The 72089-nt window shown below is 32.3% G+C and overlaps 2 protein-coding genes across 2 annotated transcripts; both read right to left on the bottom strand.

The window, feature by feature from the left end:
• Positions 1 to 36757: 36757 nt before the first annotated feature.
• Positions 36758 to 48929, bottom strand: LOC134689788 (fibrinogen-like protein A). Its single transcript, XM_063549758.1, has 5 exons — positions 48730 to 48929; positions 47798 to 47946; positions 40570 to 40666; positions 38186 to 38350; positions 36758 to 36975 (listed from the first exon to the last, which is right to left on the bottom strand). Exons 1-5 carry the CDS (start codon positions 48899 to 48901, stop codon positions 36758 to 36760), a joined length of 801 nt encoding a protein of 266 aa, XP_063405828.1. The 5' UTR covers positions 48902 to 48929.
• An 11313-nt stretch (positions 48930 to 60242) lies between these two features.
• Positions 60243 to 71281, bottom strand: LOC134690806 (uncharacterized). Its single transcript, XM_063550876.1, has 3 exons — positions 71157 to 71281; positions 65642 to 66002; positions 60243 to 62896 (listed from the first exon to the last, which is right to left on the bottom strand). The coding sequence occupies exons 2-3, from the start codon at positions 65970 to 65972 to the stop codon at positions 60906 to 60908; spliced, it is 2322 nt and encodes a 773-aa protein (XP_063406946.1). The 5' UTR covers positions 65973 to 66002; positions 71157 to 71281; the 3' UTR covers positions 60243 to 60905.
• Positions 71282 to 72089: the final 808 nt, after the last annotated feature.

The raw sequence follows: 72089 nt of genomic DNA, 5'->3' as shown, positions 1-72089 counted from the left end.
TATAAAATATCAAGCACAACGTGAATAATCCAAAATGCCGGGTGCTGGCTAAAACGACCGGCCGCCATCACCTTAAATCATACATATATCAACAACTCCGATGTGGGGTGCTACACTGTGTCCAAATATGATAAGATTATGTTTGCAGTAGACAATTAAAAAATTAACAAAAGATCGAGAATTACTAACACTGATGATTTTAGACAACCATTTTTTATAACATTGGTTGCAATGAATTACATTGATTTCCCAGTTAAATAAAAACCGATTATTTCACATGTGAAATAAATGCGGTCACTCGTTGAATATTTTTCTCTATTTGAATTATTCGATTAGATATTCTATCATCGATTACAGAAATCATTTTGATCATGAAAAATATTGAAATTGAAACTCGACAATTAAATATGACAATGTTATACTTATCATTTTCTTACCACTAGTATTATAATAATTGTAGTACTCCTAACATGTGTTTTGTTCTGTAATATATTCGTCTACCCTAAATGTAAACAATGGGAAGTGACCTAAATACATATAGGGCACGTGTTGGGATACACTATGTCAGGTCTACTCGACTGTCTCACTCGATCGATTTACATACCGTTATATTAGTTAATCTGTTTGCCCAAATTGGCACAAAGGCTCTCACAATATATTTATACTTCGAATTAAAAACAAATTTTTAAAATCAAAGTTGTTCTACCTGTTTGCTATCAAGTTTGAATTCGTATTTAAAAAGTACAAGATGGGTTTTAGACACCAGAAAAGCAACTCCTTTGATGGGTAGATATGAAAATACAAATGACATTTGTTTATCGATTTGTCAGTTATTTTTTTATGTTTTTCTTATTATTTATACGGCAGGTGATATCGAACTAAATCCGGGGCCAACGTCCGACTAACCGAATAACTACGTGCATAATCATAACGATAGTTCAACTGATATGTTAGATTTTTATCGTTATAAAGATCTTTTGACTTTTTCATGCCTAAATATACAAAGTCTGCTCCCTAACAAATCTATAGTCGAAGCTGAGCTGGGGGACAGGGACATAATCTTACTTACCGAAACATTGCTTAAGTCCGGTATAGCTGATAGCCAATTAAAATTAGATAATTTTGAAACTCCATATCGAAAGGATCGGGATGGAGACAGAATCGGTGGTGGGGTCTTAGTTTATGTAAAAGATAATATACCAAGTAAACGACGTCATGATCTTGAAATACAAAATCTTGAGTGTCTCTGGATAGAAATTAACACACAAAAATGTAAATGTCTATTTTGACCACGAGCATCACTGAAGAGACATGTATTGTCGAAATGCGCATCTGGTTCAAGAAAATTGGCATCGTTAATGTTATTACTACCACTGGGTCAATGCCTCTGCTGGTGGACTATTAGTCCCCGAGGGTATCACCAGCCCAGTAGCCAGTACTTCGGAACTGGCATGAAAATACGGGGTTTTTGTTCTTAAAATTTGCTGTTATAAAATATTAGAAATTATTATAAATTAAGGAATGTATCTCCCTCATGCAAAGCTCTCATTCCTTTCACGGATTTGGCTATACTTTTCGGACCTTTTGGATTATAGCTCTTCATCTTTTATTTAGCTTTGGATTTCAAATATTTTGACCACGTGCATCACTAAAGAGACATGTATTGTCGAAATGCGCATCTGGTGAAAGGAAATTGGTACCGTTAATGTTATTACTACCACTGGGTCGATGCCTCTGCTGGTGGACTATTAGTCCCCGAGGGTATCACCAGCCCAGTAGCCAGTACTTCGGAACTGGCATGAAAACACGGGTTTTTTGTTCTTAAAATTTGCTGTTATAAAATATTAGAAATTATTATAAATTAAGGAATGTATCTCCCTCATGCAAAGCTCTCATTCCTTTCACGGATCTGGCTATACTTTTTGGACCTTTTGGATTATAGCTCTTCATCTTTTATTTAGCTTTGGATTTCAAATATTTTGACCACGAGCATCACTAAAGAGACATGTATTGTCGAAATGCGCATCTGGTGAAAGGAAATTGGTACCGTTAATGTTATTACTACCACTGGATCGATGCATCTGCTGGTGGACTATTGGTCCCCGAGGGTATCACCAGCCCAGTAGCCAGTACTTCGGTACTGGCATGAAAATACGGATATTTTGTTATTAAAATTTGCTGTTATAAAATATTAGAAATTATTATAAATTAAGGAATGTATCTCCCTCATGCAAAGCTCTCATTCCTTTCACGGATTTGGCTATACTTTTTGGAGTATTTTACAGACCCCCTTATTATAATGCGCAATATTGGGATAATATGAATTTGTCCATAGAAAATGCTTTCAATTCGGGTATTAATGAAATAGTAGTAACGGGCGATTTCAACGAAAACTTGTTGAATTATCGAAACACAAAACATACAAATATTATTTTGCAAAACGGCCTGAACCAAGCAATTGATCAGCCGACATTCTTCTGCGAGACCAGCTCATCTTTACTGGATTTAATTTTAGTAAATAATCCTGACATACTTTTATAAACTGAAGTCGGTATTAATATGTTGGAAACTAATGTAAGATATCACTGTCCTGTGAGTGGCATAATTAACATTAAAAAAAAACCAAATAAAGTTTTTAATAGGAATATTTGGAACTATGACCATGCAGACCTAACTAAAACTAAATTTGATCTAAGTGAAGTTAATTGGGATAATACTATTAATAATAATGACGTAAATGTTGCCGCGACAAAAATTACAGAAACTATATTAAAAATAGCTGCAAAACATATACCTTGTAAATTTGTCAAGTTTAGATCTCAAGACCCGCCATGGCTAACTGGTCACATAAAAAAACTAATTCGGCGCCGAAAAAGACTTCATTAAATGGCAAAAAAGAAAAATACTGCTGATTCTTGGCGACAATTTCGGTATGTTAAGAATCAATGCATAAATCTCATAAAAACAGCTAAACTTGACTTTTTAACAAACAAATAAACATATTAGAGAATCCAGAAACCTATGTTAAGAATTGGTGGAATATTTTAAGAAATTTATCTGGACAGCCTTCGAAAGCGTCAAATTACTCCCCTTTGTTAGTAAATAATGAATATATAGAAGACGATAATGAAAAATCAAACGCATTTTATCTCTTTCGTTTGTAAGCAAGCTACCGTGGATGATTCTAAAGCGTTTTTTCCTAGTACCCCCATGTCCGATGATATACCAATTTTAAACAATATTATAATAACAGAAGAGGAAGTGTTTGATCACTTGTCTTTGTTAGATGTCACTAAAGCGACTAGCCCTGCTGAAATTAGCGGTAGGCTTCTGAAGTATGCTGCTCGAGAGTTAAGTAGGCCCCTGGCTTAGCTTTTCAATAAATCTATACGTGAAGCTGTGTATCCAGAAACCTGGAAATTAGCAAGCGTTATATCAGTTTTCAAAAGTGGTGATAGATAACTGGTGTCAAACTATAGACTGATATCACTTTTGTCGATCATTGGTAAGAGTATGGAACGTTTCGTTTTAAGCACTTCTTTAACTTTTTAACAAAACATAAAATAATTAAAAACCAATTGTTCAGAGAACAATTGAAGGTCTTTCCATCAAAACAATGTATTTTGATATGAAAAATTGTGAAACTAAGTTTAAAATGTCATTTCAATCGTCAAATGATAGCTCCTAGTAAGCTGATTCCAAAAATATATTGTTTCCATACATTTTTTTTTAAATAAGGGAGATAATTTGTTACTTCCGGTTTGAAAAATGTTACTTCCGATTATATTTGAATATTTACTTGACACTGATTCCAAAAATATCTGGTTCTATATACTTTTATATTAATAAAGTACAAAAAAATAGCTATTTCCGGTTTACAAAAGGTCACTTCCGGTTGTTTTTTACAAGGTTAAATGGTTTGATACCTTTTTCTAAAAGTTGTATATCTTTATCATGTATACATATAGAATAAAAGCAAAGGTCAAAATCTAGAACGTCAAATTAAGCTATGACCTTGAGATCAATTTCAAGGTCATAAACCAAGGACCTCAAATCAAAAGACCATAGGTCTTTATTATATTTAGTTAATGAGTTATATCACCAAACGCGTATTTTTAAATACAAGAGGGGAGAAAACTCCCTTTTACATTCAACGTACGCTTGCAATCAAAATTGACATCTTACGACATGTCGCAACTAACAATTTAGTAAAAATAATTTGTTGATATCTTATACAGTCTTTGGATATAAGTGAAAATAAGCCAAATTCAAATATTAGAATATGACCTTGACCTTTGACCTTGACCTACTTTTCATGTTTTGGGACCAAGGAGCTCAAATCAAAAGATCCTAGGTCTCTATCACTTATGATTTATAAGATAGAAATTCATATCACTTATATCAGATGCATAAAGGGAAATAACTCTCATATGGAGCGGTCATATCGCTTCGGTCAAAATAGGACAAATCATGCGAAGGATATAACGAGCAATTTTGTAAAATAAATTTGTCATAATCTTTTACGGTTGCGAAGGAGATGCGCTAACAAGGAAAACAGTGTTTGGGGAGATAACTCCTACAAAGAAAAGTATTCGTTTACGCAGGGTAAATTTCAAAAGCGCATAAACTGTTCGATATCATATACCAAATATCTAAGCGACATATTGTGAAACAAATGTTTATCGCAAGAACAAAATTAGGCGGAAAAAAAAAAAAAAAAAAATAATCAGAAGAAAAACAATAGGTCTTTCCACGAGAGCAGTAAGCATTTTCTCCTCGAGTGTAATAATAACTCCCTTGTCCGAAAACGTGCAATAGCAAAAATTCCCTTCCCATACAAAATAGAAACACTCCTTTTTGGCTGCAATAACCTCAAGCAAGAGAAAAATGTACTCGTGTTTAAACAAGTGCAACAATTTTTGGTAGATTCGAAGCGTTTTGGCTAATAGCGTCGTTCGTGCATGATAAAGATCGTAATTGGGTGAGACAGTCTTGACAAAGTCCTGAAAACACACTCCGCCGCCGGTACATATATATATATATAGGAAAGATTTGATGAAAAAAAAAATCTACTTTTTTATTTGCAGTTATTTCCATTGATCTTTTTTTCTACAGGGAGACGGATTAATATAAGGGAAACCGTGTTTCCGAATCCTTTTGTAATATGTTATACTGTATTTATATGTGTATGCCATGTACATGATTTTTTTAAATAGTTTAAGTAAATATGACAAACAATACGATTTAAAAAAATCACTTTTATAACATGTATACATTTTTACACGCTACATAAATCCTTAAAAATGTCTATACCTGATCACAATTGAGTTCATGCTGAATCCGTCAATTATTTTTTTAGAATAGCGAATTTGATGATAATGCCTTCCCTTTTAACTGCTAAAAGTACGAACAGCAGCTGTGTGTCTTTAGCATTTAGATTGTTTTGTAAATCAGCGACAACATTTTATAATCATTTGAATGCACAATCTTGTAAGGTAATTACCGAATATAAATAAATTAAGGCTACATTTGTAAATATTAATGCAACAGTGGTAACATGCTTAATCAAGTGGATTTTTTTCTACAACCTTAACGTGACTGCATGCTTGATATTTCGTGGAAAGATTTACATACATTTATTTACAAAAGTACGGATTTATACAAATTATTAGTTACATAGTGTGCTACTGACGTAATACGATATGCATGGGGCCAGTAAATTCCATATTGAGTAAGAGCAAAGTATTGTAATAGAAAAATGCACTTAATTTGATTTTATATAGTTCACTAATTAATACATATGGAATTTAGTGTGAAATATATTTTAAAATGCATTATTGTTAAACTGATATACTTCATCTTCGCTAGCCAAGGGTTACGATCCACTCCCGCTCTCTTCACCCTTGGCGGATTGAGATAAAATTTCGGAGACACAAGGTAAGGATTTTTATTGGTTGCAGTCAAAACTCGCTGCATCCAATCAAAATGCGCCTATAACATGATCACGTGTAAATGTAGAAAGTGTTTGTAAACAATTGCCACGTGTTTTTTTGTGCAACAAGTCTTAAAATCCCTAAACATACGACTATATTTAGTGAAAACTTGAATGTTTTTAATCAACAAATAGAAGTTCCTTTGTATGTTTCATGCACAAATGCATGAATGTCGACGTATGTTTTCATTTCCGGCTTACCAAGTGTGTAGAATCTAGACGTTACCGTGTTTTTCCCTCCAAATTGAAGAGTTCAAGTGCTACCATTGGTCAATTATAATGTATTCGGAATTGGCGTGATTTTTATCTTCCGATAGATGGCGCAGTAATGTTATCACAAATGTTGGCTCAATCCGCCAAGGGTGAAGAGAGCGGGAGTGGATCGTAACCCTTGGCTAGCGAAGATGGACATACTTTAAAGGACTAACTTTCATGTCCAGTTTTTAGTTCAAGTAAACTTTACGTTGGTTAAACCAACTTTCTGATAGGGCAAACACTATTTAAACCTTTGTTTGAAAGTAAAAGATTAACAAACAAGTCACAAATTTTGGACAATGGTTGACATGGTCAACTTACGTCAACACATGTAATAATTACTTTCTTTTTTTCTATGTATTGTTTTATGTTGGGATTTTTTTTAATTTGTAGCCTTTGATGTTAATTATCTCATATGCCTAACAAAATTGTCTGTATAGCTCAGATAAGTGTCCAGTGACATTATAAGTTTAGAAAATATGACATTTTGCAATAACATTTCTTAACTTTTACTTTTATTTATGTAACTACGTGACGTGACTTCGGAAAGGCACCTATAGAATGATGTTTGGGTAATACAACATAGGATAAACTGTAAAAGTCAACAGGAAAATAATTACCCACAAAATTTAATCAGCAAATAGTAAGACGCTCAGTTCCGTTTAAAGGACTTCAATTGGTGTTTTAAAGTTATCGAACCTAATGTGGCGTACATGGCTGATGTTGATATTTTTTTTCTTATACATATATATATACAACAGACCTTCACACCAAAAAAACTGATAAACACCAATTTCTCTCTCCGAAGAGTTGTCACCCGAAACACTGCTCCCGGAGCATTCCGTACAGCCAAGCCATCAGGTTAAAACGGATTTGTTCATCGGAATCAAAGTTAAACCATCGTTTAGGGCAACTCAGACAGCAACTCAAATCAAGAGGTTATAAGAACAAAAGTATTTCAGAAGCTTTCAGAAAAGCAAACGAAAAAGAACGAACAAACCTACTTGAATACAAAGAAAAGACGGCCCAGACAAATAAAATCCCGTTTGTTGTTAGCTTTCATCCTCATCTGACAAATATTTCATCAATTGTCCACAAACACTGGCGTCTTATTGAAAATGATCCTTCCTTAAGCGAGATTTGTCCATCACCTCCCGTTATGGCTTACCGCAGACCAAAAAACCTCAAAGATATTCTAGTATCATCCAAAGTATCTAAACGGGAGATATCAACAATCGGAGGTTATAAACAATGCGGAAGGGGCAATTGTAAGTGCTGCAAAGTCGCCAATATAGAAACCCAGTTCATCAGCACAGTCACAAAGAAAAATTACAACATATTTATAACATCAAATTGCAAAACGCAAAATTGCATTTATGTTCTAACGTGTGGAACTTGCAAATTACAATATGTTGGTGAAACAGAAACCCCATTTAACATCCGACTAAATAACCATCGGTCATTTTATACAAAAGAAAGGAACTGCCCAATTACAAGACACCTTTTAAGAGCAGGACATGATTTTGAAAACATCACATTTCAAATCATTGAGAAAAATCAAAATTGGGATACACAAGGAAGACAAAAAAGAGAGAGATTTTGGATGCACCAGTTACGAACTCTTGAACCTGATGGACTCAATGAGAGAGACGAAAAAAGATTTCAAAGCAAATCAAAACCATAGTTATCTTGAAATCATACAAATTAATTTATAAAAATTCATACAATTAATCGAACATCTATAAATGTGTTAAACTTTTATTCCAACTTCATGTAGTTGTAGCTACAAACATATTTTATGACCGAATTAATATGTTACACCCATCCCTCAAATCTTGTATAGATTAAGCTACAAAAATATTTTTCTGTCATGCATCCGATTTCACCTTGAGAGATGCACACGCCTGATGAAGCTAATTTGTTTAGCGAAATATTGCGTATTTCTATTTAACATCTAATAGAACTTTTTAATGTATCAATTAGTGTGTTTTAGTTATATTCTTAGACATTTATATAATTTTAATTCAGTAACTGTATCAGTTTATTTTCACAAACTGATCCACGCTTAATTAGATTGAATGTTGATTGTTGCTATTTTTAGACATTATATATATATATATATATATATATATTGAGTAACTTAGATTCATTTTTGTAAGAAATTTTTTTAATACCATATTTTTTAACTTAAAATAACAATCTTTGTAAGCTGATTATCCAATATATATATAAATATAGGATTCAATTATGAATATATGTTAAAATGCTTACCCTAATAACTCTCTCCATAACCTTTACGTCAACAGATGCATGATATATAAATGAAAGATTTACATACATTTATTTTTAAAAGTACAATTGTATAAATATAATGCAATATTTCATAATGCTAGTCTAATGTGCGTATTTTATTTGAAATGATTTTTTTTTAAATTTAAACATGTAAATAGTGACTCAACGCATGTAATTAATGCATGGTTTCACACTGAGTAAGTTATCGGGTCATTTATAGCTTGTTCGATGTGTGACTATGTTCCTTGTGGACGACCGTACATTGACATATAATGTGTGACTTAGATGGTAATTTGTTTCATTGGCACTCATATCACATCTTTTTAAATCTATTCATAGCTATCTACACGAAATATATTTTCTGTTGATGTTACAAGACAATATAGTTGTTACCCCTGAGCAATTTGGTTCTTGAACATGGCTACCCGTCTGTCAATCTTTTCTGCCAAGAGTAAACTTACTTACGAAAGTTAAACACCATAATTAATTTAAAATTTATATTCAAAGTGAATAAAAAGGTAACTTGATAGAAAAGTAATGTTTTCGTAGCAGTTCAGTGTATCTGTTTTTCTTTTGTTTTCTTCCTTAATATAGTTGACGTGTTTTTCTTGATTTTGGTTTGTGATATTGTACTGTTTCACAATGAACATTATTTCTCATTGAATCTAAAACAGACACAATATTATAAGCTAGTGAGTGTTTTTTTAGTGTTCAGTCGATTTGTCTCTGAAAAAAAGACGTTCTTCTAATAACTATTCAAGGTTTTGCTTGAAGACTCAAAAATCAATCCACCGGTGAAACATCATTTATACGTGCCTTGACTCTTGTAAAACAGTGTGTATTTTTAAAATACAAAGAGTTTACAACGCGAGTCAATTACAAGTAAGTTGACTTATAAACACGGTGAATCGCTCAGTGTCTGGCTTTTCCTGCGCACACCTTCATATTGATCGTAGTTGCATCAATAGTAAAGAACAGTTATTGTATATAATAAAGCCCATTAGTTTGCTTGTTTGCATTGTTTCACATCGTCACTTCGGGGCCTGTTATGGCTTTACTCATTGTTGAAGGCCGCACGGTGACCTAAAGTTGTTAATTTCTGAGTCATGTTGGTCTCTTGTGGAGAGTTGTCTCATTGGCAATCGTACAACATCTTTTTTTTTATTTATATATCCATTGATGTTTTTGAGCTTTTGATGTTGTCATTTGATTTATATGTACCTTCCGTTTTTAATTTTATTCGGTGCTTTACATGTTCTACTCTGGACTATTCTGATGAAGAAAGGTTACAATAGGTCACAAAAAGCTGAATCAGTTCAATGCAATCAAGTTGGCCTAGTGGTATTGACCGATAGAAACAGTACAGGTGGTTTTGTCTCAAAATCCAAATATTAACGAGAAAAAACCAAAATAGGCCTCATAATACTCAAAGATTCTATAAAGATAATTTAGTTAAAATCAAATTTCGTGATACAAGTACGTTATAAATGAGCAAATAAAGCTACAGTTAGTTTTATTTTCAGAATATGTTCCACTAGTGTTACTGTTACCATAATCCAGGATTACTTCAGTAAGGTACTGTTGACTTCTATGGAAAACAGGATTTTACCCAACTCTGCTTACACTCATCCCTTGGCTTGAGTTTGAAACCAGTCCACCCGAATGCCCTTACAGCTTTATAATACACTTTACGTGCAGCTGTTCTGCAAGCAAACCTCTTAAATCGTCTATATCGTTCTTTACATTTTTTCTTCATATCATGAAGGAAAAGTAGGTCACAGTAAAGTCTATTGCTAAGGAATTTTATTCCCTGAAAAAAATGTACAATTCATACCAAATTAACTGTTTAACATGTTTAAAGTCATACGAAACTTCAAATCAAAGATGAATGGTGCATGTGTATTTTAATCTCTTTAATTTTCCGAATTTCAAGGACATTTCATTTTCTTAATTGTTGGCCTCTCGACAATAATTTGACGTTTGTTTTTCCATATCTAGGTACCTCGGCGTGACATTTTTCGTTAAGATCCGTTAATGGCAATATCGCAAGTGCGAAGGAGAAAACCAAATTGTCAGTGAGAATCAACGAAATAAACTAAGTCTTCTTGTGAACGTAATTTTAGTGCTTCCATTTCTTGTTCCAAAATATGCATGTTTCTTTGTTGATTGTTTACATATACGAAAATGACGTTTAGAAAATTTCGTCTTCAAAACATGACCATTACGGTGGCTCGGACCTTTTTCAGAAGTGCTGTATTTTTAGTTATTTTATTCTTTAAAGAAATTGAATCAAATAAGTCGTAAAAAATAGGGGGTCACGGACCTTTCAAGCTCAAAATTTTACTTTAAACAGGTATCTAACAGGGACCATTTTTCAATGAAATGATAGGAAAATTAGAGGTGTTGACATATTTTTATCGGAATTACCAAAAATCGTTCTATGAAAATTGGTCCAAAACTGTAATATGAAAAGCTGGAATATAGCTGCAAAGGATGAGCCAAAAAACAACATAGGTCACCGATAAGGAAAAACAAATATTTTGCCTTAACACCCAAATTGTGGCGGGAAAATGGGGAAAATGGGTAAAATGTCATTTTAAACCTTTAACAAATACGGATAATAACGAAAATATTCTATTAGTCACATAACTATAATGATTTCACATTTCTAATCAATCAAAATATATTTTTAAAAAAATATATCGAATTTACGACAAATACTTTTGAAATTTATGCGTGAAATTATGCTCAGTCGAATAGTCCCGCGCCACCTTAATAAACAGACCGAGTGAAATATAATGTTGCAGATTATACGAAATTGATGCGTAAATGTAGTTATCAAAGGTACCGGGATTATAATTTTTAAGACGCGCGTTTCGTCTACATAAAACTCATCGGTGACTCTCAGATCAAAAAAGTTATAAAGCCAAACAATGACAAAGCGAAAGTGCATTGAGGACCCCTAATTAAAGAAAATATGCCATATATCCTGGGATAAGAAAATCCTTAGTTTTTCAAAAATTCAAAGTTTTTTGACAGAAAATTTATGAAAATTACCATAAGTTTGATTTTCATGTCAACACCGAAGTGCTGACTACTAAGCTTGTGAAAGGAAATCAAATTCTGCTCAGGTTATTATATATACTTGCATTTGTTTCAGAATTGGATTAATATTATCAATTACCAGTCATATGAAATAAATATGGGGTCACTTATTCACGGTTTTCACTTTTGTCCTTGACAGAACTATTTTCAATTCAACTGAAATTTGTCAAAAGTCAAAAGGAGCGACAAAAATCAGACGTTCTTATCCGAGTTTTTCCGGTTATCTCGTTCTGAATTTTATTCTTATCCGATTTGTATCTTTCGCATGTTACAAATTAAAACGACCTAATCTATTTCAACAGCCACCCGATTCTATCAATTGTAATCCGACAGAGATCAGACAGTGGACAGAGAGTGAACCGACGATGACGGAAGATATCCGTAAGAATACTGTCATCCTATTTTTGATAATCAGATACAGTATCCTATCACATTCTACATGTTCTAACCGCATTGTTCATGGATTTGTCTCGATTCAGTCGTATTGCGACTGTAAGTGTCTGAACTCTGACGGAGGTATCTTTGCCGAATTACGGGATTTTTCCTGAACGGTTTCGGTCGAACATGATCGCATTCGGCAAATCTTGTTGCAATCTGGACCCAATCTGCAAAATTGATAAATTTCTGGAGATCATGCACGTTCCAGAGGACAACGTCTATACTAAACAAAACTGAAAACTGATACGATTTAAATCCGATACAAAAGAATTTGTCAAGACATGCATGTAGTCACTACTGTAATCCAACTACACTAGACCGGCTGAGTTTCGCACCGAACACCTCTAACTGTCGAGGGCCTCACTGGAATATTTTCGATTCGTATGTATATGTTGCGAACGTATACAACTTCGTTAAAACAATGTTAGGAAATTGCAGATCGATGAGGATAGTAATTTGATTGTTTAACTGTTTGTGTCATGGTGCCTTCTGATCTCAAACGGGAGACATATTTGGAACTGTATGAATGCCGCGTTAAGGTTAAATACCAGCTATCAAAATGACATCAATTGCAAACTGTTCTTACTGTATTCGTTAATATAAATGATACAGTAAAGACGGACAATAAAATTAATTGAATCACCTTTCCTAATAATGTGATAAGAGCGTCTTTGATGTGTTTTATATATACAAAACGCATGTTTGATGTACTTTATTGTAAACTTTAATCGTTGAAGAGTTTGAAGTTATGAACTGTTGATTTTTTGGGTCCTCAATGCTCTCCAACTTTATACTTGTTTAACTTTTTCAATATTTTGATCTGAGCGTCACCGATGCGTCATATGTAGGCGAAACACGCGTCTTGCGTATCAAAGTATAAGCTTGAGAGCTTTGATAACTAATAAATTGTTTACTTACACATATGTAACAGATATCGTGACGGTTGCAAGCTGGCTCAAAAAGTTTGTTATATGGAAACTTTTAAAATATTGGTACGGAACAACCATCAGTGGACAATCGTTGATTACGCTTGAAGCATCGATCATTTTGAGCTGTTGACAGTTGAAGCCATAAAAGTATGGTAATTACTGCACAAGTGAGTCTCTGGATTTAAAACAATGACTTTTTAGTTTTGTTATTAATATGTGAATATATGTTCTGTTTTCCTTCCTTTTAGTAAGTTATAATGATTTCGACACCAACGCCTACCCGGTAGCCTGAGATCAGTAGCCTTTGTGATGGGCTAGTGGAAGTCTGTACGTGGTAACCCGAAGGTGCAGTAAATTTAATTGTCATTCAACATCAACACTGTTGTACAGTACTTAACCCAGTCAAAAATGACAATTTGATCGAATAGTGTCTATACTGGTAATATGACCAATTTTTTGGGCATTTGCGGGTGACAATTTTACCAAAAACAAGTTGCTATAAACAGTAAACTCGTCCTTAGATTATTCGGAACGTTATATACGATCACTCATTCCGTATTGTCATGAAATTAATTTTACTGCAAAAACAGCCATCTAATTTTGGTTAAATTTATTCTTAATCATATCATCATCTTTCACGACAGATATACACTGTTCTGAGTAACAAATACAGATTTCCGCGGGTCGACTTATCCTGCATTTCCGGTTATATAATTCGTTCCAAAATTTCAACCATCACACTAATTTTGTCTTATTAAAACAAGGACAATTAAACAAGTTTAAAACTGATAGGGCCTCAGATTGCAGGATTTTGCATTCAGATTTAAAATGTAAAAATGTCAGGATGTGCCTCTATACCCGCTATCAAATTTGCTGACCGTTGACCCAATCATCAAACCAGCTGAATCAGAACAGGACTAGTTGATTATTATAAACATTATTAGGATGGTAAACAACGTCAGCTGAAATTAGTTTTAAACATATATGACATGATATCACTGTTGCCAATGGTTACTGAAATGAAACGATTTGTGTATGAAAATTGAAGAAAATTCTTTTAAGGAAATGGAATAAAAAAGGAGGACATGCATAAGTTACAGCAAGACAAAATACCGGCGGTTTATCAGTCTGATTTGAAAGCGTTAAGGATAACCATGAAATTTCAGTTAAATGTATCAATCTTTGATTAGAAAATAATTCAAAGTGAAGCTGATGCAAGAACGCATGTAGAACGACACATGCAGGATATTTGCTGACAAGGCCCCGAAGCTATTACCCCTATAAATAAAAATTCTTTACCTGGTCAAATTTGATTGCATGCTGATTTTTGTAGTTACTTTTCAGATCTGCAAAAATTAAAGAACAAATTTTCCTATCAACTAAAAAAAGTGCACGAACTTTCTGCTATAAGCGTTAAAACCCAAATTATCCACAATTGTGTATAGTTTCCAAAATTTGTATACACCATCTTGTATGGTGATTAGGCAATATACATGTAGAAAAGGCTCGTAAAAAAAACTTACATAACAATGGAAAATTTGCAATCAAACGGCTTCCTGCACAGCCTTTACGTGAACAGATATTTGATATTCATATGAAAGATTTACATACATTTATATATAAGAGTACTAATTAACAAATATTAAGTAAATTAAATATCTCACCAACCAATTCAACTTCCGTGTTTTTATAATAATTGTGTCTTTCAATTGTTGAACAAAGGTTTATTTCGGTACAGAAATCGTTTTGCACATTATATCTCAATATCAAGTAACTTACCTTTGACATCACAAGAGCAAATATAGACACCGCTAAGCAAACTGGAATTTGCTTTGAACACAATTTTACTGTGATGAACGCTTTCTTGCTTGAATATATCTTTCATCCCATTTTGCCATGTATTTAAAGAACATACGTACAAAAATGTATTATGATAAACACTTTTGGTTCATTTATATTTGTGGATATCAATTTTTTTGTACTATTGTGGTAAATTCATATTTTCTTTTATATTTCATTTCTGGATTTGCCAAAGTCGGCACACAAGCTTATAGGACATTTGTTTTCGATGAACATTTGTGGTCAACCTATCCTCTTCCCAAGAAATACACGACAAATTAGTATACAGCGACATTAATTTGAAATACAAAGCTGTTAAATGCCACTAAAGACAGTTTGATCAGTGCCGTTGTATTTAAAATCTGAATGGTTATTTGAGCATGAAAACTATTCAATGCAAGTTTTTCACACACATTATGAAAATAAAAAAAACAATCTTGAAACTGTGATAAAATGAACCCATGTGTGTCATTTAAAGAAGGAATATGTAATTGATGTTATTGAGTACCATGTAACAAATCTTGTAAACAATGTTCTCTGTAATTGGCAAAGAAATGTTGTTTTTTTTATTTTTTTATTTATTATTTTAACAAAGATTGTTGATTGTTTTCTCATTTTTTATTTGACAGATGTGTGTGGTTTATAGAAATAGGATATAAACTTTTTGCACTGAAAATAATCTCTGATAAAAATGCTATTTCAGAATATTATGCTTATAGTTACTTTATCATATGCCATAATGATATTATACAATACATTGTTTGTCTCTATTTTGTACATTTATTTGATCAAACCAAAGTATCTTTGATAATTGTAATATTATGAATACATAAAAGTTTATATACTTATCCAACTAGTTAGTGTACTATTACTTTATAGCTACATATATAAGACATCAAAAACAAACAATATTTTGCATAACTGTATGTGCGGTGCTTTGGAAGGCCATGGTTGCATATTGGTGTCTTTTCTGCTCAAGGTACTCAAGTGTTTATCGCGCTGTATGAGGACTTACATCGTTCTGTTAAATAACACATATAATTAGCTCACAGTTTCACATAATATTAAGCAATTTGGGTTTACGCAATGTTATGGTTTATTTCTTTTGCAACTTACTGCTTATTGCAAAATTATCATTTGGAATATAAACATTGTCGTTGATTCAGATAGCACATATTATGAGATAACAGATGCCGCTAGCAGTTAGAAATTTTAAAATCGATAAATCTGGATAACCACACCATCAAAATATGCACATGTACTCATTGAAGAGTATGGGATGATGTAGATACAAAGTAGTGAATAACTCAAATGAATGGCAATGAACCATATTAAATACAACTAATACCCATTACACTGCATGGCAGATGCAGCATGTAAATGACAAAACAGTTTGAAAAGTTAAGTCAGGAATATGACAGTTGTTGTCCATTTGTTTGATGTGTTTTGTCGTATTATTTTGTCATTTGATTAGACGCTTTCCGTTTTGAATTTTCCTCCACGTTCAATATTTTTGTGATTTAAGTTTCTACACAAAGAAATGAAACAGCATTAATAAGTGACTCTGACAAACATAACAATTTGAAACTTAAAACGCAAAGATTGAAACAAAAAAACACATTATTAATATAATCAATATGTGTATTAAAAGGATAATTAATTGATTAATTATAAAAAATTGTTACGATTAGACCACGTTGTAATAGCGCTTATTCTGCGATCCCTACGCTTATCAAGATCTTTCTACGCTCATCACGTTCTCACAACGATCATACCACGAGTTATCCGATTGCAACACGATTTTACTACGTTATCTGTAATAACGTCAACATCGTGTTCCATATCAACACCATTCAGTAACGAATCTTGATCAAGCAGAGATCTTGGACTGACAGCCCATCAGTCCGACAGCCCATTGGTCCGACAAGCCATTAGTCCGACAACCCAATAGTCCGACAACCCATTGCTCCGACAACCCGTAAGTCTTACACTTACCAAGTCGAGTATAAGGATATCAGGGTAAACAAAAATTTGTCTGTCTGTATCATTACGTTAATGTAATAACATATTTTAAGAAATAACTCCGTATATATTACATAAGACTAAGGTAGTTCGAATATTTTCTATATACTCAATTCGAAATCTGTATAAAGAATAGAACAGAAAAGAATATTTCATTTTCCAATAAACAGGGTCTATAAAGAGCATATACATCAAGACCAACCAGTGATGGTGCGAGATACTGATGAAACACCCGCCCAAATATTTCGGTAACAAGCGGGAAATTGTTGAGATATGAATCTAAAAAAGCAACACACAGTATAACTGACTTATATAAACCCTGAAACCAAATTTCAGAAATCATTGTATTGTAGTTTCTGAGAAAAATATGACGAAAATGTTCAACTTAGCTCACGTGTAAAAATATTCATGGGGCGGACGGACGAACTGACGGATGGACAGACGGACGAACAGAGGTAAAACATTATACTCCCCACTTTTTCGAAGCGGTGGTATTATGAACATTAAGACACTACAATATTAGTTATAATATTTTTATAGTTTTCTTATATTGTGCTGTTATACCACTGTCCCAAGTTAGGGGAGGGTTGGGATCCCGCTAACATGTCTAATCCCGTCACATTATTTATGTATGTGCCTGTCCCAAGTCAGGAGCCTGTAATTCGTGGTTGTCGTTTGTTTATGTGGTACATATTTGTTTTTCGTTCATTTTTTTTTTATATAAATAAGGCCGTTAGTTTTCTCGTTTGAATTGTTATACATTGTCAATCGGGGCCTTTTATAGCTGACTATGTGGTATGGGATTTGCTCATTATTGAAGGACATACGGTGACCTATAGTTGTTTAATGTCTGTTTCATTTGGGTCTCTTGTGGACAATTGGCAATCATACCACATCTTCTTATTAATAATATACACTAGTTATCATTATTTCACCATAAACCTCAGTCACAATCGGAGCCAAAACAAAATAGGAAAGAAAGAACTAACACATTGATATCAAACAACAGTCAGTATCAAGACCTGTACTTGATTATTGCTTTTGGTTTGAAATAAACTATTAAAACTTACAAAACCTTTGAATAGATTTATTAAGAAGGGATATAATTACGATACTGTTGTCAAGTCATTAAAGATTGCATATTTTGGCGTTAATATTGAGTCACTGATAAGGTCTTTGCGTCGGAACTAAACACATTTATTCTAAATAGTTATCAAAAGTACCAGGATTATAATTTTATACGCCAGACGCGCGTTTCGTCTACATAAGACTCATCAGTGACGCTCAGGTCAAAATAGTTAAAAAGCCGAATAAATACAAAGTTGAAGAGCATTGAGGATCCAAAATTCCAAAAAGTTGTGCCAAATACGGCTAAGGTTATCTACTCCTGGGGTAAGAAAATCCTTAGTTTTTCGAAAAATTCAAAGTTTTGTAAACAGAAAATTTAAAAAAATGACCATATAATTGATATTCATGTCAACACCGACGTGCTGACTACTGGGCTGGTGATACCCTCGGGGACGAAACGTCCACCAGCAGTGGCATCGACCCAGTGGTGTAAATAGTTATCAAAAGTACCAGGATTATAATTTTATACGCCAGTTGTTGGCATGACACGGGTTATGTTCTTCTCATATATGTTATGATGGTATGATACTTAACCCCTAACGGGAAGGATTGTGCCTGATGTTCATATGATGACATCATAATCTTTCAGTCAGTTTAATTGAAGTCTGGAGCTGGCATGTCAGTTAACTGCTAGTAGTCTGTTGTTATTTATGTATTATTGTCATTTTGTTTATTTTCTTTAATTACATCTTCTGACATCAGACTCGGACTTCTCTTGAACTGAATTTTAATGTGCGTATTGTTATGCGTTGTACATTGGTTAGAGGTATAGGGGGAGGGTTGAGATCTCACAAACATGTTTAACCCCGCCGCATTTTTGCGCCTGTCCGAAGTCAGGAGCCTCTGGCCTTTGTTAGTCTTGAATTTTTTTAATTTTAGTTTCTTGTGTACAATTTGGAAATTAGTATGGCGTTCATTATCACTGAACTAGTATATATTTGTTTAGGGGCCAGCTGAAGGACGCCTCCGGGTGCGGGAATTTCTCGCTACATTGAAGACCTATTGGTGACCTTCTGCTGTTGTTTTTTATTTGGTCGGGTTGTTGTCTCTTTGACACATTCCCCATTTCCATTCTCAATTATATTAAACTACATAATTCAAATGAACTAACAATAAAATCATATTTTTTGTCCATAGCAGTTAAGTTTTCTCATGTTAACATCGAAATTAATCATGTTCATTTAACTTTTTAAAGTTCTGACAAGTGCCAGAAATATGCTGAAAGAGTTCAGCCCTCAAATTATTATGACTGAAGCAATCGATTGAAAAATGACGCTCATCCTCAACTTTATCAATTGTACGATATTTTGAGTATCTGGCATTTTCATTTCCTTGTGTAATGGGCGAGCACCGATTCTTAATCAAGTTACATATGAACTATCTTTATTAAAATCAATGACATCTAAATATTTATCTCCTCGAAACAATCTTTAAATGAAAAATAAGTGTCAAGTATGCACAAAACTAATAATTGACTAAGTTTTTACAATCAGATCAATTGACAAAGACACAAGCGTGACAAGAATTTCACAGATTGTTCTACTTTTTACAGATTTTTACTGGTTGTTATTGGCTTTTATACTGTACTCGTTCTATTTAAGCAGTCAAATCGTTGATTGTTTGTTTCTTTGTCATGTACAGTCACTGACCCGATATCACTTTTCCTTATGACTATTTAAATAGAAGTTGCCGAAATATTCATGTCCGTCCTATTTGTTTTTCGTAATAAGTTTTGTTGTAAATCATAAGTCCTGCACCTCCCCCAACCATTATAAAAGAGACATATGTTTCTAGATTTTAAAATAAGCTCGGGATATAGAAGTAGTATTCCTACAAGTATATTGAGTGTCATCTCGCAGACTATGTCTGATCTATAGCTATTGAAAGTGACTTGTAGTTGTCTCCGTATTTCGTGGATTCACATTCGCGAACATGATACCGTATTTATAGACAAAACCGAACAAAAACAGCAAAGACTGATGACAGTTGACACACAAACGACAAAATATGAAATATCCAGACACTTGCACGTAAAACGAAAAAGGCACCTGGGTACGTACTGAGCAGTTGCAATTAGCATGTGTATCAACTCCAATATAATGAGACAAATATCCCGCATGGAAGAATAATTGGATTCAAAACGGACAACATCAAATATTAAAGAGAACAGAGTTGGTCTTTTTAAAGAAAATTTACCCATACACACAAGACAGATTCATTTTCGGAGTAATGAGCTGTCGGAGTAATGGGTTGTTGGAATAGCGGTCTGTGTGTGTAATAGGCTGCCGGAATAATGGAATATCGGAGTAATGAGCTGTCGGAATAATGGTTATCGGAGTAATGGGGTGTCACCGTATTTATCATGATATGGACTAACAACTGAGTAAAAATTGGGGAGGCCCATCGAAAATGGATATAAGCGCCGAGCGAGACACACCTGTCTTCAAGACATTTCCTTAATGCCACCAGTCTATACATCGTGTTCAAAGTATCAGTAGGTTAAATCCAGCTCTACATCCCCGGTGATTTTATAAGAGTTCTGGGAACTTGCTCAATATGAATATTGGTCTGGATTAGTGAAATACTGAATGTTTGGTTGAAACTACTGTTCTGAAAAATCGAAAAGTTCAAGTCCTGTGTTTGGTCTCAATATGAAAAATAACGGATATGGGTTAATGGCACGAAAACATCACATATTAATCATTAAATGCCACACACAAAAATAAATCTAGAGCTGATAACACGAACTTCAATAGAGCAGGAACTTCCCACTTACAGACGGCCATCTCTTGATGGCTTCAAACAAAACAAGAACAACCCAGCCCAAGGGCACATCAATGACTTCAATGGACCCTCTAATTTTAAAAACGACTTCCGACCTCTATGTTGGAAAAAACGACCTGCCACCTGTACATTTCCTTTAGAAACGACCTCGCGACCTTGCGACCTGAGGGGGATATCCTGTGGGAGCCTCAGCAATACACACAGTGAAACTCAGTTTAAAAGTAGTCGTTGTCAGAATAGGTAGCAAAAAAAAATAAATGAAATGACTATGGTACATTAATTAACCAAAAACTACTAACTGTAACTGTCTAAAGAAAGACAACTGTTATGGTATCGAATTTGACAAAACAGTCCAATTTCGTTCTGTTGTACAAATGTCCATAGCTGTTTTATTTATTCTAGGACAAAACTAACTAATAATACTCTAAAATAATCTTTTATGGCATATCTGCTCTATAAGAGAAATTTAAAAACAGTTCTCAAAATTTACTTTTAAACTTGTTTTGTAATATTTCATAGGTTTTGAGTATTTTTATATAGAACATTACTAGTACTGTCACTTCCTTACATTTTGTACAACAATGTTACAAAATGTAGTTACTTCATATATGAAAGAAAATGTACTATAAAAAGTGTGTGTTCGAAAGGGTATCTGTTTTTATAAATTAGTCCTCGATAGATGTTTTTCTTCTTATTAGTTGTTAGTGGCTTTGAACTAGCTGTCAGTGACTGGGAGTACTCTCAGATCGTTTATTAAAGTTTTTGTTTGTTGTTTGGATATACAAATATCCATGCACGTCCACTCTGTGTTGTTGTTAGATATATTTATATTTGTATCCATCTGATGAGTTAAGTTTTTTTCAACTGGTTTTTATTGTGTGTTCTTATTTTGTAGTGTTGCACCTCTTTCAAATGTAAGGGGTGGGGGTTTGATCCCATTAACATGTTTAACCCCGCCAGATGTTGTATACTGATGTGTTACATAATTTTTTTTCGTGTTTTTTTTGGTACATAAATTAGACCGTTAGTTTTCTCGTTTCAATTGTTTTACATTTGTCATTTCTGGTTCTTTAAAAGCTGAATATGCGATATGGGTTTTGCTCATTGTTGAAGGCATAACGGTGACCTCTATTTGTTACTGTCCGTGTCATTTGGTATCTTGTGGAGAGTTGTCTTATTGGCAATCATACCACATCTTATCTTTTACATTTTGTCTGAAACTATCTAAATAAAACTATCAATGATTTTCATTGAAATAATTATATATAGGAATATGTAGTATGAGTGCCAATAAATGCCTTGAATTGATGTTGTTCCACGAACAAATTGTAAATTTCTGATTTTCATTTATAGATAACATGTTTTGTTTTATCTCGAAATTAGAATGTACTTGTACTGGAATTATAAATCTAATTTCAATCACGTTATTAACATATTAGCTGCAACATATATACAGTCCGCCAAAAGTTAAGCAACACCGAAATATAATTGGCAATATTGTTTTAACTATATCGAAAAAAGTAATAATGTTTGGTGTTATGAATTACCTTAAACATACACTAAGAAAATACATTACGACCAAAAAGATTGAACTCCGATAAAGCAGCCAAGCAACCCTTTACTAAAGGTCATACGTGCGTTTACAAATACACTGTTTCCGCAGGTGGTCGTATAAGGGTTTGTACATTGGTCCGTCGACTGCATAGAGGCAACCTAAGAGCCAGTCGTGGTGTGTAGAGACCTGTAATTACAGACAGGCACTCTATCGTCAGGTTTCAATAGGAAAATTACGTTCTATGCTTGAAAATAGGAAGCTGACAAAACACTCATTGGTCAGATGGGAATCAGTATCTTTTACTGTCGGTAGGCCCCATTATACGAATTTCGAGGGGAAACAAAACGGCCGATGACCAAAACATTGTTTGCAAAAGGACTGCATTCAGTTCTGGTGTTGTTCCAGTACGGGGTTGCTTCTTATACCGTTATAAGCTGGGTATCCATATTCTGATGGGTAACATAAACGGACAGACATACAGAGATTTGATGCCTTTTTACATTGTAGTCCCTTGTTTTAATAATCCCCCACTTGCGTCAACATTGTCACGACCCTTTTACAAGGACGACAACGCTAGACCACACAGCGCACGGATTTCAACCCAGTCAAAAGAACAACAAGCCATTTACACTATGTTTTGACCTTGCATGTCTCAATACATAAACCCTATCAAACATGTCTGAGGTGCCATTGGCAGAAATCTCAATCGCAGAGATCCACCTTCACAATATTTTGTCGATTTAAAAGTGGCATTTGTTGTTTAATACAACAGATTCCTTAACTAAATTTTTGAAGGCTTGTGCTGAAAATGATATGTCGTGTTATGAAACTGTACCGGAAGAGAGGTTGTTACACATGCTATTGACTCGAATATTGACATTAAATTTGCCGAACATACCAAAGATTATGTTTAGAAAATTTTATGATATTGGGTTATCGATTGTTGTAAAAAGATAAAATCACAGTGAAACTTAAATTCTGTTTCTGAATTGTGTAATTTACACTACTTCTATGAACGAAAAACCTATATGCATAATACCTTCATAAGTGACCAAAATTATGTTTGTGGTTTGTTTATGACATACATTTACCAAATTGCTATATGATTGTTTTCTTTTTTTCGAGGAATCATTGATTTTTTATATTTGAAAAAAAATTGATGCAATGAAAATAGGTGGTGCTTAACTTTTGGCGGACTGTATATAAGTTGTCCTTTTTCGTGTAATTTTTACAATATTTTTTAAAAACAAATAGCTCTTTTCAAGCTTACGGAATCGATACGAATTTGGCAACATTTTATAACGTTTAAACTATAATTGTACATTTGAAAACAACACTTTTTGATGAATGTTCAACAACATTTAATGAACGCTTTTCATTTATTAATAAGTAATTTAACAAATACGAAATCACAATATTGAAACCATTACAAGAATTTCGACGGAATGGATAGTGTATTAAATATTGCATTCATATACACCCTTAGCAAACGAAACATAACGTGCTTAATCTAAGTGTTGATGTCTTATGTATTTAATAACTATGAAAGTTTAAAAATCAACATAACTTTTCCTAATGAACATTTCTTCACATATTGTTGATGTTTGCGCTTTACTCTACTTCATTTTCTTCTCTGTGGTGTCCTGGTATATCATAGTAAATTGAAATGCACTATTATATCATTTATTTATGATTTTACGTTTATCTATTTTGTATTTCTTTCACATACAATGTAGTGTTCTCATTTTAGCTGTAATTGTATCATTGACATATAGGAAGAAGATTGGAATAGCCATACAACCAGGTTCAACCCAGCATTTCTATACATGTAAATATGCTCATTCCGGAAAATGGCATTTGTAATCTTAGTTCGTTTCCACATATATTGGCGATTTATTTCTACATATTTCTTACCATCGTTTCTGTTTTTCGTTGTTTCCCTCTTAAACTGAAGTATTTTGAACTGATGTTTGTGGGAAAATATGAAGTCATTGACGTTTATTTTTTCACCTGCCACCGAATTTAGACAATCACATTTTTTACATGACGCAAAGGTTAGCCAAAGGTTTCTGGACCTCCCATCTGGAATATTGATTTCATGGGCGAAACATGATGTATAAAAGGTGTCACATCCGGGGCGTGATAAAATATTTAAGATGGACTTACAGGCTTATAGGTAAGAAAACATTAATGAATTTGTCAATAATAAGAAATAATTATTGAAAATAAATGCTAATTTTAATTTTTCATGAATTGAATTACATTTTAATGTAGTTTTTTTATAAACCTATAAAGTTACATTTAGTTAAGCTAAGATGTTTTTTTTTTCAATCACTGACATTTTCGATAATATTTTATACGATACTATATGTTTGTTTTGTTAAAGTCAGAAGATGAAGAATGATTGCCAACAAAATATGTATTCGTCGAAGTTCAAATCGAAGTGGATGTAAGCAATAATAGGCAACTGTACGTCTTTCATTTGAGAAAAAATATCATACCGTATAGTTTACTACCATTACTCTGATATAAACAATTTTAATCTATTCAATTTAGAAAACTAAAGGCCTAATTTATAAGATTTTGGGACATATTTGTGGAATTTTGGTTCATCAATGCTTTCCAATTTTGTACTTGTTTGACTTTCTTATTATTTTAATTGATCTGAGCTTCATTGATGATTCCTATGTAGACGAGCGCGCGTCTTACGTATTAAATTAAAACCTTTGAAAACTAATCATGAAATGGATGCATTTTGCGTTTTTATATTAATATCACAACAAACGTTTGCTCTGCTTGTTTGCCAAAACTAATTGACGACATAACTATATTACAGAGTATATGTTGTTTCACTAATCATCATAACAAGTATACACCATGTACACTTAGCGTTTACAACAGAAAGTGACCACTGTTTCCTGGCAAACACAGGGTTATCCAGTGGCTGCAGTATCCCTTTGTTTTAAAAGTTTCCTTACAAGAGATCGTTCACGCCACCATGCCAGCGTCATGATCTTTGTTACAGTTGTGTAAGTATAAACTGAACAACGGCAAACTTTAATTCTTCTAAATTTTGGTTCATCTCCATAATGTGACATTTGTATAATGCCAATGCCAGCTATGAAAAATCAGGAGAGAACATTTTCCCGCAAAAATGTTAATGGCTTATATCTCTTTAATATGCATATTGACCTATATTTCATGTTTGCTCTTTTGATTCCTTTATTGAACTAGTATACTAGTATTCTGAAAAAAATGTTATTTTGAAACTAAGTAGCAAACTTCCTTAATTAATCCATGTGATGCCATATACTTTCTAACAATGAAACACAGCCTGGAAAAAATGTAAGTTAAAAGTGGAAACTAATAAATCCCCTGAGAAACAATCGCCGAACATACATCTACTGTAACCAGGATAATGTCAGTGACAATTGTCGAATAATTTGTTAAATTAGTTTAAACTATATCTATTCACATAAATCATCACATGCAACAAATATAGATTTAGAAATAATAATTTGTAAAATCGTAGATGACCTTGAACTTTAAACGCGTTTTGTTTTGAGCGGGTTTTTGTTTATCAAAATAAGAATTTGTTTCCATTTCTTCAGTTACAATGTAATCAATTCACAAGCTGATTTTTGAAGAACAAACGAAGTCATTGACTTATAGCTTTTCAACCCGTATTTGTAACCCGATAAATGTGAAACATGGCACAAGGTTAGTCAAAGGTTTCTTGAAGTAACAGCCGGGATATCAAACTGTGGTGGTAACACCATGCTTAAAAAATGTATTTACAGATGTTTAATATTTCTCATTTATCTTCAGGCTACAAAGTTCAGAATAACCAGATTGTACTGTGACGATATTTTCTTACAAGACATGCTGAACGTTTGTGATATGAAAAAGTCATTTTGGAAGAAAGTAGGATGCAAATACTTTGCACGTCGTGTGTATCATAGATCTGTCCGTACTGCAGGTTCATTATTCTTCAAGACGACACCAAAGGCCGAATGTAACCAAAGCTGGGTGTCTAGTTGTTTTCCATGATTTTAAAGTCATCATGATATTACAATAAATCAATAGATATTGCTTGATGTTGTTATTTAGATGTTAAGTATATTATCATCGCATTTTATATTGGTCCAGACTCCGTAATTTCAAACATGGATAGATTTGCGGTCTCAACGAAATCGTGTCCATTTTATCAGATATTTTTCAGAATTATAAAATACCTGATACCTATTCTAGTTGGAACAAATACTCCATATCCTTTATTACGTTCGAAACCAATAGTGATTTCTAATAGTCGAAATATTAAACAATAGGTGTTTTGATAAGATCACCGCAGTCGGAAAAGATGTATAGGAAGTCAATATTGCAAGAGTCATACATTTCAAAATATATGGATAATATAAAAGATATCCCTTTCAACGACTCGATGCGCATGTGCTATATATATAAAAAAAATCAGCCAATCAAGTAGAAAAATCAATCTTTAAATTTATTTTAATGTGAAGTAGCACGTGAATTTCACTGATTGAACAAATTTCAAGCATTTTTGTATAAAAAAACTACAGGATGTATTCATAAATTCAAGCAAACATATATTATGTACAAGAATAACTGTCTTTCTAGGCCGCTGCAAGTAACAAACACAAAAACCAATCTACAAGAATAAAAAAATAAAAATCAATATGCACGTAAATGCATATTATGAATCAAATTAAAGATTCTGTTCTTAAACACATAATTATTCACAATTAATAAAAACAAAACACAAGAAAAATACATTAAGTAGGGTGGGAGGATGGAAAACATAACTACACCAAAGCGAACTTCGAATGACAATATCTTAAATTCCCACAACCTTCAAATTATAGCACGAATTTTTTTAACGACCTTATTCAAATATTATGGTCTGTTCTAACTCGACCAATAAAAACCATTTAACCTATTATATACTTTCAACACGTGTATAGTTATAAACAAATATACGTGGTAAAGTTTACATACCGGTGTAAATAACTTTAATAAGTGTATTATTTAATATTCAAGGCAAACGATCTGTATCTCAAAAATGAAGTGATGAAAGTAGTTCAAAATACATTTGACAAGAGATTCTAAACAATGAACTCTTTTAAATCTATTTTTTATTGTCGTAGCTAATATCATTATTATAATGTTTTTTGTTTTTTTTGTAAAAAAAGACCGCGTTTTTGTTTTTCGTTTTTTTTCCAATCCCGACACTCTAAGGCGTGGTACAAATGTATATAACAATAACATATGCATTATTTGACACATATATCGTCACAAAATAAAAGGATTTTACCCCTATTAAATCAAAATTAAATTGAGAAATTCGATCTTAGAAATGACAGTAAAGTTAAAACAAAGACACATATGAAATTGCATAAACAAGATAAAGCAAGATAAGAATACATATAAAAACGTGTCACTTTTTAAGTTATTTGTTGTATTCACTATATAAATAGGGAATACCATGTTGTTATTAACCGCAATACCGCAGATTATTTATGATTTACAACATAAGTGTTACGTTTGAGGAGAGAGTTTCTTTTTTAAAGCAATCGACATTCTCATGAAATCCCAATACGCCTCTCTTCTTACTGCCTTGTTCTGTTATTTATGTGATTCTGATTTCATACAAGAACTTCGGAATTAAGAAAAGCTGTTGATAGCATCCTTTGACTTTATTTTCCGCCATATACAATGTACAATGTAGATGGTGTTCTCTCCCTAAACAATTCAAAATTTGGTGACCTTGTTGAATGCATCTATCCAGTTTATTTTTAAAGCAAATGTACAAGAATCACTGTTAAATTTTCTCATATTTTGACTTACATCAAGATATTGACAATCTGGGTCGATTGAAACCGCAATTTGACGCCCAAAAAGATCTGCTCAACAGTGCGTCACTGATATTTCAGAAATAGATATAGCTTTGCTGGTCACAAGGAAACTTTTAAACTAAGCGTTTCAGGAGCCTGTTATTCAGTGGTTGTCGTTTGTTTATGTGTTACACATTTGTTTTTCATTCATTTTTTTTACTTAAGTAAGGCCGTTTATTTTCTCGTTTGGATTGTTTTTCATTGTCTTATTGGGGCCTTTTATAGCTGACTATGTAGTATGGGCTTTGCTCATTGTTGAAGGCCGTACGGTGACCTATAGTTGTTAATGTTTGTGTCATTTTGGTTTTTTGTGGAAAGTTGTCTCATTGGCAATCATACCACATCTTTATTTTTATGTTATCAGTGGTGAAGTTTAAAACGTTTCTTTATTCACTTTATGGACGTCATCACGAGTTGGTTGACCCTCATACAACATTCGTTTTTTGCGAATGATAGTGGTTATATATTTAACTACAATCAATTCCCTTTACAAACAATTTGACCTATTGATTTATATTATTTACCAGGTGTGTACCAACATGCGCAACACAGCGGGCTCCACATATGGAGCAAGATCTGCTTATCCCCCCGAAGAACATTCGATCACCACTATTTATTGTTTGGGATTTTCACAGTCTGTGATATTTTATTGAGTGATTTGTATAATGTTGTTTGTCTGTTGGTCTTGTTTGTTTAAGCCATATCGGGGTTTTTTCGTTTGTTTCCGACCAATCAGTGGGAATATCCCTGCATTGGTTTCGCCTCCGATTTTCTTATCCAAGGGATAAAAAACCTTAACAATATTTGGCACAACTTTTAGAAATTTTCATTCCTCAATGCTATTCAACTGTGTACTTATTTGGCTTTATGAATATTTCGATATGTGCGTCACTGATGAGTCTGATGATATACTATCTTATATATCAGTAATACTGCTAGGACTTTAAAAGTCAACCTTTTTATCGTAGTTTGTTAGTACATAATTTATTATTTTCAAGACCAAAAATCTAGAGGCAGTAATCATATCAAAGGAGTTTTAAATAACACAGTTCTTATGTTTATCATTCTTGACTTAGATTTATATAAAAGTAAGATGATGTGGTATGACTGTCATTTCGGTTCCGATAAAGATAAATATAAAAATATTATAGTTAGCAACATTGAAGAGATATGTATTGTCGCAATGCGCATCTGGTGCAAGAAAATCGGTACCGTTAATCTTATTACTACCACTGGGTCGATGCCTCTGCTGGTGGACTATTAGTCCCAGAGGGTATCACCAGCCCAGTAGCCAGTACTTCGGTACTGGCATGAAAATACGGATTTTTTTTTGTGTTATTAAAATTTCCTGTTACAAAATGATAGAATTTATTATAAATTAAGGAATGTATCTCCCTCATGCAAAGCTCTGATTCCTTTCACGGATTGGCCATACTTTTTGACCTTTTGGATTATAGCATTTCATCTTTTATATAAGCTTTGGATTTCAAATATTTTGGCCACGAGTATCACTGAAGAGACATGTATTGTCGAAATACGCATCTGGTGCAACAACATTGGTACCGTTAATTTTATTACCTACATTCCTGATGGAATCTAACAGTTTCACTTGTCCTTGCTCCTTCAAAATGTCATTTATTTCTGATAAAGTTTATGGTCGAGTTTTCGTCAAATGATGTTTTAAAAATATCCTGAATTTGTTCTTGTACAGCATTTTGAATCGTTTCTCTCATAAGTGTTCTGATGTAAACTTCAATTTTTCTGTTTATGGTATTCGTATCTAGCATGACACCCAGTGGTGCTCCCTTGTCGCTTATTAGTGATATAGACACTGGATATTCATTCCCACAATTTTTCGTGTCTGTTCCTGATGTGGTTACATATATATCACCAGTACAGACCAAACAGATTACTATAACCATTGCATTTAATTTCCTATAGCACGTCATTATCCCAAGTGATTTTCGAGGTATTTTTTTTTCTATATCCTTCTCATTAAGTTACAGTCAATAGAACTTTCTTCACTTTTGAGAAACAATGGACGTCTTTGCAGTTACTGTTTTATAGTTGTTGAAACTGTTGCAGTAGATATAATGAATATGTCTTGAAGTGATAAACAAGTAAGAAAAGCCTCGTGTAAATGTTATCTCTTTACATACAGATAAACAAATTATCGCGATATGTCATGTAGTATGTGTAGTAAACAAAATTGATTTAAGTGTTCGAAACTATGTAGTATTTCCGTCTCTAAGAACGAATCGCTATGAGAGACCTTATCTCAAAACCGTGATAGCTTTACCTAATTTCAATCATCGTATAGATTATGTTATGTGTGATTGTAGTTTCCCCTTTCGTAGAATTGTAAAGATTCCATGTATATGTAGGATATTCACGATCAGAATAACAAATAATAACATTTTGTTTGTTTTAAAACTAAAACTATGGGTTGAACATTGTTAAGGTTTCACTGAATTCATGTCATGTGTTTTAGCTTTACTAATTGTATGCAATTTACCCTAAACCAGAGTGGAAAACTTATCGTGAATAAAAAACATAAACTTGGATTGGGCTTATGTGTAAAAATAAAAGAATTACAACGGCATAAAAGTTTCAAAAGAGCTTAAGAGTACTTGCACAGTTTGCAACATATTCAAATCCCCATAACTTTTTGAGGGTTTGTAAACGGAGACTTTCAGCTCCAGATGTTTAAAGGATTACTTGACAGAAAATAGCAGTTCAACATGAATAGGGATTAATCAGCCATTTGGGATCACACCAACGTTCAGGCCTGATAAGTGAAATCACAAAACAAAGTGATACAGCAACATTACTTTTTTGAATAGACATATGTGATGCCTGTTATTTTATAAAATATTATCTGGGAAGGAATCAACATAATATTGTTTCCTATATTAGCCTTATTTAGTACAAGTACCAGGTGCACAAATGGTGTTTTGCTTTCTTTTGATGGTATGCAAATTATACATTTAAACGTCTCATAAACAACATCAGAACTTTTTTTCAATCACTCTAACCTTATATGACCACTGACAACTCTTTTAGAAAAATGCTGACATTCAATTGTATTGTACAATGCAAAACGATACGACTAAGGAACAAGCATAATGATCTCGTTAAAAAAAGAGGATTTTTGTTCCTATTTGTAATATCAGTTCATTATCTGCTAATTAAAAATATACGGTGAGTGGAAAGGAAGTGGGAGTATCGTTACTTGCTGCAATCATATTCGTTTGCTGTAACCAAAAATGGTCTATGATTCTGACGATCATAATATTCTACTGCCTCAATTGAAATTGATGTTGTCATCTTTTGCTGAATTGGCTTTAAATGAACTGATAAATAAATGCAGACCTTCAGGACCCACTAGTCTAGTTATATAGCTTAAACTAAAAACTTTTGACCATAAATACTAATTCAACTGCAGATTAAGCTGAGGTTCATATTTATTTTAAAATCCAGAAAGTGCATCTGTTAATTGACATGTGTATACCAAATATATGACCAAAATCAAAAATTGTACGCGATATTACCATTCTAAATAAAGTCAAACGATCTATCGTCATCACAATATTCATATATTCAAAACGTTGGCATTTTAAAACGCTTTAACTTGAGGCTCTAAAGAGTGTGCATTTTAAACAAAGGATACACATTATAAACAAGAATAGAATTCATACCAAAATTATGTTTTTGTGATGATGATGTGTTTGTCGATCTTACTTTCCTGATTTCATTTCCGGTTTTTAGTGGAGTTCGTGTTATTTCTTAATTATTATTTATAACTGTTGGTGTAAACGTCCGTTGGTTTTGTGAGTCTTTGTTTACTCATTGGCTTTGATTGTTATTGTTTCTGATTTTTGTTCCTATTTGTGATATCAGTTCATTATCTGCTAATTGAAAATATACGGTGTGTGGAAAGGAAGTGGGAGTATCGTTACTTTCTGCAATCATATTCGTTTGCTGAAACCAAAAATGGTCTCTGATTCTGACGATCATAATATTCTACTGCCTCAATTGAAATTGATGTTGTCATATTTTGCTGAATTGGCTTTAAATGAACTGATAAATAAATGCAGACCTTCAGGACCCACTAGTCTAGTTATATAGCTTAAACTAAAAACTTTTGACCATAAATACTAATTCAACTGCAGATTAAGCTGAGGTTCATATTTATTTTAAAATCCAGAAAGTGCATCTGTTAATTGACATGTGTATACCAAATATATGACCATAATCAAAAATTGTACGCGATATTACCATTCTAGATAAAGTCAAACGATCTATCGTCATCACAATATTCATATATTCAAAACGTAGGCATTTTAAAACGCTTTAACTTGAGGCTCTAAAGAGTGTGCATTTTAAACAAAGGATACACATTATAAACAAGAATAGAATTCATACCAAAATTATGTTTTTGTGATGATGATGTGTTTGTCGATCTTACTTTCCTGATTTCATTTCCGGTTTTTAGTGGAGGTCGTGTTATTTCTTAATTATTATTTATAACTGTTGGTGTAAACGTCCGTTGGTTTTGTGAGTCTTTGTTTACTCATTGTCTTTGATTGTTATTGTTTCTGAACATTCTTGCTGTTTACAATTTTCACTATCTATACTAGTCAACAAAAGAAACGATTCACGACTATTTTTTCAAATTTCAAAATGAAGTTTTCCGTTTACAGGACCAATATTGAAGACAGTAATATTTAATAACCATGGAAATATAACTGTGTTTAGAAAAACATTTAGTTTTGCTTTCATGACTTCATTTGGCTTAATTAAATTTTTTTGACAAATTTTCATAAAACGACAATTTTAAAATACATAAGTTCCAACTAATGATGCCAATCTCTCATTTTAAAGTTAAGACCATGTTTGCCATATTTTTTTCTTTTAAATCGCACAGTTTCTTTGCTTATTTGTAAAGTAAAGTCCGGCCCACAAGAAATCGTTAAAATGAATACAAACCCATTAAATTACCATAAACAGTATGTGTAAAGTAAGATTAAAAAAAAACCGGTAACAATCTTAAAACTTATCCGAAGGTTCCAAATTAACAGTGTGGTTTTTTTTTCTTCTAAACTATTGATTTGAAACGCAAACATTTTTTTCTTATTTACATTTTTTGAGATTTCAAAAATCACCTTTTTTACCCGATTTCAAAAAAACAATATTTCAACCCATGAATTACAATACGAGCATAACTTGATTAGCATATTAAATATTGTAAAACAAATACGAAAATTCATTTAGTACTAAGAAAATTGTGTGTCGATTTTTATCCAACTTTCCGCAAAATTAATGTCTACCCGATGTTTACACGGAATTTTGATACTTTCGACAGGTTTTGATTTTCATTTAATTTGTGCATATATTGCAAATAAAAGCTCTTTAAAAAAGTGTATCTCATTTTGTTTAACATTTAATATTTTTTTAATGAATTTTACTCCAAAGTCTTGTAACGTTTCTTTTGTTGACTAGTATATAATGAACTTCAATCAGTAGTTTCGAAGGAAAATATTATGTAACAGTTTACAAAAATCTACATAATTTACGAAAAATGTTAAGAATTTACTGTAAAGGGCAATAACTCCTTAGGGGTTAATTGACCGTTTAGGTCACGTTGACTTATTTGCAGATCTTTCTTTGCTACACATTATTGCTGTTTACAGTGTATCTCTATCTAAGATAATATTTAAGATAATAACCAAAAACTGCATTTTTTTCTTAAAATTACCAATTCAGAGGCAGCAACCCCAACAACGAATTGCCTGATATGTATGACAATTTCAGGGCAGTTAGATCATTGCTTAGTGAATATTTATTTTAAGACAGATTTGCTCTAAAATGCTTTGGTTCAAAAAAATAAGCCAAAATCTACATTTTACCTCTATATTTTATTTTTATCAATGGTAGCCATTTTTGTTGATTGGCCGGGTCATAGGAAACATTTTTAAACAAGCTATCTGATGAAGATTGTGGCCAAGTTTGGTTAAATTTAGCCAAGTAGTCTCTGAGGAGAAAGTTTTTGTAAAAGTTTACGTGCGACGGACGACGGACTCCACCTAATGAGAAAAACTCACTTGGCTCTTTGGATCAGGTGATTTATAAAAAAAGATTCAGAAATTTTTTCTAGATAGTTTTAAAAAAATTCTTACGTGTACATCAGTTCATCATGACGTTCATTGAATTTTAACTAATACGTTTGGCATTTTATAGATACTGAAAACATTATATAATGTGTCTACTTTCTTATATATCTATCATCAAATCGTATTCCAACAGCTTGAATTTACGTTCTAAAACATAGATAACTATATATTTTATATAAGATTAAAAAAAAAGTTTGATAAGTTTTTCATACAGTGCATTACTGCAAATTGACTGAATTCCTTACAACTTATTATAATGAACTAAATGTCAAGGTAAACAATCAAGTCATATCTATGAAATATAAAAAAGTACTGTTCTTAAAACCTTATATTAGAGTCTTTATGTGTTTTTTCTTTACTGAAATACATGTATGTCTTAAGTAATATGTTTTTATGTGAACAAATAAACCAAGGGGCATTTATAGTCAATCAGCAACGACTGCTCGAAAATCTTTTTTTTTAAAGTCATACAAAAATATTGGGTCTTTGCCAGGATAAAACATTAACAGATAAATAAACAAATTGTCTCAACGCTATATGACGTTGAAGGTAGCAACTAGTATCTGATAGATACATAATTATTTGTTTAGCATAGTAATTTGCAATTTTGCCTCAAAACTCAAAATGAAACATAGGTTTCCTATTTACATAACTTTGAATTTTTCGAAAAACAAAGGATTTTCTTATCCCAGAAATAAATTACCTCAGCCGTATTTGGCACAACTGTTTGGAATTTTTGGTCCTCAATGCTTTTCAACTTTCTACTTGCTTGGCTTTGTAACTATTTTGATCTGAGCGTCACTGATGAGTCTGATGTAGACGAAACGCGCGTCTGGCGTATTAAATTATAATCCTGGTACCTTTGATAACTAATTACTGACTAACAGAGCTCCATATTTTCGAATTTCCAATCCTTAACCTCAGTAACTAATCTATGTATTTAAAAAAAACAAATTAATTCACACAAATGAAATGAAAATCTTTAAATCCAGTCAAAGTCGAGGCATGCATCTCTAACTATATAATTGGGAAGAGGTTAATATTGCGCTGTTAATAAAACAGGACAAAATATCATTAGCAGAAGATTAATCTTTGATATTTCTTAAAGAAATTTGAGACAGCTGTTGGTCTCAATTCATTTCGTTCTATAGTGTTATAAACTGGCTGTTTCTTGTATTGGCACTGTTATAGATCCGAGATAAGCTATATTGGACGGTCCCGGTAATTGAAGAGTCGGGGCGTATACAGCTGATCGAGAATCTATAACAGGCCCAAAACAGAAACAGCCAGTTCATAACACTTTTATGAAATGATTATAAGAAAATAAAAAAACCGGAAGTGAACGTCTCGTATTCGCCCATGGGCCAACTGGGCTCTTTTCATGTTGGCCCTGTTTTGTCCGTTTCAAAACTGTAAGGCGTTACAAATTTGCACAACATTTAACCTGTTTATTTTACGAATTTAAATTAAAAACAAAATACAAATGTTTTAATGCATAACGATACTTCAAAAGTTTAGAAATGGCGTAAAGAAATTGTAAACCGGAAGTGAACGTCCCGTATTAGCAAATGGGCCAATGTGCCTTTTCTCCCGCTTTTCTCCGTATTGGCCCTTTTCGAAGAGTAATATTAAATCTTGATTGATATCGACAGTGGAACGTTTTCCGTTTTCAGTATTGCACATGCTAATTTATCCGTATTAGGGCTTATTTGATCATATCATCTAATAATGATTCGAATTTTACTTGTGCTTTTTTTTTTAAATCTTTAACGTAATAATTCAGTGAAGTGTTGTGGTTTCACAGCATGACTTTTAAATATGTGATTCAATATATTATACATAAGGGTGGTTGGTTAGGATCACAGTAGGTCCATCTCATCAAAGTTACTGATTTCATGATACGAACTTTGTCAAAGGTACATTTTTGTAGTTACATGTCAGGTCTGAATGTTTCCTTGTTTAATTGTTGTTATTTATTTTTGTTTGCTTCTTTTTTTTAACATAAAAATTTGTTGCTATCAGATCTTTGTTTTACTCTTTTTAATTTAAGTAAAGACTCAATGTGTATTTTTTTACTTTCTTATGGTTTACTTCGTAAGTTGTTTGGTTCATTTATCCGGATATTGCTGCATCATTAACTTTCATCTATATCTCATTGTGTTGTTCTAACGTTATATTTTATTTCGTACATGTTACATCTTGAATTAAGTGTTCTTCACGAAAATGAAATTAAATTTTTGCATTAAGTTTTAATTCCAAATTTATAAGACTATATAACAAACTTTTGTTTAGCTTCAAATTAAACTTGTTATGTTTTATGAATAGTTCCTTTATTATAATGTTCGCAACATCATAACTGACGTTTTGGCTGAGTATGTTTTGAGAGTATTCCAACACAGGTTGCTGAGGAATCTCCTGTTAAGACAACTAGTGCCACAATGGTTATGCCACCATGCTCCATACGGTCTCGCACAATCAGCTCCACTATCTAGATCGTTATCCTGGTCTATCGTAGAAAACTTCATTCCATTATGGATCGCCATACTATCACCTATATCAAGGATAAACATGCTACGAATTACTTATAAGTTATGATATACCCATACTATAGTCATACTGACACCTATATTGAGGATAAACATACTACGAATTACTTATCAATTCTGATATAGCCATACTATCATCTCTATCAAGGATAACCATACTACGAGTCAATTATCCATTCTGATATACCCATAATATAGCCATACTATCACCTTTATCAATGATAAACATACTATGATTGACTCATCAATTCTGATATAGCCATACTTAAGCCATACTTTCACCTATATCATTTGTATATCAAGAATACACATAATACAAATCAATTCTGATATAAGGTTAATTGCCGTTCAGGTAAAGCAATAATGAAACGTATTATTATGGTCTTCATGTTTAATCTCTTTATGTGTACACTTTGTCTATTTTTAACTCCCTTCAACTAACTTGAGTACTGTTGTTTTTTCTGTCCCGAGGATTCTACCAGTCCGGTAGCCTAACAGCATGACCATATATTTATGAGTTTTGAACAGCGGTATTCTACTGTTACCTTTATTTTTCCTATTTGAGAAAATTATCTGAGGGTAACCGATTAAAAATTTATTCAGCTGGAGCAGATAAGATGATTGTGTTGTCCAGCAAAACAAATAAACGAATAAATTGTTTCTTTACCGTCATTAGTTGCAGAATAAAAAAAATGACTAAATATTCAAGTCTTTCATTTGTACTTAGTTATTGACGTATATATGTAAAATCTTATTCATGACAGGATTTGGAAGTTTATCGAAGCAATTAATTCTTGAAAAACGTAATAAGACCGTACCTTGACCTTTAATGGTTGACTTTTTAAAATTGAAACTTGGATGGAGAGTTGTCCCATTGATACTTGTTCATGTCAGGATTTGGAACTTTATCATGTTTATCGAAACAAATAATTCTTGAAAAGCTTCATAAAACAAAAAATACTGATCGCTTTATGATTATTTGTTTACCGTTTTTTTTTATATATAAATTAGACCGTTGTTTTTTCCGTTCAAATGGTATTTTACTAGTCCTTTTTTGGGACCCGTTATAGATATCGGTGTGAGCCAAGACTCTGTGTTGAAGACCGTACATTGACCTCAAATGGTTGACTTTTTAAAATTGAAACTTGGATGGAGAGTTGTCCCATTGATACTTATACCACATCTTCCTATATCTATTTGAGATGATTTTATTACCTGCATTTCCACTATAATTCCCAACAGTCAGTTTGTACTTAGACGCCGCGTCTCCAACAACAAAGGTTTTATACACAGCATACTTCTTTGTATTAGACAGGTCCTTCAGGTCTATTCTAAGTTCATAGTTACCACTGGATGTCAGGCTGTGAATGTTTTTGTTTCCTTTAAATATATATGGTACAGAAGCGTTACAACAAAACATCTCTAACTAGTAAAAGAAAGGGACAGACAAAAAGGTTTCATGTTTTTACTTTTACTTTGATTTAGAAATTATTGCAAACATTCATTATTGCGAATTTTGTCATTTTAGATTAAAATTCGATTTCAACTTTTGCTTTGTTGAGAAAATCCTGTTTAATGCATATAAAAACAAGAATGTGTCCATAGTACACGGATGCCCCACTCGAGCTATCATTGTTTATGTTCAGTGGACCATGAAGATGGGGTCAAAACCTAAATTTGGTTGAAAAATTAGAAAGATCATATCATTATGAAAATATTTACTAAGTTTCAAGTTGATTGGACATTCACTTCATCAAAAACTACCTAGACCAAAAACTTTAACCATATCCTTTAACCAGAACTTCGCTCAATCATTTTCTATGTACAGCGGACTGTGAAATTAAAGTCAAAATTTTCATTTGGCATTGAAATTAGAAAGATCATATTATGAGGAAAATGTGTACTACGTTTCAAGTTGGTTGGACTTTAACCTACCTTGACCAAACGCTTTAACATGAAACGGGACAGTCGGACGGACGGACGAACGGACGGACGCACAGACAAGAAAACATAATGCCCCTCTACTATCGAAGGTTGGGGATACAAATTAAAATGCGAGTTTTTATTATTGCGATTATAAACCTGTCGTATTTTTCGCATGAATAAAAACAACGCAATGATTACTAAATTTTCAGTATTGCAAAACGCATGTGAATTTATTCGAATCAACAAGATAAGAAACAATAAAATATTATCTTATACATTTTGTAGCTTATTTAGCAAATCATATTTATCAATGCTAGTTTTTTTTATGAATGTAAAAAATATTATTTGGTTAAACATGTTACAAAATGTAGCGGGATCCTAACACTCCCCCTAACCTGGGACAGCGGTATAACATTACAACATAAAAACTAACTATAAAAATCAGTTGAAAAAGGCTTAACTCATCAGATGGACAAAAATACAAGTGGACGTGGCCAGATGTACGTGTATTCTTTGTCTTTTTTATCCGTAAACTTTACTGTGAAAATTTTTGCATTATGTTTTACTTAAGTTTTTTTCTTATTACAGAAGTAACTAAATAATTGCAACAGTTGTATCGATAAATTAAAATTAAATTATTTTATATTTAATTAACGGGGAAAAAAGTTCACCAATTCATTCCGTAAATTATTTAGTGTCCTACATTTTATAGTGCAGAGCGAGATTTTAACCGAATATATCATTTTACTTTTCTCGACAGTTTTGTAACGACTTGTAGATATACTTAGGCCTTAAGGGTATAGTCATATCTGGTCTTAGAATTGTTATCTGAATATTTAAACTGTTGAAAAAAATTCCTACGATAAAGTGTTGAACATCGTAGCAAAAGGGAGTTCCATAAACTATCAATATTTTTGTATCATTCACTCATAATCTTTTGAGTTATAGCTTCTGGTTTTAATTCTATATATTATCATATATATATATAGTGCAGGCGATTTGGTGTCACGATATCACAGTAGCATGGGTTCGAATCCCGGCGAGGGAAGAACCAAAAATTTGCGAAAGCAAATTTACAGATCTAACATTGTTGGGTTGATGTTTAGACGAGTTGTATATATATAACATCACTGAAGAGACATTTATTGTCGAAATCCGGATATGGTGTACTAAAGAAATATTGACACCGAATGTTTGTGGCACAACATCCTGTCCACAAGTTAACAATGTTTTTTCTTTCTGTGACGTATTAAATTTATATGAGAATCCATTTTGTTACATCTTGTGATCAATTTTATTTGGCAATCGCCAATGGCAGTCAGCAGGGTTAAAGAACATCAGTTGTTCGACCTGTTAGTCAAATGCGTTTTGTTTAAATATACTTTTTCACTCTTTTGGTCTTTTGGAAAATGTTGTTTGTGCTGTTTTTAGACCCTTCTACAACGAAATTTGTTTGACATGCACACGTATAAAAATTGCGGTTTTTATCCAACGCAGTCATAGGTTTGAACGTAGTTTTCAATTTAGACTCGTATATATATATATATATATATATATATAACTCGTCTAAACATCAACCCAACAATGTATATATATATATATATATATATATATATATCACCTTTCGCAATACTTACTTAAGAAAGCATGCTAGTTTTTCATCTCATACTTACCAAACCAGTATTCCTCATCAACCGTTCCAAATCCATTTTCATAATCTATCCATGGTCTCTGGAATTGAGACCATCCATCTATTCTTCTCTGAATAACCTAGTAAAAAATGTTTTAACTAAACCATTAAAACCCATTCGAAAGAGATAAATCCTATATTGTTATTATTATTATTTTAAGTTAATAATTTTGTGAGATGCGTGTTTGCCAATCAATAGTTAGCAAAGGGTGTGGATTTATTTGTTCATGATGTGAGTAATCTTAAGGGGGCTCCTGGGTATAAATCATTTTTTTTTCTAATATTGGATTTCGCTATATTTTTTAATAAAAGAACTTAATCATATACTTAAAACAAAAATTTCCATAAAAAAAATGGGGTCACCGTTCTTTGTAGCTCACAGTCTGCCTCCGGAAGAAGCATACATTTTTGTTTATGTCCTTTTTTTCTGTTGAACTAATAGGAGAAATAGAGGTAATATCGAATTCCAAAAATAACCTAATTACAGATATCGCTAAAATTTTACAATTATTTAGTTTATATACAGCTTATTTGAAAACAAGTATAAAAAATATAGTTCACCTATGAGTTAAATAAAGATATTTCAAATTTAATGCCAAAAAATTGCGTTTTTGCACCAAAGGGAGATAGTTTGGAGCTTTTTCAATGATATAAACATTTTAAAAGTCATCTGTGGCCAAACCGAATCGATTTTTTGGGTTGATTTTTGTACCATGTCATAAAGTAATAACTAATAGTGTTATGGATAAAATTTGTAATGATAAAATAAAGGTTTATTTTTTTGCTGAAATGTTTGAACCCTCGAGCCACCGTCCAATAATTTTTCACACAACGATACTTATTTTACTAATTAAAATAAAAAAGAAAGCAACATAATTCGCAAGTAAATGAATCATACAAGATTGATAAAGAATCTTCAGGTGTTATGTTGCAAAACAAACGTGTTGCACGTAATAAATATGCCACCTGTTTTGAGTTGCAGTTTGATTTTCCCTAAATTCATCAATGAACCTCAGATTGTAGATCTTATCTAATATGCATAGTGTTAGTTTGTTTTCTTTCTGAATACGAATGAATAATTAGTTACTGAATCAAAAGCGAATGTTCATGTATTCATTTATCAAAATGGAAGGACACGCTTACGTTTTGTCTCTTAAATGAACAAATACGATCAATAAACTAATAGTGTCAATATTTGATTTTTTTTGTCTTCAAACCATATAGAAACTATCTAAAATCACTGGTAAACTCTTCATCACAAATGATACAGTCACTTCGCAAAAGTGTCACTGGATCTGTGGGAAGAATGGTGACAAAACACCAAACTCATTAAAACAATAGACTATTTGCCAATTCCCGTAATTGACCCTGTTATTAGAGATCCCTAATTTGGTTGTCTCCCTTATGACGGACATTATTTTTTTATTTACAATAGAGAGCTAGCACAAAGTGCAAATTTACCTGTGCGTTATGTGAGCAATCTATAAGATTTTTAAATCTTTTAATTACATTAACTTGTTTTTAGCTAAATGAATTTGACATCAGAAATTATTTTTCATGAAAAATTAGTTAAACTGCTGATACATCACTTTCAATTCTTCATGCTTTGCATTGGCAAGGGGGAATATTGTCTGGTATAGAACCAGTCCACGATTGACAAAGGGAAGTAATTTATTTAAAAAGTGTATAATAATAAAATAAAATCGGTAATTGGCAAATGGACTATAATGATACCAAAATAAAAATTAAGTACGCAAAACGCGTGTTTCGTATTAATTTGTGGCATATAGTCACTGATAAATCAGTCTTTATACTAGGGAAATATGATATTTTCAAATAATAATGGTGGATTGATTTTGATTAAGATTTAATGAATTTTCAGGACTAGTACCTCATTAATTTAGTAAATCATAACAGGTAGGCACCATAGAGTATGTCAATCGAGACATATGAAGGTAGGTCTCGACTGAACAAAAACGAATAGATAGATAACGTTATTTGAATGTGCAGCTAGACGAATCAAATGTTAGGGGTGTCCATTGCAATTAGAAATGACAGCGTATTCTTACAAGAAAATTCGCAAAGGACAAGGTACGATAAGCATTAGAGAACGGCCCCCTAATTTCGTTCAAATTAAAAGTGACTTGCCATTGATTATAATACATTATTCTTAAAGTTTAAAACCTATATTTTTGTTAACATCAATAGATTTTTCAACTTCCGTTGATATTATTCATGCTCTGTTGCTGTAAAGACCTCAAGATTCGCGAAAAGGGCAGAAAAATGGCAGTTTCCAAAACTTTTTCTGCATTTTAAAATATGAGCGTACCTACGACCCACGAACATATTTATACCAGACATTCCTTGAACATTAATGTTGATGTAGTTCAAATATGTTAGTGGGTCGTAAGTACGCTTATAGTTAAAAATTCAAAAAAGTGACAAAAAATCGTCGTTGTTTTCATTGAATCATCGAAATTTTTAACCGAACTGCGGACCGGAGATGATTTCCGGTATTTACTAGATCTGACGACGGAAAAGTATTCCTGCTACGCTATAATAATAGCTAGTTTCTTTAGGACGAAAAATAAACATATATTTGAGACAGGAAAACAGGATATTCCTTTACTCATTATTCTTGAATTTAAAGTGACATTTTAGCAGACCGTCGAAATTTGACCCAAAAATAAACGGAACTGTGATAAACTTCAGAGAAATACTGGGAACGTAATTGCGAATGAATATAATAACTGGTTCATAATCAAAAAGTGCATATATACGTATTTTGTTTCATAATTGACGAAATCGTCGCCCTGGAATGCTTTAATCTCCGTTGACACTTTTGTGATAAGTGCTTTCTTTCACGTCCGCATTTCTACCAAGTATGGCATGCCAAGTTAACATTTTAGACAATCATTTAATATAAATACAGATGGCGAAAATAAACTACAGAACTGTGAATAATAACATACACTGTAATTCATATCACATAAGAGGGGGAGGACAGGGGTAAGGGAGACAGGCAGAAAGGGGTACGAGAAAGGAGAGGAAGGCTGGGAGTAAGGAGAAAAGTTGGAGAAAAAAATAAAATATGAAAAAATAAAATATCTCTCTTTTTTCCGGTAAATAAAAAAAAAAAGAATAAGGAGAAGAGGGGTAGGAGAAAGGAGACGGGTACCCCATGCCCTCCCTCTCACATAAGAAGACATCATTTGACCATTTTGATTAGTTTATTGTGTAAGTGTAACATGTACAATAATCAAAATTAAACAAAATTATCCAACACTTTTATGATCCAAATTATGCATCTTGAGTTACTTTTTTTGGTCATGGCGTTGAATTTATTGGACTTATTATTTGTAATTGTCAACCGCCTCCCCGTTATTCTGTCTTGACGACAACTTGGTGCTACTTCGTATTCCTTGTTTGCAAATCATTCTCTTCATATCTTTCCGTTAGAATTTGCATGCATAAAGTATTTGTCATTTGACGGTCAGAAAACAACATTCAATCAATCATATATCTTCTAAAATAACAGCACTTCATGTATTATGAATTTAAACATTTTCAAAAGAATAAAAGCTTAAAAAGTATTGAATATGAAAGGAATAAAAACGCATCATAATTAAAGATATCTTGCTTGTAAGATGTGTGTTTCGCGTACAAAAGACTCATCAGTGACGGTCGAATACAAAAATGTCAAAAGACCATAAAAGGCTCAAAATTCCGATTTTTTTTTGTGGATAAAGGTTATTTATTCCTGAATATATTATCCGTAGTTTTTGCAAACAATATAAAGTTTTGTTAACAGTTAATTCATAAAAGTTACTATTTCAATAATAATTCATGTTAACACCAAGTGCTCACTTTTGGACATAATGTTGCTGAATGGGTTGTTTGTTTCATTAATTTTTAGTGTGCTATAGCTTAAAAGCTTACAGTCCGTTGGAAGACATATAACCCTAACTTGACACTCCGATCCAACTAGTTTTTGTTCTTACCCCTTAATGCCAATTGATTGACGGAAATCAGCAAATACCAATTTTAAGTCTTAAGTTTGACCAGGCCGGTGTCAGAACCCACGATATCAGGCGTTTTAATTCATTTATTATATTTATAAAATTGTACAATGAATGAATAAAAGGGTGCATACTGTAAGAATCCATCTTATATGAATCCGCGCTTAAACATACACATCCACCCAAAAGAAATAACTTTTGCAACATTTATAGAAATAAGAAGATATGGTATGAGTGCCAATGATACTACTCTCCTTTCAGGACACAACATGTACAAAGAAAACACTTATAGGTCAAAGTACGACCTTTAACACAGAGCTTTGGCTTACACCGACCTTCAAGCTATCAAGGACACACAAGTGGCTAATGTAGCAATTCAAACAGGAAAATCAACGGTTTAATCTTTATAAAAAAAACTAGAAACGAGGAACACGTATGAACCACAACAACCACTGAACAGGTTCCTTACTAGTTGCAAACAAACGCAGCATGTGTAAACGTTTAAACAGGCGACAATCTTCACCCTAACCCGAACTTATACTAGTATACTCTTATTAGTAACTTTCATGTCCAATTAAAACTGTAGTTCATTTTGATAAATAAATTACAAAAACACAAAAACAAAACGAAAAAATACAAAATGCAAATTAATTACATACATGCATTTTACATGATATTTCACAAATCATTTGACACTGACAGGAAAGTGAAACCATTTTCCGTCATTGCCAGTATTTACATCATAATTACAGATAACAAAAATGTTCCATAGTTATAGGAAGATGTGATGTGAGTGCCAATGATACAACTCTCCATCCAAATAACAATTTATACAAGTAAACCATTATAGATCAATGTACGGCCTTTAACACGGGGCCTTGGCTTACACCAAACAACAAGCTATAAAGGGCCTCAAAATTACTACTGTAAAACCATTCAAACCATAGTCCATTTCATCGTGAAAGAAAACAGTTTATTCTGTACTCAGTTTTCATTTGTCTTTGTCAATTTTCCCTGGCTTCAAATGAAATGAATGGATTAATTATGTTAAACATATTACTTTTTTCTTCTTTTTTTGGAATTTTATTCTCATACACACTTGTCCCGGTCTACACTTATTTAGTTTTTATACATTGACTTGTGATATTTGGCATACAGTGTATAGCCATGACTCATATATCATAACAGTCTAATTTTGTTTATTTTCTCCTGACATCAGACTCGAACTTCTCTTGAATTGAATTTTAAATGTACGTATTGTTATGCGTTTACTTTTCAACATTGGCTCGAGGTATAGGGGGAGGGTTGAGATCTCGTAAACATGTAAAACCCCGCCGCATTTTAGCGCCTGTCCCAAAATCAGGAGCCTCTGGTCTTTGTTAGTCTCGTATTTTTTAAATTTTAGTTTCTTGTGTCGATTTGGAAATTAGTATGGCGTTCATCATCACTGAACTAGCACATATTTGTTTAGGGGCCAGCTGAAGGACGCCTCCGGGTGCGGGAATTTCTCGTTACATTGAAGACCTGTTGGTGACCTTCTGCTGTTGTTTTTTCTTTGGTCGGGTTGATGTCTCTTTGATACATTCTCCATTTCTATTCTCAATTTCAATATCATTATGACATTTACCGTTGATCTCAAGGTCCAATTAATTGACCTTTAACTTTCATGGTTAAATGCCTCGTTAATAACTCAAAAAAATGATTTATACACCCCCCTTTTTGCCTTGATGAGTTGTTTCTAATCCAGCATAGGTTTGTACCCATGCAGAGGACACATTTATTCCAACCCCTACATGTGTACATCATATTAATTCGTAATTGCCTGGATTAGACATTTTATTCCACACAATGTCTGTATGTGGTACAAGTCACGTCTCTTTTATTCCATTAACTGTTAAGTATCTTTAAAAACTGTTTAAACTCATCTCAAATTATTAAATCTTATACATTCTTGTTTTCATGAAAAGACTTTCACATTGAAACACAGATTTTATACTGGTCTACAAATTAAACAAAATGTTTGATGTTGCTTAGTGAGATGTGGGATTCTATACTGAATATAGAATTCGTCCAAAAAATAATGATAATCTAGATGTGTATATTATAGTGTATAACACCGTATAAGAAGTATATTCTTAAAAAATAACTTAGCTCATACTTCAAAAAATATAAAGAATCTATTATTGCATGATTGATATGCACTTGTTATGTAATTTAGTTGTTGATCAGCGTGTAGTGACCTACAATTGAACTAAGTTTTTATTTCTAACTAAACATGTTTACAAAAAGACAATGTGCGTTGCATTCAATTTAATTTGTTCAATAAAATGACTTTTTGGTTTGTAGTTGCCTTTAATTCAAACATGGTTTGCTGTTGCTAAGCAACACTTGTGTTACTATGCTCAATATGGAATTTGTAAAGAATAAAAAAAAAGATGTATATGAAAAAATATTGGATGAAACACCAAATGGAAAAAAAAATCTTCAAACAACAGCTTAATTCATACTTAAGAGGCCGGGCCAAGCACCAATTTTTTAACCGTTGCTAGGCAACATTTCTGTTGCCAAGGTGGTTTTTAAGCATATAATAAACAAAATCAAAGGGTATTTTCATTTGTGACTTCAACTTCTTCTTGGACAAACAATATCATTTGCAAATATTAAAATTTTTACTGATAAAGCAATTAATATGTGATAATTTTCATTCTTCATAAAAACCGTTGCTAGGCAACCTTCTATTCACCGGAACACAATAAAATCATTATTTTTTCAAGTGTCTACACTAAGACCATCATTGATATCAATTTAAACTTATTTGGAGAGGGGGCCAAAAATAGCCCTTATCATACCTTGTCCATTACATAATACATTTACCCGATGATTACTTACATTCCTCGTTCATTTATGTACATTAACGAAGTCTCGGAGTTCTGAATGGGTTGAACAACAACCTTTCGCTTACTTGTTTTACTCAAATAACCCTGTTGCAAAGATTAAATTGTAATATACTGTAAACCAAACTTATATTCACGAGCGATTTATTCTCGCAGCTTTCGTAAATAGAAAAATTTGGCGGATTTGAATTGTCGCGAAATGTAGTAGAAAGGGCTAATCCCGAAATAAAGTATCCTCGAAAATAATTTGGTTTATAGTACATTTATAATGGTTATTTAACAGTTAAAGCAAACGTACTGTCCATCCTCCTCTGTCTGTTTCCATATCACAATAAACTCTCTCCGCCTTTTCGTCTACGGGATATATTGTCTGTACACCAGAAGTCGTTTCAGGGTTATGATTATGTATCGTAGTGCAGTCTTTAGGATATTGCAGTTTTCTTTTTTCTGAAAAAAATTTCATAATACAACAACTTGACATGTTTACATATACATTTTGTAATTGAAATATTTTGCAGGTTGTGCTAAGTTGCAAACAATATATATTTATGGGACATCGAGGAAAAAAAGTTAGTGAAAGAGGAAAAAATAACCCAACTACCTGTAAATGCTTTAATACTAAACTCCCCAACAAATGAAAGATTGATTCTTGCATTTTTATGATTATAAGATGTCTGTGCAATTTTTAGTTGGGGTAATAAGTTAGAATTTCAAATGGAAATATAAAAAGTGCAACATTACCAATGTTGCATTCAGATTTAAACTTTAAAAATGCAACACACTGATAAAAAGCAAACAAAGAACTGATGCAGTGAAAAACAACAGACAACAAACCATTATACACAATATCTTAGATCAACAAGGATAAAAACACGTTTGCTCTGGTTGTGAAGACATAAGAGCAGGTTTGTATATTTATCTTGTCTGCACATTGAAGTAATCAAAGTTTTACATTTTCTTAGATTTATTTGATTGTTATTTTTTATTTCACCTATAATTACTTTACACTTATATAAAAAGACATTTCAGGTCAAACTTATTGAAATTTCTATGAATATTATTCAAAATTGCAGTAGGCCATTAAAATAATGAACATTACTGTAACGTTAAACAGGATGTAAAGTAAGCTTTGGTGGCTTCATAGGACCTTTAACGTTGAGTCGCCGCCTTAGTATCATATTCTTTGATTTTTGTTTTCGATACACCTAAATATGATAATATTGTATTTACCTTCATTATTGACAGGATGGAACAGTTCATCCCGTCCTTGCTCCTCCAGAATGTCATTCATTTCATGCAGTGTTATATTTCTGATCAAGTCTTTAGTCGAGTCCTCTTTCAATGATGTCTTAAGAACATCTTTCAATTCTTCTTGCACAGAATTTCGGATCATATTCCTCATGAGTGTTCTGATGTAAACTGTAATTTTCCGGTTTATAGTTTTGGTATCTAGCATGGCAACAGTGTCGCTTATCAAACGTAATGGTTCTTCCCCACCTATATCGTCTGAACACAATGCTGTTGTATATGTATCTCCATACCAGAACACACAAAAGACAACAGCTATAACTATTGAATTTCCAATAGCACTGCATTATGCCAAGTGAGTTTTGAAATATATTTTTGCTTTGTGTTACTGTCAACGTTTTTTTATACTAGTAATCATGATCTAGTAAACAAACATGAGAAAGTCATGCGTCCTAATATTTTAATTCACTGATTTGTAAGCAAACAGTTGATTATCTACTACAATTATTCCCATAACCAGTAAAAAAGTTTACACCATACAGAAAAAAAAACATAATTTTAAAGAAATCCAAATATCCAGGTCTCCAGCAAAAGTTGATTTATCATGAACAAACAATTTTCTATTGAAGATTACTCAGAATTGTCAGACTCGGGAACAGAATCCGAATACGACAATAAATCATTCAGGTACAATGTAAGCTATAAGTGTTGTCACAAATTAATGCGCACGCTAATTAATTTCAGTCACTCACTGTGTTAAATCTGTGTGTGTGTTGATAGGAAACAAAATATTTAACCCATTCATTGTTCATTCCAATTTACTGAAGGGTATAAAGTGCGCTGTGCCCTTAAAGCTCATCAACACATGTGTTTAAATTTTTTAACCAAAAACATGTATAGCTTTTATTATATGATAATTTTTACCCGATTACAGTAATAATTTTACAAGAAAAAGCATTCATTTAAAAAAAAGGTAATTTCATAACTGACCAGTATTTCAAAAGGGTAACACAAAATCATTGTATTGTTTGTGTGGTATAATCTCTTCTTTTGTTGCAATTTGTTTCCGCATAGTCAGGATGAAGAGTTTTCAGGCCCTTTAGTTATATACCAATACTAACATTTTCGTTTCCTGGAGATTTAATCTGGTGCGCATGAATTTAAAAAACTCGTGACACGATTTTGAATGTGGTGAACACGACGTTCAAAGTGGTGTTTATGACTTTCAGAAATGGTGCACACGACTATAAAACTCGTTCTATGATTTATTTGCAGGTGCCAAATGTAGAAGAGGAACTCACACCATTGAGCCAGTACAGTCTAATCACATTCAGATTAATCTTAATCACTACATACTTTTTAATACACTCAGGTCTCCTGTGAGATAAGCCCACTTGACCTGTTGTGTTTTTCAAGAACGATCAAACAAATTCCGAAGAAATCAATTACATTTTCGAATATATCTATTCAGCTTCACAAAATGAATTTGTGTTCAATAGTTTTATTGTAAAATGTCAAATCACAAAAATACTTAACTCCGAGGATAGTTCAAAAATGAACCTGTATAGGAATATCTTAATAGGAAACGCAAGACCTTGTATCAGTTGTGTCATGTGTACATTTTTTTCGGATGGATATGGATTTTTGCTGAACAGAAATGGAAACAAATCGTCAGTAAAAGCACATATTGTTTATGTTAGGGAATTCTCAATAATTTTCTTATTAAAAACAAGTCCGACAAAAGTGAGAAATAAAAAAATAAGTGGTATGATTGCCAATAAAACAACCCCAAATCAGATATAAAATGATGTCGAAGGTATCAATCAATGGTCAGCTTACAGCCTTCAACAGTAAACAAAATAAATACCACATAGAATAATACGCTTAAAAAATCTGATGTTCAGTTGTTGTCGTTTGTTTATGTAATATATACGTGTTTCTCGTTTCTCGTTTTGTATATAGATTAGACCGTTGGTTTTCCCGTTTGAAAAGTTTTGTAAAAGTAATTTTGGGGCTCTTTATAGCTTGTTTTCGGTGTGAACCAAGGCTCCGTGTTGAAGGCCGTACATTGACCTATAATGGTTTACTTTTTTTTTAATTGTTATTTGGATGGAGAGTTGTCTCATTGGCACTCACACCACATCTTCCTATATCCATTAAACGAAATGTGTAAAACACTTCAAACGAGCGAGCGAATGACATGATTTGTGTACATGCCAATAAGTGACAAAATAATGGCATAGTTCGACAAATGAAAACTACTGAATTACAGCCTGCTGAAGTATGAACGGCACATCAGATGTGGTTGGATTGTCAAACAAGCCGTTAATTTCTGTATGTTCGTCTGAACTAATTTACTTTTTAAAACATAAGGGTAGTTTATTTGAACATCGCTAAGCTGCTGTTTTATAAATATGTTAGCAGTTTAACATTATGATATGAGCATAAATACAAATATTGCTCAAATTATATTATTTGCCAACACTAATAACAGTTATCAGACAATGTCCATCAAAGAAGCACACTGATTTACGATATAAAAATGATATGGGGTTGCCTTTGCATTAAAATGAATGAGGTTTGCTTTTTACCAAGAATCAAAAGTAAAATGTCTTCCAGATAACAGCTTAAATATAGAGTATACTACATGTATTCAACCAGCATGTTACACGTAACTTAAATTGTGAATAAAAAATGAACACAAATTTAAAAACTTGATCTGTACTTTTGTTACAAATGTAACAACGAATCTTTGAATTCATATCGTCAAAGTGCTTACGTTGTTTACGTCATAATCTTGTCAAATTACAGAGCCAGGCCAGATCTCTCATATCACTGTAGTTGCTTGGGGTATCGAGAGTAAAATAAAAAAAATGGCTGGATAATTTCACAGGTTTTGTAAACGATCATTTCCGGGACTAATTAAAAAGTAAAATTAAAAAAATACTGAATTCAGAGGAAAATCAATTAGGAAAGTCCATAATACATGGCAAAATCAAATAACAAACCGCATCAAATACGAATGGACAAGAACTGTCATATTCCTGACTTGGTAAAGGCATTTTCAAATCTAGAAAATGGTGGATTAAACCTGGTTCTATAGCGCTTATCCTCTCACTTTAATAACAGTCTCATCAAATTCCGTTATATTTACGTGATGTGTTAAATAAACAGTCACAATTTAGCCGTTGATCAGAAATTCGAAATCTTCAACGAACTTTCCAAAACTTAACTTATTGACTGAGGGCAGAATGATAGAACATGAGTGAGAACACACGCCTTTTATAGGATTTGATGCACTATCTTTAGGAAAATAATAAGACAGGTCTTTTATTACTTGTTGATTTTGAAAAAGGCTTTTGATTCCTTGGAATAGTTATTTTTTTTAAAAATCTTTGAAAAGCTCTATTTGAGAATTTTATGTTTTAAACGAAACTTACGTACGTTAACGCAGGAAACTTAGGCTTACAATTATACGGACATATATGACATAACATAAATTGTGGTTGTCTCCCGTCGGTTTCTGCATTTCAGATTTCAGTCGCATACAGTTAGAATGTTGTTTTAATTTTAAAATAACATTCATGTAACAGGCACGAACCATTCGATTTTCGAGAGGAGTGCTGAGATGAAGAATATTTCTGCCCATTAGATAGATAATTTTAAGACAAATTTCAATGTCAGAGTCTCCCGCCTCCCCCCCCAAAAAAGTAAATGAGCGACGACTTCATTAAAAATTAAATACAAAATAACCGTAAAATGTCTCGAAATATCAATATTATTTGTACAATGCTTAGAAACAGGTAGAGAGCGAGGCTGTTTCTAAGCAATAATATTTCGAGATAACATATGGTTATTCTATATTTATGCGTTAAACATAACATTTTTTCATAACAATTATATCTATCTTAGAGGGGCCTAGATCAAATTTGAAATAAATAGGAAGGACCCTCGAATTTATAATGAAACCAATTTTAGAAGAGTATTTACAAAATTGAAAGGCAGAACCAAGAAATGGCCGCAAAACAAGATTATGGGAGTTAAGAAAAATGTTGGCAAGATTGGACAAAATAGGCTCAATCGAAATATCGCGTTCAAAATTTATCCATGCACCCCTAACAAAAAATTGGTTGCATCCTTATCAAAAACAATGGACATTTATTTAGCTGAACGAAAGTAAAATGTGTACAACAAAACTGAGAAAAAAAACCACATTTACAGAAAAATAATTTACCACAGATTAACCTTTTTTTGTATTTGAATGTCAATATTTTCCATTCCTTTTTATCCGTCTTCTGTCTTCTCGGGACTGAGGGAATTATGGACCTCACTATACTAGAATACAAAAAAGTATGCATGGTCGGCCAGTGGCGGATCCAGAACCTTTTTCCTAAGGCGGGGCCTGCTGGCTGTCCTAAAGGGGGCACTCCAGTCATGCTTCAGTGATCCCCCCTGGATCCGCCTATGTCGGCATTCTATCGAACTGACAGAAAGGAGTTCAACTTTCTGACTACACCTCATTAGAATAACAGAGTAACATGCAGATCGAAAGGTTTACGCTATAAAAGGTTGACAAGTTGACCTTATAAAGGTCTTCAAGGTTGACAAGTGTTAAGGTTAGAAGGTTGACAGGTGGACATGTTTAAAAAAGTCGATACATGGAGAAGAAATGTTGTGGCGCAAAAGGACGCATTTTTGGCGAAAACGAATCTCCCGTATAAATGCTTAGGTCGACAGGTTGACAAGTGTAAAGGTAAAAGGTTAACAGATTGACAAGTCGACATGTTGAAAAGTCGATCAATGCATAGGTTGACGGATTGACAAGTGTAAAGGTTAACTCTCGTATATTGTTGAATTATGTGTTGAACTTGCAAAGAGAAGGGTTGAATTAATAAATGATATTGATGAAGAACAATATATTCCTATGGTTGCAGAATAAGTCCATTCGAGATTTGTTTTTATTTCGTTCTTACAAGATAAATTGTCAATATTTAGAAACCTTTTTAGACAATTTTTCAAATAACAGTCCTTGGGGTAAATTAGGAAAGGACGATTCCTTTTCATTTTTTTAAAACCAACTCGTGAGTGGTAAAAGGTGGCCGAGTTTTAACAGACTAAACTGATATGCATATACAGCACGGACGTTTGTCTCGTGATTACTAATATATGACTCGAAACACAATAACTGTTAGAAACATGGAGGAAACGAGTATTACTGAACAATAACAATGTATTATTTATACATGTTTTTTAAAATTATGAATCAGAAAAGAAATTTAACTTAAAACCAACTAAATAAGGCAAAGGTCAGGGTCATCAATTATGGAATCCTGCGCATCAATGTTGGTAGTTTTCCTGCAGACCATACACGCTTAGTAATACTAGTATGTACAACAGATAAAAAGTTACAAATAATTTACTCAGTGGTTGTACCAGGGGTGGGTTCTGTTATTTGATTCAACCTTGTTTTTCGAAAATTAAAAAACAATGTGAAATGTGCGGTAAAGGAGACACCAATTGTTTGTTTTCTTTTTTTCTGGAACCCTCTTTTTGAAATTTCTGGATCCGCCCCTGTTTCTTATCTACCACTTTAGAACCACGGTTTTATTATTTATCCAAGTTTGTTGTAGTCTGGATTATCTACAATACCCTTCCCTTTTCTTGAATGTAAACCATCGAATTAAACTTTTTACCGAATTTGTAGTAACAGAAGCAACACGACGGGTGCCACATGTGGAGCAGGATCTGCGTGCCTTTTCGGAGCACCTGAGATCACCCCCAGTTTTTGGTGGGGTCCGTGTTGCGTAATCTTTAGTTTTCTATGTTGTGTCTTTTGTACTATTATTTGTCTTTTTGTTTAAGACCATGGCGTCGTCAGTTTGTTAACAATCTATGAGGTTGACAGTCTCTCTGGTATCTTTCGTCCCAATTTTATCATGACGCAGATATAGTCTGATAGCTACCCAAATTGAAACGACGGAAATTTTAAACGAATCAAATATGCTGCTTTTTTTCAGCTTTGATTGTCGCTTATGTCTCTATTTTGGCTCAAATATTTAAGGCAGTGCTATGGGGAAAAATATTAAGTTTACTATTTCCGAAAACCCTACTCGGCATGGTTCACCTGTTATGGTAATGTATTGTTTTGATTGACAGCTAAGCCAACACCAAATTGCCTGTGACAGTCAATTTCTTAACTTTATACACTGATTGTCGTCAATATTCTTAGCATCAAATCACTCTTGGTTGAGATATTATAAGACCGTATCTCGCCTTGGATAACATACATGTCGCTTAGTATTTGTTATGTCGAAACGCACACCTTTTCTTTTCCCGTGACAGCTTTCTTTTTTCAGGTAATTACCTTATATCAGGGATGCTTCGAATGTTAACAGTAACACAATACTACCTTCAATCGCGCTGTCGGTCCGTAGGTCCATCCGTTTGTAACAACCCTGTTGACACTCATGAATCTGCATTTTTCAAGGGATTCTAAACATGGCAAATTTATCACACCGCGATATGTTTTTTTTTCACTTGCCATAATGAATTTCAAGGTAAAAATCACTTTGATTAATAGTGGCACACACGACACAGATCATTCATTGAAAAGTGAATAAAAGCTGAGTTATCAATAAGACAAAAAAAAATGTTGGTATTCTTACAAATATTAACAAAAGACCTTACTCATGTTAATGGCAATTAAATAACATAACACCCAAAACGATCAATTAATCCAGGTATTTTAATATGCCTAAATATTGTAAAGACGCTACAACCTACATGTATATATTAACCTAAAATACTGAACTTTCACAATGTCCTTAATCTTTGATCAACTTTATCCTTTTAAGAATAAATATGTTTAAAAACTCATTTTCTCGTATACTCTCTGGCACAACATATTCACAAATCAGTTTAAAAGAAACTCTTTTTTTTTTACGAAAATAGGAATCATTGTTAACTGTAAATAATTCAAAATATACCTGTGTCCCCTGCGAGCAAAGTTTGCTTTTTCGTTACGTTTGTTCAGATATAAGACAAGTGTAAACTCTCGCTCGTGGAATACGCTATATTAAATAGATTTGAAATTTAAGGAAAAAGGGAGACAAGCACAATTTTACAACGACCAAGTTAAGGTGTATTACGTACATCAAAATATATTATTTTAGTTTAATTCACAAGTTAATTGGTCAACGGGAGATAACAATGAACATTTTTTTGAAATGTTAAGGTATGTTACGTATTCGGTATGTCAAAAACCTAAAATTCTCTATTTTGTCATAAAAGAAGACTCATACATTAAAAAATGTAAATACGAATATTTTAGCTTCCTTACCTCTGCAGTTTTAAATTTATAATCATGTTGCAAAGCACTGCAATACTACTCATAAGGTGTTCAATTATTCATGTATGTTCCGCAATATTAATGAATCTGATGGAAAACAAACATTTGTATTTATTTCCAAATATGATCAATTAGTGCCTGCTATTTGTTGAATATGTCCCCAACGATATATATATATATAATTTAATACAATATAAAGAAGTGATAATTGCAATGGTTGCATCACTGGTAATACAGTTTTACTGGAGCTGTTGTTCTTTTTTGGTATAATTTGTAAGAGTTGTAAGTATCAAACTAGGTCTGTAGTTAAATCAAAGTAACATACACGCAGCATAATGAAGAAACATCAAATGAACACACATACTAGCTGTATGTTTTAAATAAATGTGCATACTTTAATTGCTATTGATCCTTTAAAATTATACTAAATCTGTTTAAAATTGCAACCTCCTTGTTTCTGCTGTAGCACATATGAAACCGTGTGTCGCCGTACTATAATTGCAAATTGATGAGACCAGACCTCATGATCAATCATAAACACACAACTTGCTATTAGAGATTGCCAAGAACTGTCAGACTCAAAAACGGAGTGCGAGTACGACAACAAATCATACAAAAAGTCAGGTACTATGTAAACTATAATGGAAGTCTCAAAATAATGTGCACACTATTATTTTCACTTTGTTTAATGTTTGAATGTTGATTGAAAAAAAAACATCATCTAACACATGCATTGCTACTTTTAACAGAAGGGTATACAATATGCTGTGTCCTTTAAAACATAAGCTTTTTAACAATTTTTTCAGATCGTTAACATATATCTTTGAATGTATAAACTGTCACAACAAAAATGTATTGCTTATGTTATGTAACTGGAGGCAATCATGTTTGTTGGTTTCAATCTGTGTTTCGATATATAACTATATTTTTATGTTTGTTATGTTAATGTCGACTGATTCTTTGAACGACGATGCCTAAGTTATGTCCATAGATTTGAAATTCACTACGTCCGGGATCTATGACCTGAGTCTCTGTTTCTTAAATCAGTGAGACGATACAATTTTCTTATTTAAATTTCCACTAAAACATATATATTTGTTCAAGTATATCTACAAAGGACAACATACAATATTTACAATAAAAAAATCCCTTAAATGAATTCCCCTAAGTTATATTTGCAAAATTCTACTCTTAACCCCTATTTAATTGTAAAGTGTAATCCTAATTTTATCTGTAAATTACATACTACATATTAAACAAACGGTGGTCGGGTGGTTGTCGCTTTGACATATTCGCCATTTCCGTTCTCAATTTTAGGTTTTATTTCCGATGTGTGGCGAAGCCAAAAAGGTAAAAATTAAGTTAATGGGATAAAATTATCTCCCGTACATGTACATCTAAATGCACCTACTTCGTTAGTCTCTTTAACAGGCTATGGCTTTCAAAATATTAAGACATTTGAATGGTTAAAACGTTTGCATTTAAAGAGCCAGAGCACCTACATTAAGTAACATAATAGTATCCAATGGGATTTAAGTTTAGAATTCAAACCAATTAGATGTACCTTTACTTGTTTTGTTATTAAAAGGTAAAATGGGGTACTACTTAAAGTCGAATCAAACTTAGCCTATGTAAAATTCCGTGATACGACATTCGGAACCTCTCTAAATGGCAGCCATTTACACACGAGAAGAATTTCTAAATAATTTCAGAAAAATACAGTAAAATATGGCTAACAAGTTATTTAAAAAGTAGAACAAAGGGACAAGCAATGTCCGTTGAAATTAATTTTCATAAAAGTGAAACGGGAAATTGACAGGACATAGAGTAAGTAATCTTGAACAGCGGTATACTACTGTTGCCTTTATCTATTTTAAAAAAAATATTTGGTTTGAAATTCCCGGCAATATACACAACGATAATAAAAAAATGTATACGTCTCCGCTACAGTTATATGATAATTTGCTTCAATTACAATCCGGAGCACCTGAGATCACCACTAGTTTTTGGTGGGGTTCGTGTTGTTTATTCTTTAGTTTTCTATGTTTTGTCATGTGTACTATTGTTTGTCTGTTTGTCTTTTTCGTTTTTAGACGTTTTAGATTTATGAGTTTGACTGTCTCTTTGGTATCTTTCGTTCCTCTTCTGCAAGAAAAGCTTTCATATTTGATAAAAAAAAAAGGTCCTTTCATAACGGAGCAATATTTCAAAAGGAAAAAAACATAATCATTGTACAGTTTGTGTTGTATCTTTTATTGTTTTGTCGCAATTAGTTTCTACAAGACGTGGGAGAAGAGTTTTTCTTTTAGGCCATTAAGAGTTCTATATAAATATAAAAAATTTCGTATCCTGGAGATTTAATCTGTTGCGCATCAATTTAAAAAATATGTGCGCACGACTTGAATCTGCTGAACACGACTATAACACTGGTGATAACGAAAAAGTAATTAACAAAACTTATTCAATAACATCTTATAAGTAAACGCAAGAACTTGAAAAATGTATCAGTTGTGTGATGAATACTATTTTTGCGGATGCATATGGAATTCTGCTTAACAGAAATCGAAATTTAGCGATCTGATAATTAACAAATCGGCAGTAAAAGCACATTTTTTTGTTAGGAAGTTTACCAAAACAAAACAAAAATGAAATAAAAAAAAAGAAGATGTAGTATTAGAACCAATGATACAACTCCCAATCAAATATCAAATGACGGCGAAGGTAACAACTATAAACCATCAGTGAACAAAAAAAGTACCAAATAGTAATCTTTAAAATGCTATTTAATGACAAATTTAAAACAATTCAAAAGAGAGAACGAACAGCATGATTTGTGAACAAGCCATTAAATGAAAACAATATGGCATACTACGAAAATCGAAAACTACTGAATTACAGGCTCCTGAAGTATGAACGGCACATCAAATGAAGTTGGATTGATCATAAGGGTAGTTTTGTATAAAGAAAGTATATATTGATTCATTTATTATCAAAGTATGTACTCTCCACCCCTCCGATTCAAGCGAATTTGTAATCCTCAGTTTGTCGTATTTATAATATGTGAACACCGCTAATGTGCTGTTTCCTTTAATTTTTTTAGAAGCTAAACATTACAATGTAAGTGTAAAAACTATTATCCGACTTATTAATTACCAACATTTCAAACAGTTTACAGAAGAAGTTCGTCAAAGAAACACTCGGATGTACGATATCAAAATGATGTTGGTGTTGCCTCTTCATTTAAAAAACTAGATAAGTATCTATGATTTTCTTCTTTGTTATTGCTTTCTACAAGGAATCAAAATCAAACGCACATTGTAAAATGTTTCAAAAAAACAGCTTCAGTGCTACTCAAATATACTACCCAAAAAGTTTTATCAACAGCGGCCATTTAACAGCATGTAACATGTTTCTTAATATGTGCATGAACAAACAAATATCTAAAAAAAAATGTCTCTCCTATTGTTAACTACGATTTTCTTTACTATATATTTTCGAAAGACGCCTGTGGACTACGTCATTAACATCAAAATTTACGTTTACTGTTTTTAAACTTCAAAATGCTAAAATTAAAACGGACGATTTCAAAACCTTTTTTACTTTTTATTATAAAAAAAATGAAGTAAATGTCTAGGTTGACTTATAAGCTATTTTAGGTTAATGTTTTAAACATTTAAAGCAATACATTGTTTTTAATATGTATTAATTAAACAAATCCTTGTATAATAAAAGAAAGGTACTTGATATTATAGATACCTATACCTTCAATCTGTTATCCCCTACTGTTTACGTATAACACAGAAGAACACATAATCATACACGTATGAGTCAAGCATTCAGCACTGCTGTCTTGACATGAATTATCATTGATGTGGTCAAAACTGTACATAAAGTGTAAACATAGTTTGTAATTGTTCGAATACAAAGGAATTATATCCAAGCATATTACCTTACCGGCAGTGGGCAACATCTGTTGGCATGTAAGTTCCTATAGTGATCTTTGTTTTGTTTTTTTTCAATGAAACTGTTTGCGGTCGAGCGTTACTTGAAAGACTTTTGTAGACAGAACTTGGATGTGGCTTAAAAAATGTCACAACTGAAATTTATAATAAATGTATTTATTTAAATCATAAATAAAGACATCGTCAACCAACCTGTTATTACAATAATGCAGAAAATCTGCATGTCACTGTTATGTTTAGAACATATTACACCAACTGTAGTGAAACCATATGTTCTATCAATGTATAAAATATAATTTCAAATGTTTTTATGAAATATCAAATATTACACTTGTTACCACTTTTTAAAAACGACGAAACTTACAATAAAAGAACTTAACATTGTGTTAAGATTTCTTATTTCTCCTAATCTTATAATCAAAATAATGCCAAACACACTGATAGAATTAATCTATAACCTTTTATCTCATAATTTGATTAAATGAACCGGGTAGCGTATCTGTGGACACAAAAGTATTAGTATTCCATTTAATAAAAATAATCACTTAATGTCCTTTTTTTCTAAACATATCACTAACTTTAACATGTTTCAATAATGATTATATATAATCATCAATAGTGAGAATTGCAACGGATGCTTTACTAATGGTTACATGCACCGATAACTGTCAATAATTGTGTTTTAATAAAAAGTGCTTTAAATATCTTACTGCATTTGTAGGTATGTAGTAATGGCATATTGCAATAGGTGTCATATATGCAGAATGAAGACACTTCCAAAGTATACACTCACAAACTTAATTAACTGATATCAATTGACAAACTCCGACTAATGATGAACCTGAGAATTATACTAAATCTGTTAAAAGTTTTGATCTCCTCGCTTCTGCTGTGGCACTTTTAACACCACTAAATTGTAGAGCTTCATCATAACATTGATAGGCTGCATTCTTATCACCGGATATCTCATAGCAGACTCCAAGTATTGTTAATGAATCAGATCCCCTATATATATCCACATAATTTGTTTCTTTCACTATACAGTTCAAATCACGCAAAGCATGTTGTCTGTTTGAAATATTTCCTATATGATGATAGCAGAGAAATCTAAGACAGTGAGACAAAACAATAGGAGTTAAAAATATGCTTCGGTCTTTCACCTCCTCCTTCAGTTCCTGTGGTATAAGTGACGAGTGCTGTAAGTACTTAACATCGTTAACAACTGCAATTCTCATCTTGTTCTGAAGTGTCATTGTGGAATGTACATGATTTCTGTAATAATTGATTTGTTGTTCATGGTATTTTTGAAAGTTCATTGCTATCATATCAGTTAAACATTTTGAAAGAACATAATCCGTAATGCTTAGTGTAACATTGAACTGCCCTGATACATAATAAAACGAGGCATATAACAACCAGCCTGAGACAGCATCTGCTTTAATACCGTCTTGTAAATGTCTGTGATAACGTTTGTGTATGTTGTACATTTCAGTCGTTACTGTTGGTAATGGTAGTCGTTGCGCTGCACATTGACTTATTTTGGAATGACGCCATTTACATACATCAACAATAAATGTACACGACTTCGACTTAAGTAAATATTCAATGAATTCGAGTAATTTTAAACAGCTGGAAATGTTATACAGAGAACCATAACTTTCAAAACATATCCTGTAAAATAGTAAGTCAACTTTAAAAATTGAAGGTTCAAGCTGCGTACCTAATAAACGATGATGTTCATGTTCGTATTGGAATAAACTATTTATCAATCCATGAATTCCGTCACACTTTATTTTATACATCACATTAATTAGTATTTTATTGTTATCTGCATTGATCTTTCCTAGGAACATATTATGCTCAGGTATAAAATAGTTCGGACAATAACATTTATTTACCCATAAAATCATTTTACTAAGACAGTGACAAAAACAAGAATATAATTGAGATAATTGAAATGTGTCAATATCAACTTCTTCTGAGACCCAGAATAAAGCTGTCTTCAGAAAGTAAGAACACAACAAACCTTCGGAATCTTTGTTTGCGTAAACAATGTGCTTTAATGTTAGTTTGAGGAGACAGTAACATAACAGTTGAGTGTAGTTAAACGAATATACAAGTTGTTTCTCTGCCACAGAGAAAGATAATCTCCATAATGTAGTACAATCTGGCATATTCTTTGGTCCAATAGGTACTAACAAACATCCGCCGTTTTTAATCTTGTCAATTACGGAATTAGGTGGCCATTGTAATCGGTGACGCGATGCCCAGGGAATTGCATTGTAAGGTAAATATTTACTTCGTAGACAATATGCAATATCCACACTTTGATCGTCATCTGATAAGCAGGGACCGTGAGATGATAATTTCATATTGGGGATTGACCTATTTATATTATTAACAAATAAGTTGACTGACAAATATAAGCCCTGTCTTGTACTTTGAAAGCATTTGTTTTGTATGAAGAAAGACTCCCCATTCCCTCCTGCTATTAATCGGAGTCTAGTAAAACCAGGATGATCATTATTATTCTCCATAAGCAATGTTGTGATTTGTACTGGGTGTTTGATATTCCTTACATCACGTATTACGTCTACGTTTTCGATGAGTACCATTATATCCATGTCACTACCTGGTAAATCCAGTCCCTCTGCTAAACTTCCACTCGATATAACTTTCAAATTGTTACCGTCTGATCTCCAAGTTGCATTCTGTATCATATCATCTGTAATAAATAGTTGTTGTCTTGTACGTATGTCTATTTCAGTACCAGCTGTACTCACTAAGTGTTCATATAAGTATTTGTCCTTCAAACTACTTTCTGTCCAGGACAAGTTCTCTATAAAAGAAATAATTAACTACATAAATATTGTAGCTGTTTTTTTAATTTTATTATAGTGCAGGTAATGTAGAAAAATAAAAATCTAGTGTTGTGAATCTGGAGATAGGGCGATGTGTAAGGAATAACAGTACTGTAGTTAAAGAGTTGCCACCGTCAATTGTAGATTTGACGGTCGCAAATGCAGTTTTACTGGCGACGCGTACCTATTTATGTTGGAATATTTCCTTAACAGTATTATCTAGTTATTGCAATTGGTATACATTCTCCGCCTATTTCATTCTGCCATATTGAATCTCGTTTTGACGTCACGCGAATCAAGAACAGATAACTCTTATAGATAAACACGTGTTGGTTTGTTTACGATGTCTTTTATTTTATTTTCGTGACTTTTTGAATGAAAGTACGTTTAATTGAGTTTGAATACTAATGGAAATTATAACTGTTTGAAGATATTTAAATATTTCATCTGAATAAATGTTGTAAAGTCTTGAAAACATTCGATTCTCGCTAAGAAAAAAGTAAACAAACCAACACGTGTTTTCTAAAAGAGTTATCTGTTCTTGTTTTTCATAGGCGTTCCTCACCTCCAACATAGGAGATCGATGATATTTGAGTTTTCTTGTCTTGATTCTCGTGACGTCACGACGATATTCAATATGGCCCAATAAAATAGGCTGAGAATGTATACAAATGGAAATAATTAGATAATAGTGTTAAGAAAATGAATATTCAAACATAAATAGGTACGTCATATCCTAGAAAAATATCTAACGAAACGAACTATGCATATTGAAGAGTTATGCATGGATTATAAACTTCTTTTTTTTTTAGAAACAAGTTTTACCTGAAGCTGGGTCGCAATTCCGAACGTTTACAATGGGAAAAACGTAGCTATATGGTCCGCAAATAGTCAAAAATAACATAAGGACCTAAGAGCTACGTATTCGCAGCTACATTATATTAGCGTCACCCACTTATTGAGAGTATACATGCATCTATCAACTCGTATGCCATTGTCCTTGCAAAACGATGTAAGACCAAACAAATAATGAACCAGTGTTTTTTTAAACGTTTTGCCTTTTTTCTCAAAAAAGTTTGTCGCAAAGCATCAACAACCTAAAAGTTAAATATTCAGTGTCTACTTCATAATATTAAGATATGGTCTTTAGATAAATATTGTAGCTGATGAAGTTGTGCATCTTTTTCTTTTACTTCGTCTCTTCAATTTTTTACTTCGTGTTATTATGTATATTTTAGTTGTATGAACTTTGACGTGAATCAGCATTGATGCATTCTGCAATTGGGTTATTGACTTGATGACTTCGGCCGTAAAAGATAAAGAGGACTCATGAGTTGTGATTCGGAAAGACGGGTTTTACGGTGTCGTTTCTATTTTGTTTTCCTTTGTATTGATGATTACGTAATATTTACTTTGTCGACAAAATGAATGCTACAAAATATAATATGGAAGTAGGATATGTGTCAAAGAGACAATAACCTGACAAAAAAAGTAGAAAAAGCAAAAGGGCACCAATGGATCTTCAACACAGCGCGAAACCCCACACTGCAGGCCGATTTCGAATGATCTTCACAAACAAATGTAATTTTGCAGCTTTTTTGTCATCTTCTTTTGAGTTCCCCCTCGTGAATTTGCATTGAAAATTGGTTATTTGTGATACTTTTGTATCCCTTAATCGAAGTAAAAAAAAACTATAAATTTGGGTATGTTTTTTCGTTCGTGTCTTTTATCTTCGCCATAAGTGTGTAATATACATTGCGTATAAAGTTTCCAAAACTGACAAATGTCTTCATGTTAATTAAATGATTTTTGTTATCAATTTAAGAATCGAAACATTTAACCATTACATGTATTAAGGACGCTTGAAATACTTTTTTATATAATAATATCAGAGGGTAAGTATCAGTCGGATTCAGTTCTAAGACTATGACCATTTGTTTGTATTTTCCTAAAACTACTTACTCAAAGTTGGTAGATAACCATAAAATTAATCAAGTGAACAAAAATCAATATTGGTTAGTGGAATTTGTAAATATTCGACACACACTATTCTATTTTTATGAGACAACCTGAAAGTCTCGGAGCCTTCAGTTCGATTAATCGGATTACAAGAACAACAAAACATAATTATAAGGAGGCTGTGACATTAGTCGATGTCTTGGGAACGAGTTAATGAAATATTCATTTATTTTTTATAACATTAAAGGCTATTTCTTAAACACACTTTTCTTTGAACAGAAACAATTATTAGTTAATTTAAACATGTTAAACATTCTCAAACTTTAGAGCATAATCTATAAATGTGTTCAAGTACAAAAAAATATTCAGGTGAAAAAAGTTTGATTTAACCCAAAAATAATAGGTTTGTGTCATTAAATGACATTTCTGTCTACAAAACGTAGTGGTCCAACTTTTTAAACTATTACCCTAAACTGGATTATTGGTCATTTATCCAGGTTATTCAACATGAATATTATGCTTAGATCTACTTTGCGGATGATTCTCTAGAATACTAAATAAGGCATATCTAAATACAGAAGTGTAACTGGCCTGTCTTTACGGAAAACATAAATTGAATGAATTGTCAATTTGTTTTTGTGTGACGGTTTTGTTTTAAAACTAGGTAGCATTTCCAATTTAAAGACGTATTCTTACTTCGTATACCATCGACATGATACACCGTTTTTATTGTCTATGAACTTTTAATATAAATACATAATTACCTTTATTGCAAACTTTACTATCATGTAAGTATTCCAGATATTCGTCTGAGGTTTTGTCAGGATAACGTAGGTTTAGTATATACTGTTCATGTGTTTTCCTTCTTATTAAACAGGCTTTAAACATTCGCTCAAACTGTCTGATTGTCAGCCCGAAAACGTCATTTGAGATAATAGTTCCACCGTCTACAGATTGGTAAACACATGGTGAGTATCTGCGTCTCCCTCGGTACGGAAATCGTTGAACGCCGTATTTTTCCCAGAAATGAACTTTCCCTAATTCATACACATTATGTTCACAATCCGTTTGATCGTTTTTTGGTTTCCGGTTCATGTTTGCTGTAAATTATCAATTGAATATATTCTGCAATATAATGAAAGTCTAATATAAGTTTTCATATTAAATGATAACATTGATGTAGTGTACATAACATTTCTCGTTTGATTTTTTTATTTCCCACAATAACAACATATACATGACATACATACAACATGTTACTTAGCAGATAAATACAATGTCATTTTTATAAATAAATCTTAAATGAAAATATTTTACATTTCTATTGAAATGATAAAGAAATCAAAGAAAAATAAAAAAAAATAAAGAAGGAAATTAAAAAAACAAAAACAAAACACAAAAGGATTATCCAGTTGCATCCCTACCTTTATCTTAAATATCACATAATCGTTTGATAATATGTTAATAAAAATATATTTTCAAAATTAACGAGACATTTTTAACAGCCACCAACACCGATCAAGTACATAACATGACAAAAATATTTTCTTTAAAATGGACAATGATTAAGTAGTCATAAGTAATTGTAACAAAAAAAAGACATTAGCTTGTATTCATTAAAAGTTTTTTTTAAACATTACATACATTGTCAAATTCAGTTATCTTTTTTATGTCCCACCTACGATAGTAGAGGGGTATTATGTTTTCTGGTCAGTGCGTCCGTTCGTCAGTCTGTTCGTCTGTCCGTTCGTCCGTTTGTCCGTCCGTTCGTCCGTCTATCCCGCTTCAGGTTAAAGGTTTTGGTCAAGGTAGTTTTTGGTGAAGTTGAAGTCCAATCAACTTAAAACTTGGTACACATGTTCCCTATGATATGATCTTTCTAATTTTAATGCAAAAATTAGAGATTTTACCCAAATTTCACGGTTCACTGAAAATAGAAAATGATCGTGTGATAGGAGCATTGGTGTACTGAGGACACATTCTTGTTATTTTTTACAGCTATCATACTCTCTAATTTATACATATCTTACAATTTTATTATAATTGCATGCAATGAGAGATTCTTTTTAAAGCATCTAGAATTATACAAATTGTTTAATATAAAGAAAAATCATGTTATATGGGTTGTTATGAAATGTCTTGAATAAGTCTCAAAAAAGAAAGTTAAGTTAATTCATAGGTAGACTTCTTCCACCGGACAGTACTGCAATTCTAAAATAGGTGTTCTATAGACTCGTTATCTGATTAACAAAATGTACATAAAGGATCATCGGTCAATTTTATTTTAACTTAATACTGAATTGTGGCAATAATGCAATGGCTAATCATATATTGCAACCACTTTAATTTACTATTTTTAGTAACAATAAAAGGCAGTCTGAGAATTTTTTTCCAGGACAGATTCTGTTCACTTCAAAATTTGAACCCACTTAAGCTGTACAGTAGGAATAACATTATTTCTTGTCAGTACAGAATACATATCTTTTGATCCTTTACAATGTTTTGAAAATATTTGTAGAAATGATGGACTAATTTGTAAGAGCATTAAAGGAAATATTTTGATGCCTCTTTCACTGCCGAAATAACACTGTTAAATTTAAGAAAATATGTGTCAATGTTATATTTTTGCTTTAATTGGTCAACTATATCATTCACAAATGTAATACCACTTTTGAACCATTCTTGATAAATTACCGAATTATGACCAATCTTAACATTATTATTCAGTCATAATGAATTTGATAAAAATGAATCATAAGAAAAAGATCTTTCTTTTTGAATAATCATTTTCCAGGATCTTAATACATCTTTCCAAAAATGGTTGTTAACTGATAACGTTGTCTAATATAATAAACACCAAAACTAAACAAATTTCTTTTATTTATATTTGACATGAACATATTTTGCCATTACTATCTCTCTGCAAAATCCTCCTACTCCATGTTGATTTACGTGCTGTAATGAACATATTTAAATCAAGCATTTTCAAACCTCCCTTCAAATAATATTTGATGAGAATATCCTCCTTAACTGTATGTATAAATACGTTCATTTATTCTTTATATAATATCATCTGAAGGATTTGGCAGAGAGATAATAAGATTGTTTACAATAGGCAAGACTAGAGTTTTAATAACAGTTATTCTACCTATAACAGTTAGATTCCTTTTAGACCATTGATTTAAAGTATCTTAATCTGTACAATTCTTTCAGAATAATTTATCTTAACAATTTTTTTCAAGATCTGCATCACAATTGATTCCTGGTAATTTAAAAGTAGTTTCACCACAGGACAGACTAATGTTAGGGCATAACGTATCTCTACTATATTTTATGCTCCCAAACCTAATAAATTGTGTTTTTGTGAGGTTAATATTCAGTCCAGATATTTTTGCAAACCAGTCTAACTCGAATAATAATTCTTGCAAAGATTTTTCACTTCCATCCAAAACCAAAGAGGTGTCATCAGCAAATTGTGACAATTTATGTTCAACCCGTGTGACCTCGAGATTATACCTCTAATGTCACTATTTCCCCTTATTTGCAATGCCAGAAATTCAAGTCCTCTTGTCTACAAACTTCTTCCAAAAGTAAAAAAAATATGAAAGCCCCTCCCCCTAAGGATGAAAAAAGAGTTGATATTATTGTAAAATATGTCAACCCAATTGATGATAAATTCGCCAAAAAAGTTTAAAAGCATTTATTTAAAAGTCCCATGATATTGAATCGAAAGCTTTTTCGAAATCAATCAAAAGTAATAACCCTGGTATTTCATGTTCCTCTGTGTACTGTAATACATCATAAATAATTCTCATTTTTTTCCCAATATAGCTGCCACTAATAAAACCAGTCTGATCGAAATTTATGATTTTTTCAAGGACACTCTTGAATCTGTTTGCAATAGCTTCTAGTCCAATTTTATGCAGAGTTTTCAATGAAGATTTTTTTTAAAAGTGGCGGGGTTTATTCCCTTTTAGTAAACAAGTAATAATTCCTTGCTTTTGTGTAACAGATAGTTCCCCTGTTTATGCACCATAATTTAAAGAATTTACAATAAGATTTGAAGATCCTTCCAATTTTTTTTATAGAACTCTGCTGAAAAACCATCCGTTCCAAGAGTTTTGTTGTTTTTCATTTTTTCAAAGCTTCTTTAGTTTCTTTAATAGTAACTATACCTTCCAGGCTTTCCTTTTTCTAAGACGAAAGTTTAAGACACTTAACTTGTTCGATAGATATAGGAAGATGTGGTGTGAGTGCCAATGAGACATTGAACTCTCCATCCAAATAACAATTTAAAAAGTAAACCATTATAGGTTAAAGTACGGCCTTCAACACCGAACAACAAGCTATAAAGGGCCCCAAAATTACTAGTGTAAAACCAAGTCTTTTTTTAGATCACTCAAAGTACTTTTAGTATCCCTTTTTTATAAAGATTGTCATAAAAAAAAAACTCATTCAAAATATCTTTTTTGTTTTGTTATAATTTCCCCATTTTATTTCTCGACTTTGGTAATAATTTTGCTCATAACATTTCGTGATTCTAAAACACAGAAATAGTAAGTAGGTTTCCTCCTTCCTGTATCCATTGGACACGGGATGTTACTAATTTTCCTCATAATTTTTGTGTTCGTAAACTTTCGAGCTCATGTTTTTTGTTTTGCTTCTAATTCGTTAATGGAATGTTCGTCAACTCTTTCCTCTAATTGAGTTATTTCATTTCGACGATTTATTTCCCTTTTTTCGTCTTGCTTTTTTTAAAGCTTGAATATGACACTGTCTTCCCCCTAATTTCCATAAGAAGAGTCTCAAGCTAAAGCTGACAGTTGATTCTAAATTGGATGTCTGTATTATCTTTTTTGTCATTATTTTCCATATAAACTAAAGCATAACATTGTTTTTTCACTTCCTGATTTTTTTGCTTAACAGTATTTATATAGTTTATATCATATAATAAAGAGTTGTCAAACTTCCACAAACCTTTTCCCCTATGAAAGGGTAAATTATAAATCTAGCAAAACCATATCGTGATCTGACCGATATCTTGGAAGTACATAACAATTTTTTAGACTGTTCAAAAAATTTTCAGTGAGAAAAAAAAGTATAATCTAGCCTATTTAAAAGGATTTATCTTCCTCCAAGTGTATCGCTGTACATCTGGAAAAAGTTCTCTATAAGGGTCTATCAAATTTCTTTCTTAAATATATTCAAGCAAATTTTCAATACTTTTCGGATTGTTCATATTCACATAGATGCGATAATTTATACATGGGTTTTGAACAAGATTAAAATCACAACAAATAACAAAGTATTCATTTTCCAAATCATCAATAACAGACATAACATTAGAAAAAAAATCGGGATTGTCTGTATCTTTCTGTTTTCTACAAGAATATTTAAAATTAAAAAAAATCCATGTATATTTTTTACTTTCTTTCAACACTATGCATTCAAAGTTATTATTGACCAAACTAGCTACACCTCTAGAATTTGAGCTAACAGATGAAAAGTAACACTTAGAACCCCACATAGATCTTACTATGTTTTCTACATCATTTGTAAAATGAGTGTCCTGAAAACAAGATATATAACAGTTCTTTGACTTCAGCATATCAAATGCGTCTTTTATTTTTGATGTGTTACGAAGGCCTTGACAATTAACAGACAAAATCTTTAATGAACTCATGATTGGTTAAAATCGTCCGCGTGGAGTCCATGTACATTTCATACAAGGTTAGTATGGAGGCGGGGCTTATTTCATAAACGTTAGTAGTGGAGGTACGTACCTTTGTATTCCGTATTAGGTAGTAGGGAGGCGAGGCTTATTTCATACGCGGTAAGTAGTGATGTTACGTCTCTTTGCTAAAACAAAACGGCACTGAGAAAAAAATCGTAATGGTTTCAACAGACGAAGAAATAGATGATTAAGATTGAAATTAATTAATAAAACACATTTAAACCTAACAAGTTGTTATTGTTGGCATATGTTTTTATCGGATCAATGGACATAGTTTCTTAATGCTAACAGTATTTAAGACTTGCTCATTTTGTTAGGTCACTGGTCTAAATTTCACACGTTCAGAGACATTGTAGTAAGTAAGATCAATTCGTTACATAGTGTGTGTCGCTCTCACCCCATATCAAATTTACTGACCCCATGTTTACCGTATGAGGTCACTAGCCCACTATGTAACTAATAATATTGTTAAATTTATATATTTGAATCAGATAAGGATTATGTCGATTCCCATCAATAAATATTTTATGAAATCAATACCTTACCCTCACTTAAATAATCTTGGTAGTCTTTTGTTAAATCAACTCCCTCGTAAGAATCATCAGGAATGTCAACTTTCGGTATCAAAATTAACCTTGTATCTGTATAAGTTATTTAACTTCAATATAATTTAAATCTATTCGTGTCGCTATGTAAAATATCTATATTTGGATATTTGATCATAAAAACAAAATACTATGACACACTACACAAAAATGGGCATTGAGTGTGCGTGTTATCAATATACATTACATTGAGGAATTATAACCAAATATTCATAACATAGCTGTGTATGAATAGATGAACATTTTAAATCACACGCTCGAAGTTATTTCATAAAAACAAAACTTACCTGGCGATAAAAGTCTTTTGTTTGTTTTTAAAATGAACGCTTCTATTAAATCAAACCAGAACGTCAAGGACAGTTAACCTAGTCACGCTAGCATTTATCTATAACTTCGATCGTTTTAAATCTTCTTTGTATCGGTTTGTTAAACTTCAATGTTAAAATATTTGAACATAAAAATATTGCACAGCTATGAAACACTACACCATCAATTGTCATTTTTCGGGCGTTATGTCAACATAAATTACACCCATTTAAATAAGGAATTAAGATGATGTTCGTAAAATTTAAAAGCTTTGAATGATTGCCTAATATGTAGTGTTGATCTAAAACACAAAAATAATAAACAACGGAAAGTAACGTTGCAAAACTGAATGACTGAAAACAAAATATCAACCCATAATTATAATAACATAGGAACAATTTGGGTTTCAAAATACTACCGAGTACGAACATTGAGTTCATCTTCGTCGACATTATTTATCTTATATTAACATTTTCTTCTCATTTGTAATTCTAGTTTTCTTCTTTCGTCGAACTAGCTGATTACAAAACTATATTTCATTGTCCATGAGTCTACAAGTTGTATATA

The sequence above is a fragment of the Mytilus trossulus genome, chromosome 11, assembly GCF_036588685.1.
Source record: "Mytilus trossulus isolate FHL-02 chromosome 11, PNRI_Mtr1.1.1.hap1, whole genome shotgun sequence".
NCBI classification, from domain to species: Eukaryota; Metazoa; Mollusca; class Bivalvia; order Mytilida; family Mytilidae; genus Mytilus; species Mytilus trossulus.
Note: the sequence above shows the minus strand (reverse complement) of the source record. Positions and strands in the feature narration are given on the sequence as shown.

What these genes read in the sequence shown, in the direction of transcription:
- LOC134689788 (XM_063549758.1), bottom strand. Translation starts at nt 48,901, where the DNA reads ATGAGGAATATGATCCGAAATTCTGTGCAAGAAGAATTGAAAGATGTT. An exon ending in CAGACAGAGGAGGATGGACA is followed by an intron (nt 40,667 to 47,797) that starts GTACGTTTGCTT and finishes ATTTTTTACTAG; the next exon opens with GTTATTCAGAGAAGAATAGA. An exon ending in TGATGAGGAATACTGGTTTG is followed by an intron (nt 38,351 to 40,569) that starts GTAAGTATGAGA and finishes ATATATTTAAAG; the next exon opens with GAAACAAAAACATTCACAGC.
- LOC134690806 (XM_063550876.1), bottom strand. Translation starts at nt 65,972, where the DNA reads ATGAACCGGAAACCAAAAAACGATCAAACGGATTGTGAACATAATGTG. An exon ending in TAGTAAAGTTTGCAATAAAG is followed by an intron (nt 62,897 to 65,641) that starts GTAATTATGTAT and finishes TTTCTTTTATAG; the next exon opens with AGAACTTGTCCTGGACAGAA.